The sequence below is a fragment of the Quercus lobata genome, chromosome 10, assembly GCF_001633185.2.
Source record: "Quercus lobata isolate SW786 chromosome 10, ValleyOak3.0 Primary Assembly, whole genome shotgun sequence".
Taxonomy (NCBI): domain Eukaryota; kingdom Viridiplantae; phylum Streptophyta; class Magnoliopsida; order Fagales; family Fagaceae; genus Quercus; species Quercus lobata.
The window spans coordinates 51,661,684-51,733,772 of NC_044913.1; the positions used below are offsets into that span (position 1 = coordinate 51,661,684).

Sequence of the window (72,089 nt, forward strand, 5' to 3'; positions counted from 1 at the left end):
TTTTCTCTATTCTTGTAAAAGAGAGAGTTCCATCGGCGTACTTGAAGTTTGGGTTTTGTGAGACTGCCCTTGTGATATTATGGTAAAACTCCAGGATGATTGATTCAATGAAGATAAATGCTCCTATAGCCAACGCAGAGGTAGTTAAGTTGGACAGAAGTACAAGATTGGTAACTTTGAGTTATGACAGAGAATGGGGAAAATTTTGTTGGTATAACAAGTTTTGGTGAACTTATATTTCATCTTTTTAATGAAAAATTTACTTTCTTATTGATCAATATATACGTATATTGATATGTAAGCAATGGAATTTAATTAATTAGAGAAAATATAAACTTTGAGTTCATGATGATGAACACAAAGGTACAAAACGAAATACAAAAATATCATATGACAGGTCGAAGAGAAGCTAGAAACTTAAGGATGGATGAACAATTAGATGAACCCCAACACCTATACCAATCAAAAAGAGTGTAATTCAGCAAATAAAAAAGTGTGTGTGTATATATATTAAGTTTGCTGATTCCTTTCATCCCAATACATGCCATCTTTTTTCAAGGGCACAGAGGCAGATTCTTTTAAAGCAGAATTTTGAACTAGTTAAACATTAAATAAATAAATAAAGTACTTTTATTATTAATAAGTTACACATTCACCTAGTGGGTCTTCACGACTTCTCCCTCCATCTTGCTATTACAAGGGGAGAAAGTGATATTTGAACTAGAGCTCATTGGCTTAAGTTAGAAAATGACTGATTTAAGCCACCCTCCAAGAAAAGATTAATGATTAATAATCTGAAAATTGTTTCCAAATGCCTGACAGAAAAGTTGTATTTGATGGTTTATATTCAACCAGATGCATGAGAAACCAAAAGATCCAATACAACTGTAAGAAAATCTCTATGCCATATAGTGAGATGGTTAGATACATTTGACAGCATTTAAAAATTCTGTATACAAACTTGTGCATACAATAAACCACAGTAAGAGAAAAAACAAAAAGAAATTAATCTCCAAAGCTCAAATTCAAACAGATCCTCGCCACTTCCTTCCAAAGTACCCCAATATTTACTGGTACTCTTATTAGCATGCTTTGCCAGTGCCCTAGCTCCATGAGTCAAGGTATAACCATCAACCACTAGCCAATGAGAAAATTTACAATCAAGCCATATATAATTTTCATAAACTAGTCTGTCAAGCCTCTCAGAATAAAGATGAGCAAGAAATACAACTACGAGGTTGCGAAAATATTAGTTTTCTCAACTATTTGACCAACAAAGCATGTGTATAGTTTTCACTAAGTTATAACTAAATCCATCCAGGGTAGTCTTTAAGGAATGATGTACAGGAGATGAATCTTACTTATTATGTACTTCTATTAAAGCTCCACGTTCCTACTGCTGTAATTGCTTACAAATTGTCAAATTGGCATAAGAATTTGTTCTTGAATCATTGGTAGTTTTATGTAATGTACATGAAGTATCAAAGGAGAAGATAGAATGCATCTGCAGTATAATTGTCTACAGATTCTGCAATTAGATAAGCTGTTTCGGATTGAGATCAGATGTAATACCCTAGGTATTGCATCTGATGCAATTGCTATGGATGTAAATTAAAAAAAGTAAAAAAGTTAAAAAAAAAATTTGTGAGAGGGAGGGGGGTGAATTGCATGGTGCAATTGCAACAAGCAATTGCACCGGATCTCAATCCAGCTGTTTCAAGTGCTGTTTCGTACTTTCAAGTGCTGTTAGATAATTGTACTTTCAGTATAATTGTACTTTCAAGTTCTGCAGTGTAATTGTACTTTCATCTGCAATTAGATAAGCTGTTTCAAGTGCTGCAATTGCCTAAGAAGCTCTCCCTTAGAAGCTATTAGGTTTCAGGAGTTAATTGCTGGTTACTGTACTTTCAAAAATCTTTCATAAAAATTCAATTTACATACACGATAAAAAGAAGAAAAGGTGGGGGGGGGGGGAGAGCGAGAGAGAAATTTCAGGGTCATGGGTCCCACCCATTCTTGTTTAAGAACTAAATCACCAATGCTTATAATTTTCAATTTAACCCATTTTGTTATGAATTTTCAAAATGAAACTTATTAAATGATTGGTCACAACTTAGGTGCCTGAGTGTGCGGTGCAGACAAGGCAGGGCTTCTTATTTTCCCTTACAGATAAGATTGATCCTCTTTTATAGCTTAACTGCATAGCTGCTGAAAGGTGGCTTCCTCATTAAAAAAAATAAAAAATAAAAATAAAATAAAAGAGCTTTTCTTCATTTGACTTGATGATTTAGATGTCAAAAATTTAAGCTAAGCAGTTCCAAAATGTATAACAGAGAAAGCGGTTCCTAACAAGGCATAAATTAAGTCTTCTGCTTGCAGTGCAAAAGACAGGCAATTAATTAAAAGTCACCATCTTACGTTGGGCTTACATAGAAGGGTAAATGATGATAGCAAAATTCATCTTGGTGGGGAAAGTGCATTTGGAATAGTCCCTGTGGTGTGTGTCAGACCAAGAAGGCCTTGAACACCCCCATAACTCAATACCTGGACAAACCATACAAGTCAGGTTCACATTAAATTGCAAACTTTAAGTGACATAAGGCATGCAGCAGTCATTCAGAAAACTAGTTCCTACATCAGGTCACTGGAGCACTAAGTGCAGATGCACTCAAGAAAAAGAGGCATAATATGCACATACAAACGTATGTATTTAACTGTGCACACAGGTGAACAGGTACTTGGGAGTAATAATCTTATTATTGATTACAAGAGGTGAATGGCATGCAAGAAGCAACCAAGAGTGCCGTATTAGAAACACTAGATCATGCATCCTTAGGACATATACATATAAAGAAGGAAATAAAAAAAAGGAAAAATCTAGTGAAACCATCTTAACCAAGAAAATGGTTGCCATATACATATCACTGAATTTAATACGCATAACATAATTGTCTTATTAGTGAAAATTTTATTCCATTAACAAAAAAGAAGCCAAATGATAGTAGGGTGACCCCAATGTTAGAAAAGTTGGGCAGCTTCTCTAGGGAAGATTTGATCTGCTGACATTCTCCAGAAGAGAGGTATTATTGTATTGGATTGGTGCTGTAAGTGTAGGAGGTGTCAAAAGTCTGTGGACCACCTTCTCCTTCATTGTCCAATAGTTTAAAAGCTATGGAAAATGGTGTTTTGTTTATTTGGGCTCCAATGGGTGACGTCAAAAAGGGTTATCGATTTTTTTGCAGCCTGACAGGGCTCTTTTGGAAGGCATAGAAATATTGCCTTTTGGAAGGCTGTGCCACATTTCATTGGGTGGAGCTTTTGGCAAGAATGGAATGCTAGAAGTTTTGAGGGTTGTGAATGGTCTATCCTTGATTTCTTCCTTCATACCTTGTTAGACTGAAGTGTTGCTTTTCATCCTTCTCCTTGTTTTATCTTTTAGATTTGGTTGAGCATTGTAATTTGAGAGCTGTTTGTAATTCTCCTTGAATACACCCGCGGTGTACTTAGTTTTGTTTTATTAATAAATTTTTTCATTACTCATCAAAAAAGAAATGTTAGAAAAGTTTTTATGACTAGAAGCCACCTGCATGGTCAAAAACCTTCACTGGGTTATTCAAAAAATCCAATTCATGGTCACATTTTATGTGAGAATTCATGGCAAGCAAAAAGATGTATATTACCATCTTAATTAAAGATTTCAACACAATTGCTGAAACTTGATTGCACTTATTTAAGAATTGTGTATTTGCAAGGGCATTACAGTTTGGAATCCTGTGGAATTGTAGGAGTGGTGGATTGGGAACAGAAACAATTGGAGAATTTGTTAAGTTGTTAAGTTGTTGATAGCACTCCAGGGAGATGATGGTGGGATGAAGTGTGTAAGAAGGAATGGTTTGTGATGGCTGCTATAACTCTTGGGTATTTCTGGAAAACAAGGAATGACTTGGTTTAGTAAGAAAGTTGCAGATCCTATAGACATTGTTAAATGAGAGATATCTAGGATTAACAGATGTAGTACGCAGGAGTCTTTAAGTAAAACTCTGAGTGGATTCCACCTCAGAAACACTGGCTGAAATTGAATGTTAATGCTGTGTTGGGATCTTGTAAAGCCTTTGCTGCAGCTTTGCTGAGGAATGAAGAGGGTAGTTTGCTGCAGCATGGTCCTTTAAAGTGAGCTAAGTTCAAAACGCTTTCTGAGGCATTGTCAATCAGGAATGCAATTCATATTAATAAAAGAACAGAAGCTGATAGAGTAATAATTGAAAGCGATGCCCAAGTGGTAGTGCAAGATACTAACAAGCAATCCTCAGCAGTAGCCTGTGAGATCAGTTTGGTAATTCAAGACATAAGGGGTTTGGTTTCAGCATTAGGGGGGGAGAATTGTACTGTTTGATTGGGTGGCAGGGGAATGTAATTCTATAGCTCATGGGTTCAGTTACTGGGCATTGGAAAATAACTTTCATGGGTTATACCCCGTTTTGTTTGCCTGGGATTTAGAAGTCTATTCTTTGTTGTTTCTGAATGACAATTACATTCTAGTGACAGTTCCAGTTTGTCCATTGGAATGGTTTATTTTGGTACCAGTACCATTTCAAGGTTACCACTAATTTTATAATAAATAGAGAGAAACATATATTTCTTACCAGAACAAGATATATATCTGGTTGGATTCTGGTTTGGTCATCAAGCCTGTTAGGACTTTTCCATGATTTTGTTTAGGACTTGATATGGTTCTATGTATTTAGTTGGGCTTCTTCATTTAATAGATTAAGGTTTAGGGTTACTTATTAAAAAAAAGCTTCAAGTTTAGAATTGGATGTTCCAAGATGAAGGTTACAAAATTCATGCTACATGCTTCCAAATAAAGCAGGACAATAGCAATATTTCAATAATTGGTTCTGATTACCATCAGATTCAAGTCATATGTTTACATTCCATGATCCATTTTAACTTATTCTTTACACAGACAACAAAAGAATTTTATAATTACAGAAATTACTAATTTTATCTGTGATTTCTCCACTGCAACACCATTAGCATGTAGCATGACATACGCTCTTCATGTCCTGAGAAAGTGTCTTGGTTCTAAAGAAACGATTATTAATGAAAAGTAAAAAGTTCAAGTCTTCATAAAATGCCATTCACCCTATATTAGAGATTAGATAACTTTTTATGAGAAACTTGTTTGCTTCTTTAGAAAAGGTGAGAATAGTTAGAGAAAATGTTGAAGTATTTCCACCTTGAAAAGTGGATACTTATATTGGGTCCTTCCAATAAAGAAATTAAGACATATTTTAGAACGGCAGAGTATATGTTTACCCTAAAAACTATGAGATTTACATTCTATCCTGTTATTCATTATATCCCTTATCTCTGGCTAACATATCCAATGCTCCAACAGCATGATGAAAGCTAAGTCACAATCAGATCTAAGAAATTAGGAGAAAGTTCACTGTTAAAAGATTTGAAGTCATTCTATTCATGCAATTGGATATGCAAATCATAACAGAGCAGCAACTAAGCACTTACAGAGATTAGGGTCGCCAGAGAAGTGTAAGGCTGAACATCCACTTTCGAAACATGGATTGCAAGAACGCCATTTGTCTTTTCTTTCTCTTCTGTGTAGAACTTCCTGTAGATTTGTACACCTGAAAAAGTGCATGCCTATTACTCATGGACTACTACAGGTACAAATCACTTTAAAGTCAGAAATCAAATTCATAAATAATTTTATTAGGTGAACCTCTTAATTGAGTACATCAAAGCAACCACAAAGCAGAAAAAATGCTTAACACAAAGCAGAAAACAAATAATTTTAAGTTTTTATGACATTACTATCTAAATCCCTAAAACCTAGTAGTCCTTTCACATGGTTAAAAAGATTTACTACACCCCTTCCCTTGGTATTATAACAGATTATTCCAGAGGTCAAGGAGAAGGAAAAGTCGAATGAATGCAGCCCCTATTTCTCATTTTCAGCTTTAAGAGCTTATTTTCTCATGAGTTGATTTATCACCATACAGGAAGTGAAACTCAATAAAAATAGCAGCTGTTACCTTCTTCAATGGTTTCAACTCCAGGAAGAACCTTTGCAAGACTCTCTGCCCCCAACATTTCAGAGAACGAAGCATACCGGTGGACATCCTGCAAATTTATGAAGTTACAAAGAGTAGAGCCAAGTGGAAATAAGGAAGTACAAATTGATTGAAAAAACAGGATTGACACCTGAACTTCAAGGACCACACGTTTGTTGAAAAGAATCAAAGTTCCTGAACCAATTCTGTGACCATAAAAGGTAAAAAGTAATGCAAATCAATCAACAAAGAAATAGTGAAGTAAAATTACCAAACATATAGAAAACCCAATAAAATAATAATCATTTAACTTTGGAAAAATTGCAGGAATGGAAGCACAAAATTGAAATAGAAAAGATTGTCAGAATCCTAGAAGAATTTAATATATTTATAATTCGAACTTTTTTTTTGGATCATCAAACTATATGATAAACCAGCTTATTTTCTTAAAATCACTTTTTGTCTCACCTTTAAGTAAATAAGCTGGCCAAACGCATACTTACATTAATGGGTATATTCTGGTTGTGTTTGGCATTGGCTTGAAAAGCTAATTTTTTTTTACTATTTAGCTTATTTTTGCTACTATCCATGGGTCCCATTGCACTTTTTAGTACTATTCATAGTCTTACTGTACTATTTCAGCTACTTTTTAACTTTATCTACAATACTTTCAGTAAAAAGTTTTCAGTTTCAGCTAATTAAGTTGTTCCCAAACAGACTCTGTCTACTTTTGGGGTGAGAAACTAGTTCAAGTAACCTTGTCCTATGCATGTATATGTTACATATTACATTTTAAGCAAATTTTGATCAAATCTGATTAAGTTGAAATGGAAACAGGATCCTCTCCATCTCAAATGAATCAATGTCATGGTTTAGATTTTAAATATTACAAATCTAAAGATGTCTCTAGTGCCATTTTGTATACCTTAAATAAAATATGAACAGTGAAATGGACTATCTCCATTCCACTCAAAATTGAGAGGAACCTTGTCCATTCAATTGATAGCGTTCTTAGGGAAAATTGTTAGGTTGAGGAGTATAGCATGGCTCCAATTATAAGTTTTCTGACATTCTAACCTTTTGATTAATTTAGAATCAGTGACAAAACCAACAAAACAAAAATTACACCTCCTACATACATAACATAGCATTTTGTTGCTAGCATCTGCTATCCATGCTAGGCACAAAAACCCATTCATACTTGTTTTCATTAAAAAGTATGAAAATAAGGAATTATATGTCAAAAAAAAAAAGAGAAAGTAAATAAAAAAATCATTTACCAACTGATTCCTACTGATTTATGCATAAAAATTGAATTTTTCATACCTATTGTAGTCACCAACGGCACACCTTCCTTCAATTGTTTTCTTGCCATCTATAGACAATGTCAAATTGCCAGAGAGGATTCACTTCAAACAGGATTGGCAATAGCAAATCAAGAGATTTAGAATAAAAAGTGATGAGATTCATAGTTTCCTCTTACTTTTTTATCGGTAAAAATAGATACACACGCATCTGGTAGGTCTTGAACCCACAGCCTAACCCTCCACCCTACTCTTACAAGAGAAGGAGGTACCTTTTGAGCTAGAGCTCAATGGCAATGATGAGATTCATAGTTATAACAAAGAATTACTTAAAATCTCTAGTTATGACAAAGAAATCTGATCCAGTTATGTTCAGACAATAAACATGGAGATTCATAGCAGAAACACATCGATACCTTTTAGCTGCGAAAAGAAAGGCTCCTGAACATGAAGTTCATGGACAACAGACTTCAAAATCTGATGAAAGAAAACATCTGTTAGATTCATATTACACAAGGACAATTTGGCATTGAATGACACCCTCAGTTAAAGCTTAAAACTCACATTCACAATTTCGGATCCCTTTTCCAAAACCAGCTTTTGCCATTCATTTTCTTCCTGCTTCAAGGAGCTTCCTTCTGGGATAAACTTCAAACTGCTCTGTGTCCTACAAAAGGTTTTAGAATTGATTGATTCTAATAAAGCTGCTGCTAGATGCTTGTATAAGGGATATGGAGGATCTCCTTCAACAGATTCTGCATAAGGAGCAGGAACCATGAAGAGTTAACATCCTCTTTGAATGTAATAAAGCCAACATCTAAAACTCCAGCGCAAATTGCACTCTTTCCCTTAATTATGGTGCAATTTGCAATATCCTCTAAACTTTAAAAGTCAGTGGAACTATGGTTCCACTATTTCTAAAAAAAATTATTAGTAATATAAATTTCATTGATATAAAAAACAGAGTCACCCAACTATATAGGAGTATACAACTGGGGACCATACAAATTAATCATGCAAAGTACATTAATCTATCAAATCAACAACAAACCATAAGGACTGACTGCAAAACTGACATCCAATCCAATGAATTTCTAAAGAAAAATGATTTTAGATAAGGCATAGTTTTCTCTGTCTTCAAAAACTCCAGTTGTTCCTCTCCCTCCACATCAAACAATTCGGGGCAGCCCACAAATGAACATTCCAATGACGCTGAAAACAACCAAGTCAACAAGCTAACAACTCAACAACAGTCTTTGGCATCACCCAACAAACTCCAAATAGACCCAACACCATAAACCACAATTCCAAAACAAACAGGGCAGTGAAGTAAAAGATGGTCTACTAATTCCCCATTGCATTTACATGTATAACACCAGTCCAAAAGTCACCTAGTCTTTCTCTGTAAATTGTCAATTGTCAAAATTTTCCCCAATGCTGCAGTCCAAACAAAAAAAAAAGAAACTCTAGAAGGAATCTCTGATTTCCATATACTTCCACAAACTCACCCCATAAGAACCAGACACTAAGTTAGAACACTAAGTTAAATTTTTTATTATTACATGTTTGGGTTTACAATTTTCCCAAATTTCTAATAAGCTAGAAAAAAAACCAATCAGGAACTAAGTACATTAAAGAAAGAAAAAAAAAATTGTCGAATTCATCAAATGTTACCGGTAGTGGTGGTGTTGGGATCGAGTTTGAGTAGGTCGGAGCAGAAGGAGTTGGAGAGTCCTAGATCGAATTCAAGGGTTCCGTTTATGTGAGACTCCAGAGTGTACTTCACCATTTCTTCCATACACTCCCTCAGGTTAACCGGAGACATTTCCGTGCGGAAAAATATCGGTTATTTCGGAGTAGGACGGTGAGGCCGAAATATTTTTGCCCATATCCGAGATTTTCCATCCATACTTCCCATAAAAAAACAACCGACCTTTCAATTTTTAATTTTTTTTTTTCATTGTCTGCTTGGGTACCGCAACTGCGGTAGCTCAGTTTTTTTTTCATGGTCTGTTTTGGCATTATTTTTATAGAAAATATAAAAATTTATTAAAATAATTATTTTTTTCTTTTCTCATAATTTTTTTTTAAAAAATAATTCCTAAACTAATATTTTTAGGATATCTGTTAACATTTTTTATTAAAAAAAATATAATTTTGAATAATTATAATATTAAATGTGTGGCAAAAAAATAATAGATAAAACTTTGTTATTTCATGAAGAAAAAAAAAAAAAAAATATATATATATATATATATATATAAAACTTAGATCATTTATTAAAAAAATGAAAACAATAAAAACTTTGTCTTTTTCCAAATGTCGTTTTGTCCTATCTAATCTTCACTAAAACGAGAAACTTATGTTGGGTCATTACCTAAGGCTCCTAAGTGGAAGGGAGGCCCCAAAATTTGAGTTTGAAATGGTAATGTATTTGATTGTATGGGTTTTCATATAATTTTTAAAAAATTTAGGGGTCAAAGTGTAATTTCGACAGTCTCAAGGGTCAAAGTGTAATTTTAGGGAAGATCTAGTGTCAAATGTGATTTTTGGAAAGTATTGTAGTTAAATTTGTAATTTTGGAGAAGTTTTGTGGTCAAAATATAATTTTGGAAAAGTTACAAGGTCAAAATATGGTTTTGACATTGTTTGTAGGGTTTGATTGTAATTTTTGAAATTTAGGTGGCTGGTGGGCCTTGTAAGTCGGGCTGGGTGCATATTAGGCTTAATTTTTAATGGGGTGGGTTTGGTTCCTTGTTAGGTTACAACCTGATGGGTTATGGCTTAGCTTTATTAAATGGAATTGAGCTTGGTGGGTTTGGTTCATTTTTCGGATTGGGCCTTTTGTCTACATGAATTGAGCTTAGTGAATTTGATGTATGATTGGGTCTATTTTCGTATTGGCTTAGTGTTTTAATAAATCATTTTATATAAATTTTTTTAAAATTTATATGGGTAACAATTGGTTTGGGATATGACATTATTACTCAAGTTGAGTTGCTTTGGGAACAAATAAAACATAATCCAAGAAAATGCAAAAGAAAATTTAATCATAGGCAATAAAGAATACAAAATAATTATTGTCTGTTTAAATTAGTGGAATTGAGAAGAAGATAAAAAAATTTCAATTCACTAAAGCAATAAGTTTATATTTTAAATTTATTAATCTTAAAAGTTTACATTTGCTCTCTTTTTGATGACATCATGACATAGAGTATAACTCCAACTAATTTGCCAAATATTATAACACTTAATAAGTATTACATTTCTTATAAAATATTTTAAAATGAACTTATACCATATCCGTATATCATGGGGACATCGGGTAATATTTATTAATAATGCATGCATTTTTTCATGATCAAAATCATATGAACAAAGCCACTCCTTATTTTCTTAACAAACAAGAGACTCGACGAAGAACATAGATGTCAATAGTATGAACCCGAAGGAAACAACAATAGATCCAATCCCTCCCAAATTTTCTGAAATTTGTGGCTTCTTATGGATTAGCAGGATAGAAATTATGCAACAAAGGTATCCCACTAAGTTAGTGACCAAAATAGCAACTAGGAAGATCCTATTCGGGGAATGTTGGCCACAGGAGCGAAAGCCAATGCTAGCAGCAGTTGATTGAACTGTGACCATGATGGACATCTTTGCTAGTTTGGATATGGTTGATCTCCAGTTCTTGTCTACATCTCCACCTCCATCTTCCATGTTACCTCAGCCTCCTCTTCCATCTCCCCCTCCCCCTCGCCCTTCACCTCCACTTCTGCCTCTACTGCCACCTCTATCTTCAGCTCGGTGTTCACCGTGGCCTTCACCACAGCCTCCACCTTCTCCTCCACTTTCACTTTCTCCATCACTTTTGTCTACTCTTAACCCTACACCTCCAAAATTGCCTTCAACAGTACTATTGTCAGGTACGTACAACAACTCTCTCACTAGGGATCTCTTTAGAACACAACAATATTTCATTTTCATTGAAGCTCACTCGAAATGAACTAATGAAGGACCATGGATCATGAGTTGATATGAGCTTCAACATGCTTACCAGTCTCCCTATGTACTCCAAGTCTCCAACAGAGCCCATGCATCACGTCCCTGTAATAGAATGTTATCCAAAACTTGTTATTTTCCTTGTATTAAATAATTTTATCACCAGGTTATTGGGTTGTCTGGCTCAAGTGTAAAAAATACATCAGATATAACTTGAATTCATCTCATATATAAGTTAAAACTTATGTACAATTATTTAGTCATTGTACTTTAAGTTTTCTAATTAAATTCAACCATTTGGTTGCATTAATATATATATATATATATATATATATATATATAATTTATTTTTAGAATCAACCTTAAAAGTTTTATTTAAAATGCACTAAATTGTCAATGTATATTATATTGTTGAATTAAAATATTCCTTAGAAAAATATCAAAATTTTGTTATATTGACCAATCTCGATACTAATTCATGAGGTCATTGGCAGATTAAGGCCTATGCCTAAGGCCCCAATTAATAAAAAGTTCTAACCCCTTTACAAAAGACCCCATCCCATGATAAAATTAAAAGACACAAAATTGTAAAATGGTGTCAAGGCTACCACAAATTTTATTACATAGAATTTACAAACTAATGTTTTGTCAATAAAGAAAAAAAAAATTGAAACATTCTTTTGTTGCGTATTTGAAACCTATCCTTTTGAAACCCATAAATTGCTTGGCAAAGAAAAATGTTTTAAGACTTTAATTTTTGGAAACCAACATTTTTCATGTTAGATTGATAACACTAACTACCTAATCTCTCACATGACGATGCACCAAACAATTTGTATTTTTTAACACAAAAATCAAAATTTATAACAGTGTCTCATATTACAATACGGAATTTTTTGTAAATGATACGATATGTATTGCGTATTGTGAGAAACTAATAACTATAGTTCCAAACACAATCTTTAATCGTGTCGAGTAATATTGCATGGGTTTATATGCACTCTCCAAAGAGGGGTTCTTCAATCATCCTGCACTCAATTACTACCCATATATATATATATATATATATAAAAGGTAATGTTAATTACACATGGGTGTGTGCGCAACATGTTAGTTGAAATTGTGGTTGCAAAATAAAATTTCACAATTTAACTATTTCAAATTATAACTGAAATTGAGTTTTTAAAACACGATCTTGCCTCTTGTGTGTACAGTTGTGTGCAATTCCATTTGTGCAACAACAATTTTCCATAAACAAAACATGTGAGTAGACTTTTTTCAATAAACATAAGACTTTTAAAAAAGAAAGAAAGAAAAGAAAAATAGATGGTACAAAGCTTGTAGACATTCATTTGCATATGTAATGGAAAAAGGGGAAACTACATTAAATCCATGGAGAGTGCATATATATAGATAGTGATTGAGTGCAGGGTGATTGAAGAACCCCTCCAAAAGTACTCTAGAAGTACCCTCAATGTGTCATATTTTAATTATACTGTACTCCAAAAGTAGCTTCGATGTGTTATATTCTCTCATCGTCTCTCTCTTTAAAAAACAAAATCTCTCATAAAAAGGTCTTTGTTGTACTCTTTGAGGACACCAATGCCACTCTCTCTATCTCTCTGCACACCCTCTCATTATTCATCTATATCTCTCTCTCTTGAAAAAGAAAGTATACCTTGTTTCGGGTGTATGCTTCCTCCCTTCACAGTTAGAAACATATATCCGAAACAAGGTGTATACTTTTGTAACAGTATAAATAGGGTAATATAAAATCTGTGTGTGTATTAATTATATGTGCAAAAAATAAGATGCAAATGAAAAAAAAAAAAAAGGGGGCGAGAGATGAGTTATATTCGCAAAGCAGTCATGAAGATGAAGAAGGAGCAAAGATGCCCCCCCGGCCATGCGTGCTTCACTTGACACTACAGAGTCCCCAGCCGATGTAGTGGTTGAAAGGGATTTAGTCCACGATGCTGTATACAATCTAGAGGACAACTGAACGGAAACCCTTCCCACAATAAGTGACAATATCAGCAGGCAGAATCTAATGGTAGAGAGAAACAGAAAATTGGTGATAAGAAGGAGGAGAAAATAAGGCTGAAAATTTGCCCTCAATTAAAAAGTGGAAGTTCTAAATGATAGAAAATAAGGCTGAAAATTACTAATATAAATATGTCTCTATAACATACAATACAATAAAGGAAAATTAGTATCGTTGCACACATATAAGCAGACATGTGTGCAATACAAGGAAGGAAAATTATTATTGCAGACGTGTAACACGTGTTACACACAACCCGTAAGCAAAGAGGTTGAAATTGTGTGTTCAAAACACAATATTATTGGCTGGGCAGAGTCTGTAACTATAATTGCTCAGCAAGAAAATGTAGGTTTTTCTTTTTTATGGAAAATTTGTCTCAAGCTCAACTATTAACGAACTCACTAACGTATGAACCATTTGACAGCTTGGTCTTATATAGTTAAATTGACTCATTAAGGTTGGCTTCTTCTCTGTTATTAGTGTATCACTTCACAAAACTTATCAAGAAAGTTTCCACATGGTATCTAAAACATCTCAACATCACACCGATGAAGGATGAACAAGGATGGGGCCAAGTTGGCTTGTCTTAAGAGTTAGACTTCAGGTTATTATTCTTGGTTTGAGAAAAATAAAACAAACCAATTTAGGTCGACACTTGAAGGAGGAGTGTTAGAATATTAATTAAATGATTAAATTCATTATTTCAAAATATAATTTTAAAATCTCACACATTGGGATCCACTTTTAAGGGTGAGTTTTAGTTCATGTAATTTTTATTCCATGTTTTGAGCTCCATTTATTAAAGATGAATTTAGGGTTACATGTGAAGGGAGGAAGATTGCTATAATATTGATTAAATTAAACATTTCAAAAAATTAAAAATCCCATATATTAGACCTCACCTATGGAAGAGTGAGAGAGTAGAGTACATTTTTTGTACTGGGGGAGATTAATTCATTTGGATGTACTTGCTTTTCTTATCTCTTCTACATTTGGTTTTTGTAACCGTTTATTTTTTATACACTTGATGCTTTATTGCTATATTTATGATATTGTGTAGTTTTTTTCCACATGTTTGTTCTTATTGATTATTATATTGTGCATGTGTTGATTCATTTGAGCAATGATATTATTACTTGTCAGTTTTCCAAAGATTCCTTAATGCGTCTTGTTTAATGTATTCCAACAAAGATAGGTTTCTAAGCCGTATCAAGAGACTCGAGCTCTATTGTTGCAAAGTTTTCCGGAGTTCAAGTTTTAGATTAGGCTAATTTTGATGTATTGCAAGTAGAATATATTATGGACATTCATGTACTATTGTGGTTTTGTCATGAATTGCCAAAGGGAGAGATTGTTAGGGTCAAATATTGTTGTGTTGGCAAATCCAAGTCATATATTTGAGTTATAGTTTTTAGTATCCAAAAATGTTGAAGACACAAGAAAACAACTCAAAAATCTGCTCAAAACAATGAAGATTAGAGGTCTCGACTCCTGCCGGATCTATCTTGAGATATGTGCACTATGGTTCCCAGAGGTATAAAAACAGAAGTTGCTGTGACATTGTGGTCCGAAATCAACACACAAATCCATACCATCTAGGCTATCTAGCTATTACAGTCTATGGATATAGTTTGCTAATTCCAACCATGTTCTTAAAGAATGTTGACATTGTGTAGGTTCTCACTCCTTTTTTTTACCAAGCTATTCATCTCGCGGTTGGTTTAAAGCGCTATTTGAAAAGAAAACTGCTAAACTAAAACTTTAGCATTATTTAAGCAGCATGTGTCACAATCTGGGAAAATGTGAATAGCATCTACGTTATAACCAAACACGTCTAGATCGATATAGTACACAATTGGTGTGAGACTTAACACATAATCAATCAGCATATACTATACAATCAAATTCATTACAATCCACACCATTTGAGGTATTACACCACACATTCGACTACTTCATATTATAGTTTCAATAATCATTAAACTGCAGCAGAATAAGTTGTTGAAATATTTTAGTGTTGGAACTAGTCTTCATTGTTGAAAACTCACTAAAAGTTTGATTGGAAAGGTAGTCCTTCACAAATGCAGGGATAGAGATGCACAATGTGTTTACTGTTTTGGTACTATTAAAATGCTGCATGCTGCAATTAGGAATTGAATCAAGTAAAATATATTGCTTGACATATTTCCTTACACTTCATTATGGGGTTGGTCCCCTGCTTTGGCCTTCTACTTTATCAAAAAAACAAAGAATTGTGTTCCAGTTTTCTGGTACAATAATTTTGTTGCACCCATCGCAATTTCTTCTTGATCTTTGCTTTCTTTATGTACATATATAATCTTGTATATGATAATCCTATCCTATTCTAGAGTTTTTGGAAGTCGCTTGCGCGTTTGTCTTCCAGTATTTTCCTTGAAACTAATTGCTAGTTCTAGACTACGCTAGAATTTGGGTTACAGTTAATTTCTTTAGCTGTTCCTGCATCCAGCATATTTGCTTTAGCTAAATTGGGTTTCACAGAACCATCTGAAAAATGATGATTCTTCTCATGATTAGCTTGTGCTATCCATATAAAAATTAAAAACACCATGATCATTGACAGAAAGACCATTGACACCCAAACCATTTGAACATCTCTCTTCAAAGGTTTGCAGTGGTTTAGCAGGATCTCAGAAAAGGCGTCCTTCACTGACTGACATTCTACCAGACTTTCCATACCTGGGTACGCATTTAGCAGATTTTGTACTGAACTTGAGTAAGACTCCACTGTCTTATAATCGGTATTGGATATAAATCCAAATTCACATGTCGCATTGTTGGCTTCAGAACAAGTAAGTAACTTCAATACCTTCAAAAACAAAATAGATAAAAATAATCAGAGATAATGGATTAGACAGATTTTGTCACTGATTTCAGTGATACTACAAGATCCCGGGATTCATAATGCAGATTATCGCTAAATAGTAGAGATAAATTGTCAATAAAGAAAGCACAAAGTTTTCTCAATTTCCACTGGCATACCTTTGGGATGTCACCTATTCGAATTGTGTCAGCTGGACAGTTGTCTGGCTGGTATTGGTACTTTGGTGGTGAAGAGAAAGGATTGCAGACATGAGCAAGATTTGGATAAGATGTTGCCTGTAGAACTGATATATTCAAGTTCACCTGGAGAGCAATTTACCAACAAAAGAAAATTATGAATTTTCAGTATTTTGTGTACATGATAAAGTTAATGAGGTTCAACTTGAAATTGGACTGGTAAATACGTAATATTTTGTTACATCAGTGTGCTTCCAATTTTGATTCTTTACTTATGGTTAGAGATCATTCATAAAAGGGCATATTTTGAAGAGGCTACAAAGTACAAAGTGGTTGAACCAATTAGAGCATTGGCCCCTTTCTTTCTTTTCCTTGACTTGATCCTTTATTTCTACTTTATGACTGTAAATAGTACATTTCTAAAAAGATACTATTTTAGGCTAATTCAACTCTTCCCTGATTTTGGCATTGTAATGATTTACACGCTATGTTAAACTAAATCATTTTAGGATTGTGCCTAGTATCTATTTTCTATATCAAATTATATTCCATTGGCTGGTATGTAATGTGTTTAGGAAATTTCATTGTAAGCAGCATATAGAAGGCAAGAAGGAATTATAGATAACCAATGCCACTTGAAGAAAATGACAAGAGCCTTGTGGCTAGGTGATATTGCACAGTCTCTTCATGGGAAGAACCTGGGTTCAAATGCTCTCATGTTGTGAGCAAAAAAAAGAACCAACTGACAAAGATGCAACTCATAGCTAATTAAATATGCAGGCAAGGTTAGTAAAGTAATTATATAATAAAACCCATAGTTTGAAACTGTATGGCAAATATTGATACAATTAAGACTTTTAAGATTTAATTTGACACCAAGATCAATTTTTTTGGCGCTTATTATGCAATTAATCATAGAAGAGGAGACATTTACTTAGCAACTTAAGACAATTTTCCATTAATTATGTGACCAAAGGAAACTAATAATTTTACCTCATTTACAAGGGTGTATATCCCTGCACTGACATCAAATAGGACTGATTTAGCTGAGAGCAATTCATCACAAGGAAGGATTGAGCTCAAGCTGTTGTTGTCGGGATTTTGTTGGAAGTTTTCAAGAGCTGTGCAAGTATCACCTGAGAACCTGAAATAGAATTGATTTTCTTTTCAATTATTATGTGCAAACTTCCTTTCCTATGTCAATTTCTTATTTTGGGAAATATTATAATATTTTGTAGAGATAGAAATATTATAATAATAGAGAACACATGAGAAATGGCAAAAAAAAAACTTACTTTTCCAAGAAGAAGTACATTCCAAAGAACAACCAGCATAGAACTGTAAGGAACCAGCATAGTATGATGAATCTGTAACAGAAGTTACATAATGAGTTTTAAAAAACTGTACAGTAGCAAATAAGCTAAAATCAAAAGCTGTTAGCAAACGGATACAAATGGGCTAAAATAACAGCTATGCTAGTGTGTCCATGTTAAAATGGTTCTATATACTCACAAGTGAAGGGCACGGCGAACCCTCAGAGTTCCAAAGACTGCAAACAAGAAGAATTTTGACTTCAGTGATTTTAGGTCATTGATGATGGACTGGAACTACTGAAAGTTTTATGTTGCTAAATTCAAGGCAAGTTCTAGGCAATAGATGTTTAGAATTTTCACTTTATTTAGTAGACAATTTTCTGCTCAAGTTAATTTGAGGTAGCTTACTTGGAGTTTTTGGATTCTTTTTTAACATTGAGCAGGTTTGAATTTAAGTCCCAAGCAAACCTTAGAACTTAATTAAAGTTGACCCTTTTAACTATTTAGCTCTATATTACTAATACTTGGAAACACACACACACACACACAGCCCCACACCTGATAAAGCTATGACCGCAACCAGGTTCAACGAAATAATGAATGTGGTTAGTATGTACCTGCAAGTATAAAAATGTCATTAGCATAAAAATTTCATTTTGATATCCAATGGAGAGAAAGAGAGAGTGAGAGAGAATTACACTATCCGTAGACCCTTGTCAATCAGACGCCTGTTCTTCTTAGCCTGTATTTGTATGTCTGCAGCTTCAACATCGAGTTTCTTGGATGTGGAGGTAAGGAAGCTAGAAGTTTCACTGTTTTCACTGGATGTTTCTAAGTTATTTGCAATGTTATTCATTGCCTCTGTTGTGTTGTGTATGGTTTCTGATGCCTCATTTGCGGTGTTAATGATAATGTTCACAACAGTTTTTGCTTGTGAGTGAAATTTTGCACTGCCCGCCAGAACTAACCCAGATGCAGCTCTGAAAATAATAGAAAGATATAACCACAGTTATACTTGTACCACGGCGGGATGTCTCTTATCACCTCGTTTCAATGTCTAATGTGTGGATGATTCACTTGACAACGCAAATTGTAAACTTGTTTTGCTGTCAATACATTTATTTGGTTTTGATCATCCATGAAATATGTTCATCAGATCATCTCCAACTAACTATGGCTCTCCTAACACCCTTACCAAGCACAAGTCCTTTTAACTTCATATCATGGAGATTGGAGACCAAATTTTGTAGTTAGTTTTGTTTAATTCAGTTAGAAATGCAAACAGTCTACATGTGACAATGAAGAATCTGAGAATGGAATTAAACATTTGTGTTTTACGATCAGGTTTTCTGAAATTTAGAAGATGGTAAGGTTTGAAACTTGAATTACACAAACTTGGAGATTAGTCAGGTGCTATAAGAGCCCTGGACACCCTTGTCAGCAAAAAAAAAAAAGTACCATAGATTTATGCAAATTTTGGTGTAGTGCTTTTAGCATTGTATTCTGTGTGGACTACAAAGTTGAATGACTTACATTGCCAGGATTGTCAAGGATATGACCACGAGAATATGCCAGAGGTAACACTGCCTATGACAAGGTGATCTTTTCCTCAGCTTTCCACTCTTTCTAGTTTTACTACAATATATATTTGCCAATAGAAAACCTCCATATACAAGTCCACACAAAAGCCACAACACCCCAATGCAATATCCATAACTTCCAGTAAATATAGTTGACTGCACAAAATAAACAGCAATTCTGAATACCAAGTTACATTAGAATTTAGGAGGAGGGGGAGAGAGAGAGAGAGAGAGAGAGAGAGATTTACACTCCAATAATGCTTGTTGGTAATGTTATATCCTCCTCTGTATTTCTTAAAATGGTCTAAAGGATCCACCCTCACAGTATCATCTGTCTGTCCAATGGGTTCTGAGACACCGTCTGTCTGAAGCAAATTTCTCCCTATGAAACCAGGTAAAAGGAACATTAGTTTTCTAGACAAAGAAAAATTAGTAGCTCAATTAAGTTAACTAGTATGGGCTCTGAATCCAGCTACCTAATTGACCTTGAAATGTTCTTCATATCATCATATGAATTTATGAGCCAACATTAAAATTTTTAACTTGCTTTCTACTTTTGCACTATGTATGCGTTTGGATACAGCTTATTTTGCTGAAAACTGAGAACTGAAAACAATAAAATAAAATAAAAAATTTACTGTTTATTACTGTTCAGCACTGTTCATTGGCCTAAAAATCACTGTTCATTGCCAATGAACAGTACATAACACGTTGGACTTAAAAAATAAAAGACCCAAAACGTCCAAAACGGGGACGCAGCCGCATTACCCAAACGGATCTTATATATGCAATTCTTATCCTTGTTGCTCCTAACATTCTAAAAATTAAAGACCTTTTATTTATACATATATATAAAGCAAGTCTTAACTATTAGGCATTGAATTAATAGGTGGATAGGAATGGCAATGGGTTAGGTTTATTTTCGACCCAACTCAACCCTAAATGTGAGGGTTTAAGATTATTTAGATGGATTTGGGCTTCAAATTTGTAAACATGCTAGAATTTGGAAAAGGTTTGGATTTTATAATTTAGGTACTAAACCCAACTCTGTATTTAAATTACTAAGATATTGCCATTAAAGTTTTCATAATAAAAGTAAGTGTGTCCTCCTTTATGCCTTAATATATTGTTTGACTTTTTTAATAACAAATATTGTTTGGTATAGTGTAATAGTATATGTTTTTGATGAAAAGTGTAATAGTATTTAATAGTGCCTAAATTTAGATGCATCGTTAATTTAACTTGGACCCAATTTAATAAATCTAGTCAAAATGCGGAAAGCTTTATAACTCAATAACATGGTCTATTTTTTTTATTAAGTTGAGTTTTAAAAAGTCCAGTGCTGACAACTTTTCCTATAACTTGTGGGGGAGAATAAAAATGATGTAAGTAATCTATGTAAAAGTGATTGTATACCACTTATAACCTGCATTTTTAATGAATTCTTAAAAAATTAATAAAAAATAATGTTATAAAAAATTTTATATTCCCAATGAAATTGGTACGGAGATTCATAGTTAAACAAATGGAACATTATGACAGATATAGTTTTGCAAATAAGATGGAATGGATTTTGGATGAAAATTCTAAGATTTAATTGGATGTGATATGTAAAATATTTAGAAGATTTGAGTTTGAAAAGAATTCTTTCGCCCCAAACAGAATGGGTTGCCATTCCCTAAATGTGGATGGGTTATGGGTCATACCTTTCACATGATTATTCTCCCGATGCCGTGGATAGGGAGTTATCCTTTTTCACCACAAAGGAAAAATAAAATAAAAAACACTTTTAGTCTTAGGCACCGAACATTTTTTTTTTATTTTTAATGAAAGAGTGCACTTACATTATTTAATGGGCTATAATCCATTGCAAATTTGCAATATAACACGTACTTAGCATCTTTTTTATTGTTTGAATTTTATATTCACGGCATCTAATTTATCATATTACAAGCACACGCAATATAATCATTTCTATTTAAAATCTATTTGGTAAAATGTTTTGGGAGATTAAATAAATGTTTTTAAAACTCAAAACTCTGTTTTGCAATCATAATTCCTCATAAATTTTTTACAAATACTCATTTTAAACTCAAAATATAGTTTTCTAACAGTTTATACAAACATACCCTTATTAACAATATTCTTTGTTATAATAATTTCCACATAATTTAATAATGTTTTCTAGCCAATAATTCTCTTATCATAGTTTGTAATAATAACTAAACTAAGAAAATTCAAATTAAATCTATAATTTGATTGATTATCTACAAAAGTTACTAAATTATTATGTAACAACAATTCTGGTACAACAGAGAATTTCTTTCTAAACAAAGCATAACCTTAAATTATTTCAAATAAAATTTTAAAATCATAAAAATATAAAACTCACCTGTTATGAATCCACTAGATAAGATTGTCTGTCCTGCAATTTCTGGGAAACTCAAGGCGAAAATTACCATCATGAAAATTAAGGAGAGGATGACTTTCATTCCATGTGTGGATCCCATAACTAACCTGTCAAATAAGTTTACAATAGTCAACAAATGCACCAAAGCTGACTCATTTTTTTTCCAACTAACCCGTTAATAACTAAACTGGTATGTGAACTAAAACTCATTGAACAAGCTCTTAATCAAACCTAAACATGAACCTAACCAGTTAGAGAGGGAGAGAGAATGATGCAGCTTTTCATTCTTAAGTTAGGGACAGTTCTGATGCTTATATAAGCAAACATAGTTGCAAACAAGGAAACTTTGACTACATACTACTCCAAAAAGTAGAATTTATGTTAAAACTAAACTGAGATAGATTAGTTTTTTTAATGGCACAGAACTATTCTAAAAGCAACCTCGTTTCTATAGAATGAGTTCTTTGCAAGTAAAGAACATCTTAAGCTAAGAGAATATATGAACATATGGATAAGAAACAGACTTATTTCTGAAGACTAATGTTTAAAGATAGACAAATGCTGGTTTTTCAAACATGAGCAAGAAAGAGTTCTTATACACAATGACGTATTTGGAGTATAGAAGAACCATACTATTCCATGAACTTACCTGAACTAATATAGATGAAAGGTTCTTCCACAAAGCTTCAATGGCGAGTTCTCTGCATTAACTTGGATAAAGGGTTCTCCCAAAGACTTCTCTCTGATGTCTGTAACTTGATCCTCTAAAAAGGCTTACATTCAAATGCAGTGAAAACCCATGTCAAAGCCTCTCAGATACATCCCAAAAGTCCCAACTTATAATATACTTTATCAAAACTTTAGCTGAGGCTTTTCTGTCAAGTGAACCATCCCATTTTCTGTTATAAGAGGAGCTTTATAAAGATATTCGTTGAGTGCAAATATTATATATCTAGAAGCCTAAGACTTCAACTTCTCTCTTTCTTCTGAGTTTTCAAAGCTTTTAAAGCAAAATTCAAGTCAAGCATCTCAACTGAAACACCTTCATCAGAACTCCACTATTCCTCTCATTATTCTTTTATTTTATTTCAAACACCAGAACCCATTTCAGACCTTCCACTTTGGTCTCTTCCATGCTTTAAGGACTAAACAAAACCGTGTCAAACACTCCCATTATAACATATAGAAATAGAGGAAAGGGAGGGAGATTTTTTTCAACCTACTCCACTTTCTCTAATATGCAACTACTCCAAAATTAAGGCTTTCTAAATATATATCAATGAATTCTAGTGGGGTGGTCTGAAATTTATCTGATTCCAACCAAACCTCTCTCTCTCTCTTTTTCAAAGTCAAAAACCTCCAATGTCTTTTAACGACAATTTGGTCATGGATGATGGATGCAGTCTCAGATTTCCCTCTCTCTTTTTTGGTTTTCTTAACTAGGTGTGACATCTTGTTTAGTAAGATTACAAAAGCAAAATTTCCCTTTACTTTTATTCAGCCAAAAAATAAATAAATAAATAAAGATTACAAAAGCAAAACCGAACAAAATCATCTTCCTCATTTGGAGGTTCTATCTTATAGTCCACCGAGCCACCACTTCAATATGTTACATGTGATTTAAAAAAAAAAAAAAGATTACAAATTGTTATTGGTAAAATATAAACTAAAGTACTCACATTGGGAAAACGATTTTTTTAAAAGCAAACTAGCTTCCCTTCACATTAGAAATAGATAAAGAGAAACAGGAAAAAATAAAATGACATAGACAGTTATTTTTTATTTTTTGCTATATTTGGTACCCAAAAAGCATATTCAAAGGATGGCAGTCAAGGAATTGGTAAGGTACTTTGTCTGGTAAGTTCGTAACTGTAGAGTTACATACTAAAGAGTTAATCCTCTTTCTTCTTACATAGTAATAATAATAATAATAATAAGCTTTATTTAATAAATTTATCTTGGAATCCCACTATAATTTCATGTGAAGATAGGGAACATTGTCTATGAAATGTTGAATAATTTTCCAGGACAAAAAAGGATAATGACATTGGCATTGGTGGTTGCACGCAAATTTTCTATCAAGAATTTTGGAGTTACAACTTGGGTAAGTTCGTGAAGAGACAAAATAAATAAATAAATAAATAATATGTATATCTATTATCTAGATTATGCCAATATGCCATCTACATAAAGGAACGAGTATCCAAAAGTTGAGAGAAAGTATATTTATTGGGAACTTTTATATCAATTTCACAAAATTAACGGAGATTATTATTGTCAAAAGTACAAAACTTTAATAAGTCAAACAATGCCATCTACGTATTTTAGAAGCTAACAGAATTTCTTGAAGAGACTTTTCTTTTTCTTTCGGCTTGAAGAAAGTAGCAAAAAGAGGCTTTTTTTATGGTGTATTTATACCATTTACACTTTTTTGCCGTATTTTGTGCATGTATAAAATGTTCTTAACTTTCAACTTTATGAGATTCAAAAGCATATAGCAATTTGGATTGTCTCTTTCCTAAGTTTGAAACAAAACAGTGGAGATTCTTTGGGCAATCATGTACATTAATGAATATGTAACAATCCAACCTTAGTTTCCACGAGAAATTATGAAGCTAATTTGGTATTTGTGCACATTTTTTTCCATTATTAATTGTCAAGTAGGTAGATGAACCCGAAAGCAAAATAAACCAATAAAAATGAACTTGGAGACCAACCTATGACACTCAAATTCTTAGGCTAATAAAGAGGGCCACTTAAACTTTTCGTATAAGATGGTCCCAAAACTCTATTTATGATAATGAGTAATGACACACATACTTTCTTGAAAGCAACTCAACTAATTCCGTGTGCAAGCATCTATCTTTAAAGTGATGCATGCATCGTCATTCTTTATCTTGCAATGTCCAATGTAATCTATGGTGCTTATTAAGTTTGTTAATTAATGGTAAAAAGCAGCCTACGGTTTGGTATTTGGTGCCGCCATTCACACACACTAGGAGCAAATGTTAGATAAAAGTAAATCAAGAATTAGGACAATTTATTGTTTTTATTTTTATTTTAGAATGAGGATAATTTATTGTTAATGGTGATAAATACCCATCTAGCATATTTTCTATCTTATTATGTGTCTGAAAACACAGAGTTTCATTTAAATTTTTATGGAGAAGTAAACTATATACTATCATATAGTTAAAAGCCTTTTATGTTATATATGTGGTCAAATAAGAGATCTAAGGTTTAATGGGTTTATACCAAAAAGGCAAAAACTAATTAGTGTCTTAATCTGATAATAAATCACATTCTTCATAGAGGGGAATTCATAAATTTGAAATATTATTGTATTTATTAAAAAATAAAAAATAAACTATATACTCTCTCCGTCTCACTTTGTTTGTCCACTATTCTATTTTGAGATGTCCTAAAATATTTTCTTGTTTCTAAAAATAAAAGTTATTAATTTACTAATGTTCTTATTATACCCCTACTTTATTTTTAAAACTATTTGAAAAGAAAACTAACAAATATTTAAAAAAATCAATCTAATTGGGACATCTTTTTAGTTATCTCATTAAGAATAATTCTTTAAAAAAAAATGATAAATTTATTTAAGAGTAGTTTTGTAAACTTATACATTTTTATAAAGCAGACAAGAAAATAAATGATGTTCCCTTAAAAAGTTTGACTTTTCAAACAGAACAAACAAATTGGGACAGAGAGAGTACTAAAGTCAAAAGCTAAAAAGGTTACTGTATCTAAGGCAAGACTTAGGTACAGTACTTAGATATTGTTCCTTGGGTTCTCTTCTTAAAATTTTGCTATGTTGATTTTTTCTCATGAGATGAAAGTATATTTTTTAATTAAATAGTCACATGAATGAATTTTAAAAGGGAAACCTAAAGAATAGTACCTGAGATACTATACCTAAGTTTTGTCATTGTACTTATATACTCAACATGCATAAAACATGTTTCTCAAAAAAATAAAAATAAAAACATGCATAAAATATGTTTTACTTTTGACACCAATCCTAAGTACATCATAATCACTTTCCTTTCTCCTCTCTCCTGTCTCCACATCTTCTTTTCCAAACATACCCTTTTATAATGTTGAAACTTGAAAAGCCTACTTCCATCCGTTCTTCCCTGATTACAACATGGGCAGCCTCATACATATGGTTATGAATAATGTACACATTGGATCTTTCTTTTTCAAATAGGAAACGTGTAATAAATTTTTAAAATTATTTTATGAAATATTAATAAAAATTTCACCTTTTCTACTTTATAAAATACACATGCTTCTAATGTGTTTACAAATTATCATCTCGTTCCTTCACTTCTAATTAAGAAAAAAAACACTCAAGCTAATGCAAGCTATTATTGTTGAATTAAGATGTACCATTTGAATTGCTAACAATTTTATAACTCAACTGATTAATATTTTTTGATTTTTCCAACAAAAACATATCTAGCATTTGAATCTCCCTTTTCCATTATAACTTTCAAATTATAAAAAATAAATAAGTTTGGTCTTTAACCAGTCCAAACCAAATTCAAAGAACCTCCAATTAATATAGATCTTTTTTCTTTGCCGACAAGGACCTGAAAATAGATTTGGTTGTGGAAATTTTTGTCAATACTCGGGTCCATAAAAATAAAAGGCGAATAATCTTTGTAATAAACACAAAACAAGAAGATTTTGCTATGCACATGACAACTTATTTGACAATATTGAGCTTCTTTAATCGCAAATTTATTCAACTCTTTCTTCTTTTTTTCCGTATAAGTTAATTCTATATATTCAAGTCAAACGGCTGCTTGGATTGACATCTGAGCAGTGTGGCAAGCTTATGCAATCATAGTTATTAAATATGACCAGACCGATAACCCAGTAAATCAGTGCTTAAGTTGGTTCAGTTGTTTAATTGGACCACCTATTCAATTGAACACGTAAAATCAAGTAAGGTCCAATGGTTTTTTTACAACTCGTGCAACACAAACGGGTTGTTGTGACTCATCCGGTTTTGTAATTTTGAAAGCAAATTACTTTTATGGGTTCATTGTAGTACCTTTGTTTTTTTGAGGCTAATGCTTGATTTTCAATAAGCATAGAGCTTCAAGTTTTAACTCAGATCGTAGTCCATGAGATTAAAGGAACTAGTGAGATATGCAATAAACATAAAATATGACTTTGAATTGTAAGATATGTTTTTATTCCTATAATTTTAAGAAATATAGTGCAATAAGTTTTTTTAACAAAGACTTTGCTACAATATGAAATCCTTTTTATATATTTTTTAGTGATGTTATATGTGAGATCTAGGAGGTGTTTGGTACATGTACTTAAAAATTGATAACATGTGTTTGAAAACATGTGTGGAAATACCTGTGGGTGAAAAAGTGTGTAGAAATACGTATAATGTTGTTTAAAAATTGAAAATATATGTTTAAGTGGATGTACTAAACACCCTCTTAGAGTTTGTATCATGTAAGAATTAATCATTATTATTAGGTAACTCATTTTTTTTAGACTTAATTTTAGTTAACAATTTAGACATGCTTATTTTTATCAATTTTTATATTAATTTTATGACTTTATAAATTTATTTTTATAATATTAGTGACAAAAAAATTATAATTTGAAACTTGTAAAGATAAGTAACTTGTCCTGGATGCAAAATTGATTTGGTTAGACGCTATTCTATTTCTTAAAGACAAAGTTTGAAAAAAAAAAAAAATCTCAAATATTTTTTTATTGAAAACGTATAAAGATAACAGTAGAGTAATTATTTGCACCAATTTTTTCCCCTGAAACAGTTTACATTTTAGAGAAAGAGAGAGAGTTGTTGCAAAAATAATGTGCCATGGGTTATCTTTTTAACATTTCATTTTTTTTTTTTCTTCTAGATCTGTAACATTTTTTTATTCATTTATTATGTCGTTTAATTAACTTCATCTTCTAGATGGCAAAGCTTGGAATAATAAAAAAAAACTCTTGTCACTGTTTTGTAATCGCCGCCGGCTGCTAAATCAAACTGCCAAAAATGAAATTGCCGTACACCGAAACAGGGAAGTTAGAACTTGACTTGACTGGTCACTGGCCCATTTGTGGAAAAACAAAATAGAAAAGAAAATTTTCAAAGGACACCCACATAAAAAAAATATAGAGTGAGAAAGTAAACAAATGAGTGGAAAACGTGCAATCATTATCGGACAATAACTAATGAGTGGACAATCATTTTCTTTTCTCAAAACAACTATATAATCCCAAACTTATGATTGCTGATTTAGATGATTTTTCTTTTTGCTAAATCTTATTATTTCATTTTCTGAAAGTTGATTAAAATATAATTATATTTCAAAAAGATTAGACTTTAAAATTTTGAACATAAGTAAACAAATTCAAGAACTGCTGAAAAACATTGGAAAACGTGCTCTATAACTATTTTTAGCTTTTTAATGGAAAAATAAGTCCAAAGCAAAACCATAAATAGTGAAAAATCGAAAGAAGGTTCTTGTAAAACAAAATCAGGTGGTTGCATACTCAGATTTTCCAAAGTATGAATCACCACCGTGTACCCTTGACATGATAGTCATTCTATAAGTACAAAGTTCTTGTGGGATGGAGGCAAAGGTATCTCTAGGAGAGAGTTTTACACACACATATATATACTTAGATTAGGTTAGAGCAAAATTTATATTTTGTTAAAAAAAAAAAAAAAAAGGGGTTAAGAATCACATGCCAGTAACCTCACTTAGTAATACTTCATGTGAAATTATTCAAGTGCTGAAAGTACTACATAAAATCACAGGTCAGTGAGTAGACTAACATGGTATCAGAACATAAAAAAGCACTATGAACATGAACAGAGTAACATTTAATCAAAATGAGTACTGATTTTTATGACAAAAAAGAACCCTTATTCCCTAATTTCTAATCAACATCTAAGTCACAATCTATGGCTAATTTTAGTACCAAACATGAACAGCTAACAAAGAAAAAAAGAAAGTGACTTCTGCACACTGAAACAATTGGGTCGGACAATTTTTTGGAATCAGGACCTGGTGGGTCAACTTGGCAGAGTTATTTTCTTCATTTCAAGGTCAGGGTTGCTTTGAGAAATCCCAGTTGAGCAGGACCAGTGTTGGACTGAGAAGCTGGATCATTCTTCAGGACGGATCCACGGCCTAGACAACGATAGAGGTCCATCATGATTGCATTGAGAGGTTTGGGGGTGGAAGGATCGAATTAGCTAGCTCTTCGTTCAACTTCACTGGAAGTGGTGGCATCTGCTTCATTACTTCTGGAGTGTCATTCAAGCTGAAGTAGACAAAGCATCATAAGAGAATTTACATGTGCATGAATAATTTGTGTCATTCTTATATTCAGTACTTTGAGGACCAAAACTCTCTCAACAGAAAATTCAAACAAACCAATCTCAGATTTTGTAGAAGAAAATTATTAACCACATTAACATTCTCTCCTCTAGGAAATGAGTCATAAATGGTAACGGCTAAAAGATTTAAATCCTACTAAACACATATGCATGCTTGGCAACCTATAGAGATCATAAATCTTGTCATTTTGATGAGTAGTCTGTAACCATAACAATATATTCAACCAACCTAGATGGATACACAAAAGAGCATTAGAAAGCATAAAAATTTGTTTGAGACGAAAAAAAAAAAAGGTATTGTTTCATTCAGGTTTTAAAGTAAGGCCCCTTTGGCAAGTAGCACCGCAGGCTCTCCACCAAAGGGATGGGATCAGGTCCGACCACTGGCTAAGAGAGAGAAGACAGCATTCTTATAGCTGAGAAGATCCTCGAGCCTGATGTTCTAGTCTTTAAACTAAAAAACATTCAGAATGCAAGTAAAAGTAGTATACAAAATCTTATAATGATGTCCAATCTTATACAAATGTCTGTATATATAATCAAGGTGATTTGGGCACGTGCAAATTAGAGAGGGCCAATAACATGAAAGTCCACTAAGACAAAGGCCCAAGATTAGTAGATTTATTGAAGCCAATGTATGCATATGAGCCAAATGCCCAAAACTAAATGTCCCCTGATATTAATAAAATTGCCACTGAAACAATGATGGTGGTCACGGTACACAGGATTAGCAATGAAGGCCAGTAGAATTAAATTTCTACTGATGGCCATAAAAACATGCACTGCAAAAACATTTAAGAAACATATATTTACATGTACATAATGAAAACTACATATATGCACATCCATCTCAATCCATGCAAGCAACAGTATAATAAAAAACTAAACAAACATCAATCAAATTCAACATACTCATTCATGATTTTGTGGATGTTATCACGAGTTTGACAGAGAAGATCACGAGTTTGACAGAGAAGATTGATGTTCTCCGGTATCTGAAATCAAAAAGAAAATATGCCCAATTTAGTTAGATAATCAGCAAGAGTGCACCATAATGGAAAAACGCACTCCTTTCAAAATGTTAAGTCATATCAGCTTGAATTGTACAATGTTGATTCAAGCATAGAAATTTAAAATATTCTTTAATAACATCACAGAAAAAAGTATGTCAAGATCCTCCAGAGAGGACTGCTAATTTTCATCATCAATGAATAATGATAAGTCTGGGTTTGTAGTTTTACTTTTGTCTATGATTTTCATACTAAAATAAAAGCTAATGTAAAATCAAAAAACATTTGGTGTAAGTTCTTCCTCACCTGTAAAGCTTGTAGGTTTGCAGAAATTTGATTTAAGGCCTGCGCGTTTTGCTCAAGAAGCTCTCCTGTAGGACCACCAATAGCTGCGAACAGCATAATCGAAATTTCAACATAATAGACAAGGGCATAGAATAAACAGTTTCCAAAAATGAGGATATACAAATTTAAACAATAAGGCTTTGTTCCTTGCAAACAAAACAAACTCTGCTTCCAAATATGCTTGACATGGAGGAGGCCATAAAAGTTAAAAAATGAAATTTTGTTTATTGCAAAGAAAACAGTCTCTGCTTCAAAACACATATTATAACCTATTATTTGTGGGACAGTTAACCCATTGAATATCAGGTGTGTCAAATACTCGAGAACTCAACACTTGAGACAATGTTTGACACTTTTTTTTTTACACTAATCAAAAGAGCTTTCATTAGGGGAAAAAATGGGTGCTCAATTCTAAGAGTATTAGCCGTAAGTGTCATATATATATATATATATATATATATTCTTCACTTTATATATTCACTACAATCCTAGTGAAAGCATAATCTTGGATCACTCAATTGACAACATGATACACTTTTCTCTCAATACTCCAATTTTGGCAACCCAATAATTTTCTTCATTTTCTTCACCTAACTCATCTTTTCTACCCAATGTAGAAATTAATATTACAAATACTAGACAAGAAAGTAATATTGTCACCCAAATTTTTTGTCCAAAGAAATTAAAATTAACCAAAAAAAATATACAACTAAAAAATTTCCAACAAGTGGGATTAGATGGAAAATTTCATTTGGGTGAACTCAACATTGGCTTTGCAAATCTTCAAATTGCCTTCTTATTTGTCATTTCATCAGGCACTCCTGTATATTTGCCAGGTAACAAGGCAGCATATTGCTGCCTTCTAATGGATTTTCTTATTTATCATAGAGTTATATATGAGCACTTAATCCAACGTGTTCGAAAATTATCAGCTTGATAAAGGTTCACTGCTTACACCAACTGAACAGCAATAATATTTATCAACTAAAAAGATTGGAATTTGCATTTATATTAAAACCACAGCTTCAAAACTACAAATCAGAAAACTAGTGCCATCAACAAAGGGAAAATCTTAAGTCCTTAATAAAGAAGGAAACCAATGTGATATCAATTCTTTTACATCAGCTCTTTGGTAGTAATTTTGCATAATCTAACAAAGGAAAAACAGTCATCCACCAACATAACTGAGAAGCATGATGCATGTATAGAAAAGCCTAGACATAATAGACCATTAGACCCCCAGTTTACTTAGAAACACATGCAAAAGACACGCATTGCAAGTTCAAATGACAACTGAGTGTAGGATACGACTGCCAGCAACTTAATAGCAACAGTAAAATGTATGATTCAAATATCTTCAGCCCACTTAATGATGAAACTGATAATGTTAACTTGAAGCTTGTGATTATTTTAAATTTGAGGTTAGATCAGACAAGATGATGACAGAATAGAGAAGCCTTCATTTATAATGATATAAAAGCAGGTGTAGACAAACTATGGAAATGAGTTTACATAGATGCAAGAAAAGCATCCATGAATAGTGCAAGCATGTGATGCTGTGAATTGGAACTACTGAGAACTACACAGAAATTGGGAAACAAACTATATAACCTGACCTTTGAATGAGATGCCATCATCATTATCCACTGGAATCATTGGTGGAGCATATGGTGGAACACTTGGCCGTGCTGCAAAGTGAGATGGTTTAGCTGAAGGATCATTGACTCTTTCCTGAGAAACAAATACAAAAATAATTTAGCAGAGCATCTGGTGACTGAAGAAACATGTACTATACAGATAAGAAGAACCAAAATATTGCAGCAAGATATACACATGTAGACATCCCTATCTTCACAAGATAATGGGAGAAGAAGAAAAAAAGATGCTGCAAATAAAACTGGTAATCCAAACACTCAACCCTCATTTCTTTCAGGTAATGAGAAAAGAATTACAATCCTTGGGCTAGTTGAAAAACGAAAAAGGAAAATAAAAAAACACACGTCACACAAACAATTTCCAATTCAAGACTATGTTCAAAAGAAATCATTAAAAGTCTTCCACTAAACAATCAAGAAACACGCAATACTAATTGCATAAATGTCACAAAAGATGAACTGCCATCTGATAATTCTTCAATATGCAGAAAGGCTTTTTCCAAAAAAGCAAAATTGGTACCAGAGCATTCATGGTATAATATTTCATTTACTCCAAGGATGCAAATTCCACTAACAATTAAGCATAATTTTACAGTTACTACTCTACACATGTAAAGCAATTCCAACACAATATTCAGAGATGTGGTGAAATTCATATTTAGTGTATTAAACATAATATTTGAGGTTCCATGTAGGCAAAATCAGCTGCAAGAGTCATACATAACATTAAATATCCAACGTGCTATGAAATGCTTGACACATTCTAGAACAATTGCCACATGTTCTCAAGCTTACAAAGTTAGGTTGTGGTTCCCCTTGAGAGAGAGAGATGGAAAAAAATTTAGTACTAAAAAATTCTCTAAGCATGATGCATAGATACATTGATTAAGCAAGTGAACTAATAAGAATAAATCAAACATACATTTGCACAACAGTCCACATGTACAAAAAAATTAAAATCTTCAACACTTACCAAAATATCGCATAATAGATAGCACAAAATCATCGTAATCATACCTTTTTATCTTTGTTTTTCCTTGTTAAATTATGGTCTTCCTTCCTTCTCTTGCTATTTTCCTTTTTCTAGAGAAAGGGAAAAAAAAAAAAAAAAAAGAGAGAGAGAGAGAGAGAGAGAACAAGTACAGAGGTAAATCAACTCATAAACTTGATACTCTGATGCTGAATGAGATGGCTCACATACAATGAGATATCATGTATGTACTCAATTGGAAGATGTTGAATGAACTAAAAGATATCTACTAACAAAAAATAGAAGATTCTTTGAACCTAGCACATTTCCTAGCGCAAGCTTCTTAAAGATTTAGGTCTATTCTCCCTCTCTCTATAAAAACAATTACAGAAGGGTGTCACCAACCCATTTCTAGTTGAGAATAATCCCGCATGGACAGATAAGCCATTACCTCAGCCCACTTGACTATTCTTGCATGTCATCAATTCGTTTTTTGACTAATGCATCTGCATTTTTCTTTTTTCAGAAATACTAATTTGATGCTTATTCAGAAAAGATGCAAGCAAGAAGAGTAATAGAGCTTACAGTCATCCATCTGCAACGCAAAGCCACATCTCGAACTGTCTTATTTTGCAGCAGCATAGCTATCTTTGCATACCGAATAATGTTTGATTCTGAGGGAAATCTGCAAGGTATGTACCAAGGCCATATTATTTGGATGAAAGAACCACGAAAGAACTATAATTAACATGGAAAATATATTAGAAACCAAAGATTTGGTGTCAAGAGCAACAACAACAACAAAAAGTTGAAATATTGCAACTTCAATCACATTATATGGGTTTAAACGTATAATATAAATTAGATTTTGAAATCCATAAACCCAAACTACAGACATAGTTAATAAAATTACAGAAAAGATAAATTTTCAAAACTCAAAATCCATCATATTTCTCAAAAACCAATTGTATTCAACATACAAAAACCTCAAATTAGCAACCAAAAAAAAAATCCAACTCTCCATTCACAACCCAAAATCCAATCAAAATTCTCAAAAACCCAATTGAACAACAACTACAAGAACCTCAAATAACCCAACAGAAGAATCCAACAAAAACTTCAATTACCACTCATAACCCAAAATCCATCCAAAATTCTTAAAACCCAATTCACCTATAATTACAAGAACACAAAATACCACTCACAACCCAAAATCCAAACATAATTCTCAAAACCCAATTGCACTAAACCTACAAGAGGGCCTCAAAAGAATCCGACAAAGAACACAAAAAATAAAAATAAAAATTACTAATCATAACCCAAAATCCAATCCTAATTCTCAAAACCCATTTCAGAACTCAATTTACCACTCACAACCCAAAATTTAATCCTTAATTCTCAAAATCCATTTCACCTAATAACTACAAGAACTCAAAAGACCACTCACAACCCAAAATCCAATCACACTTCTCAAAACCCAATTGCAATAAACCTACAACCCAACAAAGCAAACCAAAGAAGAAGAAAAAAAGTAGTCTTTACTCACTTAGCTAGCCCATCATCAAGAATGGCCTGCTCCTCTGAGGTCCAATCCAATGAAATACCCGGGTTGTGCTTCATAGCCGACGCTGAACTCTCCGGCGCCGCCGCCCCTGTAGAGTTCCCGTTGCTCTGGTTCCCTCCTCCTCCGGCTCCGGCAGCTGCTGCCACGTGTCCGTTGAACGAAGAAGACGACGCTTCTTGATGATTCCCAGTCGGGTTTGCCATCCAATTTCCCAATCAAAATTTTCCAAAAACAAAACCAACCCTCAAATTTTGCAATTACAAGCAAAACCCAATTCCCAGAAAGCTCAGAATTGACCGTTGGTTCCCGCCAATTGGACTCTCACAAATTGAAAAATCAAAGATTTGGGTCAGATATATATATTGACAGGGAGAGAGATAGAGAGAAAGAAACCTAAGAGATTATATAATTTATTTGAATATATATAAATATTTACACAGACATACACAGTTGAACGACTATGTATATATTATTCTTATGAGACTGAAGGGAGCTCTACTATGAGAAGCTGAAATTATTGAAAATTGTTGAGAGAGAGAGAGAGAGAGAGAGAGAGGAAAGGTCTGTACGGAAACCAGATAGATAAAGATAGAGAGAGAGAGAGAGAGAGAGGGTTTTGAGTGTCTTTTGGCGTTATGATGGTATAGTTGAGTTGTATTGGACTTCAATAATATTAAGATTCCTTTTCTTTCTTTCTTTTTTCTTCTTTCTTTTTTCTTTTTTTGGATTAAATTTCCTTTTTTATTTAATCTTCCTTTTAACTTTTTTGGGATTAATCTAAGTTTAATCATATCTTATTAATTTTTAATCCATGTTTTGTTTATTTATTTATTAAATCTGAATTTGATATTTGTAGATTCCATTTTCTAACGTGTCACTTTGTGAGATTGTGTGGGTGCGAGTGCGAGTGCGAGTGTGTGAGCAAATATTTTAGCAATATATTAGATCATAACAAAACTTTACCATGGCTACTACAAAAATTTTATTATATAAAAAAAATTGTTAAGAAACTTAAATTATATAAAATCTGATAAAAAATAAAAAATTCTTCTTAAAAAATAATTTAAAAAAAATGAGAATGTATGAATTTTTATAATTTTCTTCAACTAACAAAATAAAAAGGCAAAAAATGAACGAGAGATAAATTATGCTACATTCACAATATTTTCATAACAAATTTTATGTAACAAATTGTTATTAGAGGATAAAAAATTAATGTAAGTTGTGAGCTCAATTTAAAACCAATAATAATTTATCATCTAAGATTTTTTGTTATATTGTCATAAAAATATTATGAATGTATGCATTACTCTATTTTTGTTGAACTCAAATTATTGAGATTCTCAAGTTTGGGTAGTTAATAACTATTTGTACGGTTGACAAAAACAGATTAGTTTAAAAATAATTATTTATAAAATTTTTTTTTTTTTTGGGGGAAAATTATGGTAGTCCCATGTGTCTAAAAAGGTATTTTAGTGAACACTTTTGCTTACAAGTAGAGCCGCCACTAAAACTTTATTACCATTTTATAATATTGAGCTTACCACAATACGTAATTTAAATTTTTAATGAAACTTTAAATTTTATCAGAACTAGAAGCTCTTTAGCTAAATCCCTGAGTTTAAACATCTTTGTGTCTGGCTCACATGTAGGATGTAGCAACTTCCATATAACATGGTAGGAGACGTCATTCTCTCTTTCAACCGTTTTATTCACTAAAAAATAAAATAAACTATAAAAAGACTCACAATATTATAACTAAACCATCTATCACAACTTAATAAGTGGTCCAATACGAGTAGTAAACAACCATTTTCTCAAGAATCCACTATTTTTTCTGAGAAATGTCACATATTTTTACAATATTTTTACAACAAATTCTAGGTAATTAGTTATTATTGGTTTTAATTTAAACTTGCTATTAAAATTATTTTTTTACCCACTAGTAATAGCGAATAACAACTTATCACTTAAAATTTGTTGTGAAAGTGTTATAAAAATATTATGAATTTCTATGACCTCAAAAATTATTGCAAAAAGTGTAACACAAAAATGATATCTCTAGATTTTCGAAAAATAATAATATAGATATAAGTAACAATTAATGAAGATTGGAGTGTATTGGTACTTTTTTTTTTTTTTTTTTGAAAAGGGAGTGTATTGGTACGTAAATCCACATTAAAGTTGAGAAAAGTAGTATTTATGTAGGACACAATTCCCTTATTTACTCCTCTCTAGTTGTAGTATCCTTAAATGTCTCTCTTTTTTTCTCTCTGCCACTTCTTCACGAAACCGAATGAGGAAAATTCTGTACGGGGATGGAAGACTTGGCAGAGAACTATCAATAGGTAGCAAGATTATCCAATATTTTGTAGCTTGCAGCAACTTGATGAGATTGTGACAGAATATTTCAGCAAACTTCTAGAAATTTCAATTAATTTTTTAGATGAGAAACAATTAATGCATATTGTATTGGTATGTCTGTTTTTCCTAATTGTACTCCTCCCTTTTTGGTATCCTAGTTTACCTCTAAGTCTCTTTGATTAGTTTTTATTTATTTATTTATAGCAAAATTTCAATTTACACTCAATAACTTTGTTCAATTGTCATTTTAGTCCGTTAAGTTTAAAGTTTATTATTTTGGCCCAAAAATGTTGCTAGCCCACACATTTCAATTCTTCCATCCATTGTCGTTAGGCCTGCTCTATTAAAACCCTTTAAACGACATTGTATTGGTGACTTTGCAATTAAAAAAAATCATTTAAAGTACTGTCATACTAGTTTAACCAAACTATTTAAACTAATAATAAATAAAATAAACCAAAAGTACGGTGACATAGCACTAATTAAATTTTTGATGAGATTTATCATAAATGTGAGAAAATGGATCATCATGTTAATGTTAACTCTAGGGTCTAGGCTTTGAGAAATTCAATGTGATGTCGCATTCAGTAGAGTTCAAAGTAAATTTATCTTTATTTGTTGACAGATTATCTCAAGCATATCCATAATCCATTGCTATCGAACTTTTAAACTTCATACTTGCTTTATTCCATATTATTTACAAACGTCATTGTATTATTCTTTTTTTTTTTTTGATAGAAAGGAAGCTTTAATAAAAACTAAGCGGTAGAAACAAAACGTTCAAAATACACCCCAGTTACATCCAAACTAAGCAAAAACAACACCTCAGCTGGGGGTTCTAAAAAAATAACAAAATCTTGGGGCAACAATTCTCCCCTCCTAGCAAGAGTATCAGCATATTTGTTTGCTTCCTGGTAACAATGTTGAATTTGGACCATTGGGATCTCCTTCAGGCCATTCTTACAGTCACTTACCAAAGCCCCAATGCCACTTTTTTTTGGAGAGAATGCATCTGTTCCTAATAATAGCTCTTTATTATCAAACCAAGACACCAATCAATTTCTGATATAGGCAGGGATTGAACCCCAAATCTCTTATACAACCATCAAAAACTTTACAAGTTGAGCTAACTGAAACCCACAAGCCCAATGCCACTTGTATGGCGGCTAGTATTCTTTTTCAAGAATACTAGCCATACAAGTGGCATTGGGGTGTATTCAGCACCTCAGACCGATTAGCCTTTGCAACTCGGTTTATAAAATTGTTTCTAAGATTCTAGTGGAGAGGATCAAACCGTATCTTAATAAGCTTGTTTCCCCTATCCAAACGGCTTTTGTGCAGGGAAGGAAAGGAATAGATAACATTTTAGTCGCTCAAGAGTTATTCTATGCTTTGGATAATAAAAAAGGCAAGGAGGGGTATATGGCCATTAAAGTTGATTTGGAGAAAGCATATGATAGAATGGAGTGGTGTTTTATTCACAAAGCTCTACATGCTTTCCACTTTCCTCAAAATCTGATTAAGGTGATAATGAGTTGTGTCACTTCCACTAAGGTGTCTATTTTGTTTAATGGAGGAAAGTTGGAAGCCTTTAATCCTTCAAGAGGGTTTCGACAAGGAGATCCTTTATAGCCGTATCTCTTTATTTTGTGCATGGAGTACTTAGGCCATTTAATTGAGAAGAAATGTATGGAGGGAGTATGGAGGGAGTGTGGAAGCCTTTGAAAGCCTCGAGAGAAAATATTGGTATCTCCCACCTCTTTTTTGCGGATGATTTACTTCTATTCACTAAAGTAGATGAGGATGGTTGTGAAGCTATATCGGAAGTATTGGATAAATTTTGTGAGGAGTCGGGTCAAAAAGTTAGTATGGAGAAGCCAAGAATCTATTTTTCCCCTAATGTGCAAGCTGAAATTAAGAGCGGAGTCTGCTCATGGTTGGGTATTCAAGCCACGGTGAATATTGGGAATTATCTTGGATTCCCAATCAAACATAAAGGGGTTCCAAGAAATAGAATGAACTTTATAGTTGAGAGAGTTATGAGTAAGCTGGCTGGTTGGAAGACTAGATTCCTTTCTTTTGCAGGCAAATCGGTGTCAGTGAAATCAGCCATGTCTACTATTCCGAATTATGTTATGCAGGCCACTGCCCTTCCTGCTCACTTTTGTGACAAATTGGATAAAATTAATAGGGACTTCTTGTGGGGTTCAACGAGTGAAAAGAGGAGACTTCATTTGGTAGGGTGGAGTAAGATTATTAGGCCAAAGGAAGAGGGAGGACTTAGAATTCAAGCTGCGAAATTCAAGAACTTGGCTTTATTAGCAAAGCTAAATTGGAGGCTGAATTAGGAAAAAGAAAGTCTATGGGCGAAGGTTATTTTGAAGAAGTATTGTTCAACGGATAGAAGGAGAGCTAGAGATCCGGGGAAGTTGCCATGTTCTCCAAATTGGAGAGCAATTAAAGCTGGATTTCAGACCTTCGCGGAGGGTATTTGTTGGGGGGTGGGGAATGGAGAAAGAATTAAGATTTGGGAGGATAGTTGGATAAAGGGACGCTCATTGAGAGAACTGATAGAAGGGTCTTTGACTTCAAGGGAGATGGATATGAAGTTGTCTAAGCTTTTTCTAGATTCGGAGCGGGGTGGAAGTGGGATGCTATATCCTTTGAGTTGTCGGTTTTTATAAAAGAAAGGATTATAGCTATTCCAAGGCAACTGGTTGGAAGAGAAGAAGATGTGATTATGTGGAAGCATACTAAGGATGGAGAGTTTTCTACTAATTCTGTCTATGCTTGGCTGAATGGTTCTCAACAAGAGGAGACTAATTTCCAAGGGAATTGGATATGGAAGATAGATATGTTGCCAAGGATTATTAATTTTCTTTGGCTGTGTATGCATGAAAGTCTGCCTGTTAGATCGGTTTTGGCTATAAGGGGAATAACAAGCGAGAGTTGCTGCCCTTTATGTAAAAATTTTCCGGAAACAATTGGTCATTTATTGAAAGAGTGTGTGGTGGCAAAAAATTTCTGGTTTAAACTTAGAGTCCCCCATGATATGGTTAGTTCCTTTGCTGGTTTGGATTGGCTTGAATGGCTAAAAGTTAATTGCCAAAGTAAGATATTACATTACTCTTCTGTGCCGTGGTCTTATGTGTTTTCCTTTGCTGTTTGGAATTTGTGGAAACATAGAAATGGTGTGGTGTTCAATAATAGCATTGTCAATGGAAACTTACATAGTGTTAGTAAAAATCAAGCCTTGGAATATTACTACTGTGTGGGTAAGGCTAGGTGTCAGAAGAATATGGTGATTTGTAATGTCAGGTGGGAAAAACCTCCCTTAGGATGGTGTAAATTAAATACTGATGGGGCTGCCTTTGGGAATCCGGGAAGGGCAGGAAGAGGGGGAGTGATTAGAGATTGTGAGGGTAGATGGTTGAGAGGCTTTGCTCGGTCTATTGGCTTCACAACCAGCATTACAGCAGAATTTTGGGCTCTAAGGGATGGTTTATTGCTGGCTGTCCGGATGGGAGTGCAGAAGCTTGTGATTGAATTAGATGCCAAGGTGGTAGTTGAGCTGGTGCAGTCTTACTCTCCCTCTAATGCATTTTACTCTTCCTTGCTGGCTAACTGTAGGTCGCTTCTGGGCAAGTTTCAGCACTACAGGGTGCAACACGCATTCAGGGAAGCGAATAGAGTTGCGGATGCTATGGCTAAGCTAGGAGGAGTGATGCAAGATCCTTTTGTATTTTGGGATATTCCCCCATCTGATGTAATAGCAAATTTTGTGTATTTTGATACTAATGGGGAAAGTGTATGTAGGCTTGTTGCCTCTAACTTAGCCATTTTGGCTTAGTTGTTTAATAATAGTTCCTTTTAACCAAAAAAAAAAAAGTATTCAGCACCTCAGAATACACCCCAATGCCACTTGTATTATTCTTTCTTTAGATTTACTATATATACTTCTAGGTATTTTCAATAAAGACGTTCAAACTCAAATCTATCTATCTAACTATCAAAATAAAAATAAATTGAATAAAAGAAAAAGTACACATAGATTTACTTTGAGAGAAAGACTACAAAAATTTTATTTAAATTGAAAGAACTTATACATCGTGAGCCAGATTATGCTCAACCCAAGGAGGGTTCTCCTCCATACATATTAAAGTAGACGTAGATTCAAATTTTTCTCATTGTGCGCCTACCCTTTCTTCCTCATCTTCATGTCCTTTATGGTGCATAAATTACATAATAAATTATGTTAAATATATGGTTTGAGCATAAATTACAGAACACATTCACTCAATTACATTCTTGATTTTACTTTGATGATAAAAAAAACTATTATCAGAAGCGGACATCATAGGTTAAAATTCTCTTTAAAAAAAAAAAACTACATTCTTGATTTTAAGAAATACATGGATTTTTTTTTTAATTTTTAAATTTTATGGGAAATGATAGAGTTAAAATATTGTGCATATATTATAATTTATACATACAAAAGTCACTCAAATAACAATTTTTTTTCCTTTTCCTTTAGAATCTAGATCATGAATCCTCCCTCTCACTTTTTCCGTTCTGTCACCTCTTTTGCTGCCAATAGTGTTGCGCCAAAATATACTTTGTTGTGGTAAAGTAAGCTTGAGGTAGACCGCAAGATTCATCCATTTTTTATTAGCGGGGTTTCCACATCTTAGGGGGGCTTAGCCACCTTGGAACCATTTTTAAAGGAAAGTAAGGGAAAGTGGAAAATGATTTTTTTAATTTGGACCTCCTTTTATTCAAGATCAAGTTTGAGGGCATTAGTTTCTTCACATATTATAGGTACAAAACAAGAATTACTTAACAAAACTCGTACAAAGTGAATGTAAAGTGTCCACAAAGTGAGGAAGATCTAGATTAGTAGGGGATTTGGGTATAGCCTGAAATGATTCAACACCAAAATGGTACAAAGTGAATTTAAAAGTGTGCACAAAGTGCAATAGAAACACATCAAAAGTATGGATGTTTAAGGCACAATGTGGGTTCGTGGTGTGGGTCGGCTGGGTGGGTTCATGGTGGTAGGCTAGTGTGGGTCCGCTGGTAGGGTTTGTGGTAGCGGACCGGTGTTGGTCAGGTTTGTCTACATTTGTGTGGTTGGTGATTTGGATCGGTGGTTTTAGTGGTGGTGTGGGTTTGTGTGGTCCAGTTGTGTTGATTGTGTGGTTGCACTACAAGAAAAGAGGGCTATAGCTGTGTTTCTAAATCGTGGCTATAGACCCTAAAAACGCAGCTATAGGTTATAGCCGTGTTTCCTATAGCCGCATTTACAAACGCGGCTTGTACTGCGCGACAATAGCTCCTACAGGTCAATAGCCATGTTTTTTTAACCCCGACTATAGGCTAAGACCTATAGCTGCATTTTTAAGAAACGCAGCTATAGACCATGTTTGGGCTGCATTTTAAAAACACAGCTTTAGGTACAGTTTTGGATGCGCTTTAAAAACACAACTAAAGCCTCCTACAGCTACATTTTGAAACATAGCTATAAGTTTTTTATTAAAAAAAAAAAAAATCTGGGTTTTTTTTCCTCTAAAAAATTCAAAATTAAACACAAACCCAAAAAATTCAAAATCAAACACAAATCCAGAAAATTCAAAATCAAATACATCAACTCACAATACAAACACACCCAAAAAATTCAAAATCAAACACAAACCTAGAAAATTCAAAATCAAACACAACATACTCACAATACAAACACAACGTGCTCCAAAATATAAGAACACAAACCCATGAATCTCCTCTCATTCAACAAAACCAACCCAAATTTAACACTAAATCCATTCAAGGAACACAAAAGCACAAGGTAAAAAAAAAAAACAAACAAACAATTTTAAGAACACAAACCCATTTAAACATAAGCACAATATCAGTAACACAATAGCACAAATTCAAGCACAGATCCAAAAATTTCAAAATCAAAACTCAAATCCAAATCAAGACATAGACACAAATATTGCTAGAATATCCACTTCATTCAAAATTTTCAGCATTTCCTCCATTTTCTTACTAACTAAACATAAAATAACCAAAAAAAAAAAAAAAAAAAGATCTATAGACAAATCAGTGTGCTTGAGATGAAGAAAAAAAGAAAGAAAGAAAAAAGAAGAAGAAGAAGAAGAAGAAGCTGCAAAGAAACAAAGAAAAAAAAATAGTTGTGTTAGAGTGAAAAAAGAAAAAAAGAACTTGGCGTGACTTGTAAAAGAAATGAGCAAAAAAAGAAGAAAAAAAGAAGCAGTAGCTCCAAAGAAACAAAGAAAAAAAGAAAGAAAAGATGAACGTGGGGGAAGGTGGGAAAGTGGGAGTACGTGGGAAAAGAAAGAAAAAGTTTTTTTTTTTTTTTTTGGTGTTACGTATAGCCGGATTTTTAAAAAATGTGGCTATAGGTCATCCTTAAAAAAAAAAATTATTCGATTGGACCTATAGCTATGTTTTGCAAATGTGGCTATAGGCTTAACCTATAGCTACGTTTTTAAAACGCAGCTATAGGTTAGCTATTGACGTGTTTTTTCAAGGTAGCTATAGGTCATCCTTTAAAAGACATATATTTATTTGGCTAGACTTATAGCTGCATTTTTTGAACACTGCTATAGGCTAGCTATAGCCCTTTTTTTAAAAACGCGGCTTTAGGCCATCTTTTAAAAAAAAATTTATTCGGCTTGACCTATAGCTGCGTTTTTAAAACGCGGCTATAGATCATTCTTTAAAAAAAAAATTATTCAGCTGGACCTATAGCTGCGGTTTTTAAACGTAGCTATAGGCCCTAGAAAAAAAAAAATAAAATAAAAAAACGCAGCTAAAGGCACTTACAGACGTGACTATATGTTAGCTATAGTCACTTTTTTGTAAACGCGACTAAAAAAAACGTGGCTGTGGGTTGTGATTTGTGATTTGTGGGGGTGTTGGTGGTAGTGGTGGTGTGGATTGGTTTGTTGCTGGGTTTTGTGGGTTTTGGGTTGTTGGGTTTTGTGGCTTTTGTGGGTTGGTTTGTTGCAAGTGGTGGTAGTGTTGGTGGGTGCTCTGTTATTAGTGCTGTGTTGAATACTAAAATAAAGCCAAAAAAAATATTATTTTATTGTGTTTTTTATTTTTTTATATTACTTTATTGTATTAAAAGCTAAAATAAAACCACTGATGTTGGGAATTTTGTAAAGTGAGAAAGTAAAATAGATAAAATAACTTTTGATGGAGTTAAATAGCTAAAATTATGGCTCCACCAATGTGAATGCTCTTAGAAATGGGTTTAGGTTTGAATTGTGTGGGTAGACCAAATAAAATGGGTTTTGGGTTTCTGGGTGCTTATGTGTAATTTTTTTAATATAAGTTGTCACATTATTAAAAAATGTCACATTATTAGTCTGTTTGACTTCAAAAAATTACTTATATGCAAAAAATTACAATGTAAGCGGCTATTGGCATACCTTACAATAGGTTCTAGAGTTGGAGATGCACACCATGCAACTACTATGAGGGCTTCCAGTGTGGTTGGTGTGGAAGGAAATCTTGGTGGTGCTCTTGAAGTGAATATTGCACAACCACAAAGCAATCTTGCATCTTGTTCCAATGGCATGTCAGGTATTACTCCCAACATACCTTACACTCCAAACTTATCACATACTATATTTTCTGCCAAAATTATCAATAGAAATGTGTTTAGTAAATCAAATTGGGTCATAAATATAGGAGCTATAGATCATATGGTACATTTTGTTTCCTGTTTCACTTCCATTACTACCACTCTCAATACACATGTTAATCTTCCTAATGGTGAAGTTGCTCTTGTCACACACATAGGCACTATTAGGATTTCAGATAGCCTTTTACTCCATAATGTTCTATGTGTTCCTTCATTTACTTTCAATCTTGTTTCTGTTAGTCAATTGGCAAAATCCATCCTTTGTTGTCTCATATTCTTTGGAAATCTATGCTTTATCTAGGACCTTGTTCACTGGAGCACGATTGGTCTGGGTAAGGAGATCAATGGTCTTTACTTGCTGCAAAATGGAGAATCAACTTCAACCTCAAGTTGTTTGCCTGCTTCTGTTTTAGTTTCTGTTAATAAGACTCAGCCTTACATATGGCATACTAGGTTAGGGCATTTGTCTGATGCAAAATTAGCCTTGCTGAATAAGAATAATGTATCTTTTGTCAACTCTAATGAAAAATTTCATTGTGATATCTGTCCTCTTGCAAAACAGAAAAGTTTGTCTTTCAATCCAAGTTCACATATCTCTAGTGAATGTTTTGATTTAATTCATTGTGACTTATAGGGACCATTTTCTGTTTCCACCATTGATAGTTGCAAGCTTTTCTTAAATATTGTAGATGATTGTTCAAAGTGTACTTGGGTATATCTGTTGAAGCAAAAGTCCCAAACACAATTTTATTTAGAACAATTTTGTACAATTGTTGAAACTCAATTTGCAAGAAAAGTAAAATGCATTAGGACAGATAATGGTACTGAGTTTATAATGAAAGGTTTTTTTGAACAAAAGAATATCTTACATTAGTTAATTTGTGTTGAAACTCCACAACAGAATGCTATTGTGGAAAGAAAACATCAACATATCTTAAATGTTTCAAGGGCACTTAAATTTCAATCTAATTTATCCTTGCATCTCTAGGGTTATTGTGTCCTCACTGCTATTTACTTGATAAATAGAATCCCTAGTTCAATTTTGAATCATAAAACCCCTAATGAAGTTCTTTTTGGACATCTTCCCTCTTATTCTCACTTAAGGGTCTTTGGATGCCTTTGTTATGCCTCTACCCTTTCTCATAATAGAACTAAATTTGATCCAAGAGCAAAGAAATATGCCTTTCTTGGATATCCTTTTGGGCTTAAAGGGTTTAAAGTTCTTGATTTGTCAACTAATGTTGTCTTCAATTCTAGAGATGTTGTTTTCCATGAACATTCCTTTCCTTATGTTAAAGATGCATCTGCTTTTACTGGTCCTTTTAGTCCTGGTTCTAAGGTTGTTACTCATTCTCCTGTTAACAACATTACAGACTCATTTGTTACTCCTATCAGCATTCCAAAACCTCACACACATTCACATACTCCAATTTCATTTCCTACTAAATTATATTCTCATAATTTGAGTACTGACATATCTGATTTTGTGCCCCATGAGGTTGATACATCACCCTCTAATTCTCTTAATCCTTCTAGAACCACTTCACCTCCTTTACTTGTATCTAGTTTGCTTTGCCACTCACTAGGAAATCCACTAGGGTTCACAAAACACCTGCCTATCTAGAAGACTATGCTTGCAATTCAGCTGCATCCACTCCCACTCCAAGTTCACCATATGACTTGTCAGATTATTTGACATATTCTCATATGCAGCCTCCATATCAGTCTTATCTGATGATTGTTAGTGCTTGCCCTCAAGAACCAACTTCTTTCTCTCAAGCAGTCCAAAACCTTCTTTGGAGAGAGGCAATGGATAAAGAAATACAAGCTTTAGAAAAGACTGGTACTTGGGTTCTGACCTCTCTCCTTGATGGTAAAAGGCCCATTGGTTGTAAATGAGTGTACAAGGTGAAGTTGAATCCTGATGGCAGTGTTGAAAGGTATAATGCAAGGCTTGTGGCAAAGGGATACACTCAAAGGGAAGGACTTGATTTCCTAGAGACCTTCTCCCCTGTTGCCAAAATAGTTTCTATCTGAGTGTTGATTGCACTTGCATCTGCCAAAGGCTAGCCTCTCCACCAACTTGATATAAACAATGCTTTCCTTCATGGAGACCTTGATGAGGAGGTATACATGACCTTACCACTTGGTTTTCATAGTAAGGGGGAGTCTTCAGCTTCTACTTCTTCTAATCCTTTAGTTTGCAAGCTTGTTAAGTCACTCTATGGACTGAAGTAGGCCTCAAGGCAATGGAATGCCAAGTTATCTGCTGCCATTTTAGACCTTGGATTCACATAGTCACAAGCTGATCACTCCTTGTTTGTTCATTCAGATGGTGACTTGTTCACTGCATTGTTAGTGTATGTAGATGACATGGTCATTACAGGCAATAATCCAGGCTGTGTTGCTTCAGTAAAATCTGTCTTGGATCAGAAATTTGGTATTAAAGCTTGGCTTCCTTAAGTATTTTCTTGGCTTAGAAATTGCTAGAAGTGATAAGGGCATTAGCTTGAAGCAAAGGAAATATGCACTTGAGGTGCTCAAAGAGACAGGGATGATAGACTGCAAACCTGCCAAAACACATATGGAACAACAACTCAAATTGTCCAAGATTGATGGAGAATTGCTTAAGGATTCAAGCCAGTTTAGAAGGTTGATAGGGAAATTGATGTATCTTACTCTTAGTAAACCTGATATCACTTATTTTGTTCATAGACTTGGTCAATTTTTATCACAACCTAGAGTACCACATATGAGGGCAACTACTAAGATTTTACAATATATCAAAGGAACAACTGGACAAGAAGTGTTCTTCCCTGTGGATTCAGACTTGCAATGCAAAGCATATTGTGATGTGGATTGGGCAAGCTGACCTGATACAAGAAAATCCCTCACTGGTTATTGTGTTTTCTTAGGGAATGCCTTAATTTCTTGGAGATCAAAGAAACAGAATGTGGTGCCTAGGTCATCTGCAGAAGTTGAATACAGGTCCATGGCTTCAACAACATGTGAGGTAACTTGATTGTTGTACTTGCTAAAGGACCTTCATGTCTCACATGACAAACCGGTCCTCATGTACTGTGATAACCAAGCTGCTTTGGATATCTCTGCCAATCCAGTCTTTCATGAAAGATCCAAACATATTGAGGCAGATTGCCACATTGTGAGGAATAGGGTTTTAGATGGAACCATCATGACCTTTCATGTGTCTTCTAGGAATCAATTGGCAAATATCTTTACTAAAGCACTTGGATCCGATAGCTTCCTAAGGTTACTAAAGAGGATAGGAGTTATCAATATCTTTGCTCAAAGTATTCACTATCCTGAGTACTTGACACAACATCAAGAAGCAAGAGCTTTGCTCTTGAGGGGGAGTGTTGAAAGTAAGAAGAAATGTACTTGGGATCAAACTAAGCATGACAACAAAGTTGAAGGGATGAACACTGATCAAGCAGATCAAGCAGCTAAGACACAGGGTAACTGGGCTAGTGTAGCTAGACATGATTGAAGCAGTCCCTTACCATGAGTATTTCATCCATACCATTGAAGAAGCTATGCCACGTGGATAGAAAAAGCAATTACCAGTTTTTTATTATCAATGTACACGTGGACAAGTAGTTAGGATTGATTGATAACTGTTTTTCCTTTAATTCTGGAGTTAGTTACTTCCTTTCCTTACTTAGATTGTATATATAGTAATAGTTATGTATTATTAATTCATTCATTGTATTCCGATTTCTCAATTAATAAGATCAGAGGTTCTATTTAGAGAGAGGGTCCTAGAATTTTACAAGCTTTTTTCCCCCCTTAAAATCTAGACCATGAATTCTCCCTTTCACTTTTGCCTTTCTGTCATCTCTTTTGCTGCCAATAGTATTGCACCAACATCTACTTCGTAGTGGAGAAGTTAGGTTGACGTCGACCAAAAGAATCAAACACTTTCTATTAGCGAGGTTTCGACTTCTTAGAGGGCCTTAGACACCCTAGTACCACTTGTAAAGGTTGTAAGAGAAAGTGGAGAATGATATATTAATTTGGACCTTCTTTTCATTCAAGATCAAGTTTGAGGGAATTAATCTCTTTACATATTATATAGGTACAAAACAAATATTACTTAACAAAACTCGTACAAAGTTAATGCAAAGTGTCCACAAAGTGAGGAAGAGTAGTGGGGGATGAGATTTGGGTATAGCCTGAAATGATTCTGCACCAAAACGGTACTAGGTGAATTTAATAGTGTGCACAAAGTGCATTAGACCCGCATCGGAGCCGTCAATGTGGTATGGGTGTTTAAGTGTGTGTGTTTGAATTTGAGAATAAATTAACTAGTTAGAAATGGGTTTAGGTTTGAATTGTGTGGGTAAACCAAATAAAACGGGTTTGGGTTGCTGGGTGCTTATATGTAATTTTTTAAGGATAAAACTTAAGTACTGTACCTAAGTCTTGCCCATTTTTTAAATACAAGAAGTTGTCACATTGTCAAACAATGTCACATTATTACTCTGTTAGACATATATGCAAAGAAACTAACATAAGTAATCAAAGAGACTAATTACACTCATTTTAAAAACTATAAGGACTAATAATACTTCTAAAATTTCAGGGACCCAAAATGTGTAATAGATTATTATTATTATTATTATTTTTTGTTTACTGAGGAAAATTATCCATTTTATAGTTAGATTAAATATAACAAATTTGAAAATGTATTTAGTAGTATTTTTAAATAGTACGACAATCTGTATGTTGTTAGATCCAAAAATAAAAATAAAAAAAGCTCTTGATCATGAAATTTATGCTTACCCAAATATTTATATTTATATATATATATATATATATATATTTTGGGGGTGGAAGCTTGAATGCTCAAAATATGTGTGATTCTGTAAGAAGTGTCGCTTCCACACAAAAGAAATGAAATATAAAAATTGTCATAAGATTTTAAATGGCATCGTATAGGTAATTAATAAAAAAATTTATACTATTCTTAATGATTCGCTTTATATTTGTTATATGTGTTTTTTTTTTAAATTATTTTATTAGAATTTTTTCCCAAAAAAATTATTTTATAAGTGGCAAGTTTTATTCAGTAGAGTTTAAACTATAAAATGAAACATTAAGAGTGGGACAATAAATTTTCACTCATAACTGGCATTGAATGAATGAGTTCCAAAAAACCATACAATATTAATTATTACTTTGCATTAATTGGTCAGTTAGAAATTCACATAAAGTCACTAAAGCAAAAGTGCACTTTAATGAAAACTTAGACAGTTTCTTTCAATCTCATGCACAAATTATATATAAACCCAATAACCTAAATTATGGACTAACCCATCTCAAAAAACATTTTCTTCCACCAAGAAAGGAATCTTTATCGAGTGAATCACATCATGGCAAAACTTCTTTGCAAGCTCCCAGCCATTTTGGCATTGTTCTTTATATGTGCAGCAATGCTTTTTGTAACCTCAGAGGGTCGGAACCCAATTGCAGCACAAGATCAAGGAAAGCCAATATATTGGCATGGCCACCGATTTCCTCCACAGCCTTGGAAAGGATTTTATATACATTTAGGAAAATGCATAGATGTTTTAACTATCCAATGTGGGCACCAACTGTATGATTATATTTTTCACAATAGAGAGAGTTTGGACAACAATTGCTGTCTGAGACTCAAAAAAATGGGAGAATTGTGCAGTAAACAATTGTCATATACCATCTCTCACATTAAACATCTTGAACGATGGAAGGGAAATATTTACAAAAGAAGTGATGAAGCCTATTATAAATGTGCTAAAAAATATTCTTAAACTAATGTAACCTATGATTATATTTTTTAAGTTTTACATTAAAAAAAAATGCTATATGAACATATAATAAATTTAAACGAGTCTTTTTTATATTTTTAAAGTTTTTATATGTAATGATGGAATGACACTTGGCACAAAATTGGAGTACAATAAGTATGATTGAGTTTCAAAAAAGCATATCATATCAATTGCTTTGCATTTAAGTTGTCCAGTTAAAAGATCACATAAAGCCTAATAGATGACTCATAAATGCAATTTGATTTAAACATAAAGACAGTTTCTTTCTATCTATGCATAACCATCTCAAAAAAGCTTTTTCTTCCACCAAGAAAGGAAGCTTTGTCGAGTGATTAACATTATAGCAAATCTGCATTGCAAGCACAGCCATTTTGGCAATGCTCTTTCTCACATTCAACAGTTTGAATGATGGAGGGGAATTATTTGCACAAGAAGTGATGAAACCTGTTATAAGTATGTTAGCGAATTTTCTTAAACTCTAAACCAACCCCCCCCCCCCCCCAAAAAAAAAAAAAAAAAAAAAAACTCCACCAAAAATGATGTAACCTGTGACTATTCTTTTTTATAGTGGAATAAAATCTATATCTAATTGTTATAAGTAAAGTAATTTATTATATTATTTTTTCTATGTTCTCCAAATATCTTCGGTATTTAGATTTATTTTTATTGTTATTTATTATTTTGAATCATGGTGCTGCCCCGTCGGGCATATTTGTCCTTATAGAGTTGTTTCTCATAATAAAAGTGGTATTAGGTAGAATCACATGAAAAGTGATGTTACTTCAATCACAAGTCATGTTATCAATTTCTAGAAAAAAAATTCCTACCATTCACATAGTACCAATCACAAGTGGTATTAGGTAGAATTAAATGATGGATGCCAGAAAATTTATAAATTTTAAGCATAGTACCAACACCAAAAAGGTTGTACAAAATTCACAAATTTAAATTTTAATACATGTATAAATATATTATTTTTATATATAAGATAGAAATTCTACCTTAGTCTAATCTTAGTATATATATGCATGAAGTTCCCTCCTAGAAACTTAAACCGTGGTCTTTATTCCCCACACTTCATAAGCATTTATACTTTAATACATGTATAAATATAAAATTCGAAAAAGTAGTGTTTTCCTAGGATACGATTTTTTTTTTTTCCAATTGTACTTTTCCCTTTTTTAGTATCCTAGTTTGCATCTAAATCCCAGTTCAATGACTCCAATCTGTAAGTCTCTCTAATTAGTTTTTTTTTTGGCAAAATTTTCAAATTTACACTTGATAACTTTGTTCAATTGTCATTTTAGTCCATTATGTTTAAAATTTATCATTTTGGTCCAAAAACGTTGCTAACCCACTCACTTTAGTTCTTCCATCCTTTGTCGTTGGGCATAATCCGTTGAAACCCTTTATACAACATTGTATTGGTGATTTCTTTTTTCTTTTTTTTGAGAAACCCGTCAAGAAATTTTATTCAAACTTCAGCAAAACTGCTGTCAATCAATACAAGGGAGTTAACATCACTAGGTATGTTACCTGCTACAAGGTGAGCTAGACAAGGTGAGCCAGCCTGAATACAATTTAGGACAGTTGCCGAGTCTCCTTCGAAAATTACCTGCTACAAGTCTTTCTCCATCGCAAATTCAATTGCTCTCCTACAAGCCAGAGCTTCAACATCATCCACTGTTGTAGGGAGTGCAATCCTTTCCGACAGCGCACCTATAACTTTTCCTGCTAAATCCCTTATCACTACACTGATGCCAGCATGAGAAGTATCCATGAACAGAGCTCCATCAAAATTAACTTTGAGCAGAGGACTTGGTGATGTAATAATAAAAAAACTGAAAAATCTATATATCATTCAAGATCAAAACTCATGTGTCTTAATTCTAAGTAATTATTATATACTTTCAGAGTATGGTGACATGGTATTAATTAAATTTTTTGTGAGATTTATCATAAATGCGAAAGAATAGATTATCACATTAATGTATTTCCAAATCACTTAATAATTTTCCCTTAACTCTATGGCTCAGGCTTTGAGAAACTCAATGTAATGTAGCATTCAGTAGTGATGAATCTAAATTAAATTTATGTTCATTTGTTTACAAATTATCTCAAGCATATCCATAATCCATTGCCATCCACCTTTTAACTTTATACTTGCTTTATTCCATATTATTTACAAATCTGGTTGTATTACTCTTTCTTTATATTTTCAACTTATACCTTTTGGTGTTTCTAATAAACACGTTCAAACTCAAATCACCCTCCTCAACAATCAGATTATCAAAATAAAAATAAAATTAATAAAAGAAAAAATACACATAGATTTACTTTGAGGTAAAGACGACATAAATTTTATTAAAATTGTTAAAAGTTATACATAGTAAGCCAGAATATGCTCAGCACAAGGAGGGTTCTTCTCCTCCATCAATATTAAAAGTACACTTAGATTTAATTGTTCTCTTCAAATAAAACCTCTGTATACTGCATACCCTTCTTTCTCTTCGTGCGGCTACCTTTCTTCCTCATCTTCTTGTCTTTTATATATGGTGCACTTCCTATATATGGCCATATCATATATTATTAACTTATAATTTTTATATTAACAAGTTCATCAAGACAGTAAGTTCCAATTAGCTTAATTGATAAAGTTTTCTATTATCCGACATCATAGCCTATACGTTGAAATTATCTATAAAAAAAAAAAAAATGTGTTCATCAAGATACATCATCTATTGACATTACTAAGTCGTTTCTTGTAATATATTGATTCATAATGACACACCCGCTATTGACTTTGGTAAGCTAATAAAGATAAAACTTAAGCGTTTGGCTTGTGCTCTTGCAAAGATTCCACAGAGTATTGGACTCAACATGAATATTACATGCATTGGTAGTGCATATAATAAATTATATAAAATTGACTTATATAATTTTTCTTATGTACAAGAACGTAATGTATATAGTAAACTAGTCGTTAACTCATACGATGCACATGAAGAATACTTAAAGAGATCTAAAAAAAATAGTAGTAATATATTTTCAAAAGATTTTTTTTCCTTTTATCTCTCACTTAGTAATGGTCTTATCTTCAATTCTCAAAAAAAAAAAAAAAAGTAATGCGCTTATCAAATTTATAAAATGAAATATATACATGGTGTGATTGTCATATATTTCTTGATATAAAACAGAATATAATTGATATAAAATATAGTTGTTACCCCAATGTCACCAACCGCAACAATACATTGTTTTCCAATAGAAACAGGTAGTAGAAATAGAAATAGCTATCATTAGAAGCTTAGACAACACATTAACAACACAAACATATTTGTTTGCTGGGTATTTGAGGTTGAAAAATAGAATTAAGTAGGTTCTTTTCGGGTGTTTTATATTATATTGTTTTTGAAGAAAAGAATACTTAAAATTATAAAAGAAAGCAATTTAAGCAACTTATGCTTGACTCACACTACAGATATAACTATAGACTACATGTTACGGCAAGGACAGAGCATGTATAGTGTATACCACACACCAATACATGTTTTCTGTTTTAAAGATAACCATTTATAAGGCATCTACATGAATTTCTATGGTTCAAGCTAGGTTTTCAGACCCGGACCGTTTATTGAACCGTAAAAGGGAGAGATTCAAGGTTTTTGAGGTCGAACCGAGGTCGAATCGTGATGACGTCATAATTAATTTAATAATTAATTAAAGCCTAAATATAGATATTAAATTTATAAAACTAGCAAAATTGACAATATATCTATATATGTGAGGGAAATTTAATGATTTTCAAGCATATATTTAATAATTAAATAAGAAAGTTAATAAAATAAAATAATAACCATGAAAACATTAAAATTTATGATTAATTTTTGAAGTAAAGTTGAATATCTTTGAAGGATTTTAATTATAATTTTTTTTATTCCTTGTAAGAGATGGATAATTTAATTAAGTAGAATAAAATTGTGTTAAGTTGTTTTAAAAAAAAAAAAAAAATTGCTAAGGGGTTGGACCGCACGGTTCTCACCGGTTCGTGCGGTCCAACCCCGGTTTTAACGGTTCACAGAATTAACAAAAAATCGATTCTTTAGGCTTAAAAAACTGGTTTTTATCCCGGTTCTCGGTTTTCACGGTCCGACCTCCCGGTCCGGTCTGGTTCTGAAAACTATGGGTTCAAGTTGAAGACACCACAAAATGGATACGAAGGCCGGCCAAAAGGACAATGGTGAAGGTTGTTATAAGTTTAACTTAACAAATTTTAGCCCAGGCTTCAAATTAGACTCTCTTCTATCACATTGCAAGTATATTCTTTTCAATTTCATTCCCCCAAATATTTTTTTTTCCTTCTTCTGGTATCATTTTGTTAACTTTGAGATTTGTTTTGCTTATTTTTTTTTCTCTTCAAAAAGTCTAATTTTGGACAAATTATTAGGCCTACCAGGAGGACTATTGATGTGGTCTTTCCTAATCTTTCAACCAATAAAATGTTGTTATTTATGCAAATGTAACATTATTTGGTAATTTTTATTTTTTATTTCTTGTGCTGATTAGGAAGCTCACACATACATTTGCATAGATGATATCATCTCATTAGTCAAGGAAGACCACATCAGCAGTCCTCCCAGTATAAATAAAAATTTCACCTAGAATCGCATGGATTGGAGTGCATTTCGGTTTATACGAGTTTGTGGATTTTATTTATTTATTGATTTTTATGGGGTGATTTCAATGAATTTCATGTATGCGTGTATATATATATATATATTAAAAAATTCAACATGCCATCTGGAAGGAGAAATATTATCAATGGTAAACAAATGTCTTGAATATGTGCTTGATGAGTGGGTTAAACAGGTTTGGCTGTCGGGGACAAAAGGTGGTAAGAGGAAAAATTGGAAGGGGCGGTGGAGGCGGTTTAGGACAGAGGACATCATCTTCTTCTACAGTTGACTAGTCATCTGGCATAAACACTCCTCCTAAATATATATATATATATATATATATATAAGAGTGTGAGTGGAAGCACAGTAATATTGTAAATGGAAATAATGTAAAGAACTTGAAAATAAATAGCTTGAAAGTAAATAACTTGAATGTAAGAACAATAATAAGGCGGTAGAACCAGCCAAGCAGTATATATCAAAATAATTAAAAGTAAATAAGAACAATAGTTCAAAATAAATGAAAGCAATTTAGAACCATCCGGTATGGCGGTAATCCGTCCAAGGTGGTGGTAGCAACAAATAAAGTAATGAACATAGAAGTGAAAATACTTGTTATTGAAAGTAGAATAAACACTTACAGTAGTAGTAGTGAATACAAGATCTCAACAGTACAAGTTAATAGTTACAAAGCTTGAACTAGTCCTAGTTACAAGGTTTGTAGGATTACAAAGTTTGTGGTGAATATGGATGAATCAAGGTAGTAGTAGTAGAAGTAGGGTGAGTTCTCTCTCTAAGAAGGCTAGTTCTAAGGGAAGAGAATTCAGAAGTAAAACTTGACTTGAGAAAAGCCTTAAACATAAGGGACAACCCCCCTTAAATAGGCAAAATTCGGAGTGAACAGTGTCATGAACAGTAACGGATGAACAGTAACAGTGAATAGTGACAGATGAATAGTGACAGGTGAATAGTAATCTGTGAATAGTATTTTTTCCACTTTTTGAAATAAAACTTCTGAACTTTTGACAATTATTTGGTCCAACATGTTAGGAGAAGCATGGCAAAAGGCAAAAGGAGAAGCATGCTTGCCACCACCAAGTACGTTGATGCTCCATTCTTCTTCTAAAAAGACTTCAAAGGTGACATCTTGTGTAGGCAAAAAGAAAGCCTTTGTCAGAGCATTATTTCTTCACAACCATCATGGCCTGTGCTTTCCAAACTATTTTGAATATTGTAATAGATCTGGCCGTTGTGCAGGCTGGACAAATAGTGGCCGTTGTGCAGGCTAGACAAATAGGGGAATCAAAATCTTCCGCAAAATCCGGAGTATCATGAATTAGTTCCGGATTTTCCGCAACATATTTGTGAAGGACAATAAAATATTTTGGCTGTTGTGCAAGCCAGACAAATAAAGTAACGCCAGTCTTGAAATAGTAGTGACCTCATCAATCAGTAGAGGGAGCATCGGAGGGATAACCATCAAAAGGATCAAAAGGGCCTTGTGGAGAATCACATACATGCTCATGGTAAATAGCATACTTATTACAGAATCCACAATATAAAATTGGCTCAAACTTTGGAGTTTTTCCTGGGATAAGGAGACTGTTTAGATTAGGATGATCTTTTGTTTGTAGGTGAACAAAGGCATCAGCATAGGGTTTGGGGCCAAAAACAGCAATTCTACCTGTGCTTCCTATGAAATGATAATTTTTCCATAGATCATGAGCAACTTCGCGAATTTGATTATTAAAATAATTTCTCCACCATTTTGCAAGACCAAAAGGATCTTTAAAGGACAATTGGGAATTTCCCTTGAACCAAGGCCCTTGGTGAGTATAACCATTAATTAGAATGAGATGCTTTGAGGGGTTAACATTCATCCAGTTATTTTTCTCCCATTTTGGTAGAGTGCTCCAGCATCTAATAGTAACAAAAGGTCTAGTGGAAGAGTTTTCAAACCCTTTAATAGCATTCTGAATGATCTGTGGAAGTTGGCTGGCTTGTTTATGACTTGTCAGCTTTACAAATCTAACAAAGCCATATTCAAACATTTGGGAAAGCCAGCTAGAATTAGGATCATCATCATCACTATCATTTGAATCTTCATCAGTGAAATATGAACCATCATCAAAATTAATAAGGAGACCGGGAAATGGATGTTTCTTTTCATATACTCTGAGACTGCTCCCAAAGTGATCTTCCCATTCAAGCTGAATAAAGACATTATCACCTTCGTCTATTTCATTAGGGTCAGGAATAGTAGCAGTAACAAGTTTTTTGAAATACTTGGACCATAGGTCAAAAGACCGAGACATAGCCTTGCTTTCCAGAATACGAGATTGTAAATCTGAAGGCAAGTTGGCAACAGCACTTCTTAACATGGATTGGGTCTTAAGACTCAATCTAGCATAATCAGTGCCCATTATAGTCTTTTTATCCATCGAATGGATTTCCTCTTTGCCAAAGAGTTGACTAATGTAGGCTTTAAGACGGCTCACAAGAGCCTCATTTTTTGAAACAGGGTTATTTTCTGGAGCAAAGTCAATATTTGGAATAAGGTTACCATAATGGCCCATGTAAATCTCGTTTTGAGCAGTAAGGTTAACAAGGTGGATTTCAAGGGCTCTAAGGGTTTTGTGAAAAACATTACTGTGGTTTTTGGTAAAAGCAAACTGAAGGTTATCAAGAATGAATTTAATAGAATCTGGTAATTCTGAATAGGTTCCATTGTGGAATTGTAGATTTTTTGACAAAACTTCCTGTAAAGCAATTAATATATCACCATTAGAGTATGTCACCTCTGCTGGGACATCTCCTTGAAGGGATGTTGATCCGCTGGGTTTTACACCAGAAGATGCGCCTTCATGCATTTTAAAAGGTCGTCCCGCTGGGAACCCTTTGTTTTGGGAATAGTCCTGTGCAGGAGCTTTTCCCTTGTTTTTCCTTTCCATAATAATCCACTTACTAGTGGTATAAATATGAATATTATTATTGTTCCACTTATTAGTGGTATTTATCCACGCATCATTATCCGATTCCTGCAAAGAACCATTAATATTGTTAGGATAATGGATAGTTTTTAACATTTTGGTGTTATGAAAATGACCTTTAAAATCATCAGAATTCATTATTAGTTCTTGAACAAGTTCATTCATGGGAGAGTCTTTCTTATAAGACAGATTATCAATATCAATTTCAAACTTTGAAGCAAATTTGAATTTTACTTTCTGTCCAAATGGATCAGTAGTAATTCCATCATGTTCAACAAGAAAGGGATACAAAGCATTAATAAATGGCAGACCAAGAATCACTTTATCAGTCATATTTTTGACAAGAACAGAAGGAATCTTGAAACAAACATTATCATGGCACACTTGAGCATTATTCAATTCATAATTAATTTTCATTTGAGAACCATTAGCAGAAACCAATCTTTCAGTAGATTTTTCAAAGTATTTTGAGGGAATTAATCCTTCTTGGATACAGTTCATATCTGCACCAGAATCAATCATAGCAATAACAGTGAAATGATAATCAGGAGAAACATCAATTTTAACCTTTGTAAACCATTTTGGAGGAAATAATTTATTAACAAAAGCAAGTTAGGGATTAATGAAAGTATCAGGAGTACCTTTATCAGAAAGAAGAGTCTGTTGACTGGGCTCATTTCCATCACTGTGCTCATTTTGTTCGTTACTGGACTTATTAAGATCTTTATCAAGTTTTAGCATTGTCAATTCTTGTTTGAGATTATGGTTATCACTTTTCATGCTTTTAAATTCATGTCTTAATTCATTTATCTCTTGTTTAACAATATGAATTTCATTTTGGAGATCATTAACAGTTAGTTCTTTAGATTTCTTTTTATTAAATCTTTCCAAAGTTTCTTCAAAGCTTATAGTAGATTTTGGTTTTTTACCAGTTTCATCTCTTATCAAGTTTTTCTTAAACCTATCCAAATATTCTTTCTGGAGTTCAGGGTTTTGAATTTGGTTTATTAGTTGAATTATTAATTTTTCATCTTCTTCACTCTTGGTGAGAGCATTAATAACATTGCAACAAGAATCTCTACAACCAATTTTAATATTAGGAGAATCAGAAGAATCATCAGCAGATTGATAGCAAGAATCAGATGAAGAAGAGAAATCATCTTCCAAAGAATCAGACGAGTTGTTTGATTCAAGGATTCTGAATAATTCTTCTTGCGCATTATCATCAATGTTTAACATGTTGAACTTGTTTTTCAGTTTACCAGGTTTTTCTTTACAGTCTTTACTAAAGTGTCCAGGTTTACCACAGTTAAAACATTTACCTTTACTTGATCTCTGTTTAACATGTTTTTTAGAAACATTTTTCTTTTTAGCATAGAAATCATTGGGTTTAACAAAGTTATTTTTGTATTTTTTATAGCTTTTATCATGTTTTTTACTTTTTTGCTTAGAAGGAGCAATAGGAGGCAAACCATATTGTTCACAGAAATTTCCCATTTCATATTTAGCTTTTCTTTTATTCTTTAATTGGTGTTTTAACAATTTTTCATCATTGCACATATTAATACCAAGTTTTTTAATAGTACTGAAAATATCACCATAAGTTAAATTATCATAATCAATAGAATCATTTTTACCCATTAGTTCTTGTTTTACCTTATGAGCAAAGATAGGAGGCAGACCGTCAATAAACTTTTCTTTCCAATAAGGCTTATGGCAATCTTTCCGGAGCATCACCCTGGAAGTAAAAACATCTTGATACCATCTGTAATCAGACATAGTTGGACAACTCAGATTATTCAGATAATCAGAAACACGGGACGAAATATTGGATGGAGTACCAACAAAATGTTTGAGGATAGTATAGATCAAGGTATTGACACCATCAGGAATACCACGACCAATACTTTCATCAAAAATAGGCAAACCTTCCTCATTCTTTTTAACAGCATGTTTAATAGACTCTTTGGATTCTTCAGTGATGTACGAATCCCACCATCCACGAAGAGTACCAGAAAACCCAGTAAGAAGCAAGTTAACAATTTCAGGTTGATCAAGATCATGGTTGTTTTGATAAGCAATACCAACCATAGACATGTGACTCATTTTATTAATGATTTCCTGTTCAGACAAACCATCAATATTCCATTCATAGAGCTTATCAGCAGAGACAGAAAACTGTGTTTGAAAAGATCTCTCTTCAAACTGCATGTCAGGAGGAGTAGGTTTTGGATACCAATTTTTTGTAAAAGACATGGGTTTGGAGTTCCCAACAAATCTTTTAATTTCTGGGAAATCGTCATCAAAGATTCTTTTTGCAGGAACAGAAGAAACAGAAGAAACAGTATCAGAATCTGTATTTTCTTCAGAAACAATTTCTTTTTTGGAAATAGTTCGATTAATTGGAGTACTTGTAGAAGTACCAGTACCCTCAGTTTTAATCTTTAAATTAGAAAGCATTTTGTCAACAATTTCAAGAGTCTTGGACTGAGAAGTTTTAAACATAACTTTTTCTCTTTGACTGGGTAAATCAATCAAAGGTTTCTCAGTTTTAACAGGAACAGATTTTTGATTTTTCAACAAATTTTTCTTCAATACGGTCAAGCTGTTGACCAATAATATGCAAAGATTGATTAGTGAAATTGTTTTGTTCAATAAGGCTAACAATAGGAGTTTGATCGTCAGCAATTTTGAAAGGAGAGGCCTTCACTTCCTCTTTTGTCACTTCATCTTTTTTAGTAGTTATCAAAATTGAATCAAGAGGAGGATGACTAGACCTAACAATGGTTTTATCAATCTTAACAAAATTTGATTTCTTTATCACATATAAATGTTGTTTTGAAACCTCATTATTTGGAACATAATGGTTTTCAAGAAAATCAAAGAACAAAATATGTTTTTTCAATTGATTCATCATTTCCAACCATTTTCTTTTAACACGGTCTTTATCAGACTGAGCAAAATTATCTTGGAAATATTTTCTCTTGGTTTTGTTTGAAGCAAGCATAAACTCATTGTACAAAGAATCCCAATCAATTTCAAAATCATCATTTAAAACAGTCAAAACTCTTAATTGATTTTGGTAAACAGGAGGAGTTTCAATAGGAGAATCAAAATCAGATGGAGTAACAGAAACAGTATCTTCCTCATCTTCATTAGCAGGTTTACTAAATGGAGTGGAAGTTTCAGGTTTAGTTGAATAGTAAACAGAGCTAAATTGGGATTTATCACTTGAAATACCTTTTAGCTTTAAATCAGAGGATGTTTCCAAATTCTTTTTCAAAAATTCATTGATCTCGCGATCTCTTTTTGAAATACTTTCAGATTCAGCAAAGGAATGTCTTCCTTCGTTGATCCTCAAAGGTGGATTGTTTTGAAAACTTATTTTAACAGTACCATCAAGATATTGTTGAATATGGGTGAGATCAAGCTCATCAAAAATGGGTTTAGTAGGAGGGGTTTCTTGTTCTAACAACCAATCCTTAGGAAGTTTAACATCTTGCCATTGAATCATTTTTGGAACTTGGATTTTAGCATCAGGAGTTGAACATTGAATTAACATGGTTTTACCTGAAGGTTCTCTAGGCATTATAGCACAAGGATTCATTTGAGTACCCATTAATTTGTAATAAATGCGATAAATCAAAGCAAAAGGCTTACTACCCTCTTCCATGTGATAGCCAGATGAAGCAATATTCAAAGTCAAAGCTTTAACAATATTAGGATCATCCAAAGCAAGAGTAAGATCAGGATAACAGTTGAAATAAACAGGACCATCATACAAAGAAGCAGTGATCATACCAAGAATGCTATCTTTAAAAATCTTAAATCTAGCATCTCTTAAACACATGAGAACAGAAGCATTAATACCTTTTCGGGTAAGTGGTTTAATAGCAACTTGAACCATACCAATATGTAAATAATAGAATTTTTTAGCAGCAATGAAATCATTAATATTCTTTTTAGTGAATAAACAACATTTTTCATGAATTCTCGAAATAGAGAAAATTTGTTCAACAGTTCTAGCTTTATAAGCAGAATGAAAAGTACTTTCAACAAAACTAGTTTTATAAATAGTTTTAGTATCAACTTTAGGAATAGTCCATTTACGAAAATCAGGGATCAACTCATTATCATCAATAGTGTGATCTTCTTCATTTACAATATCAGGAGGACAACTAGTCCTGGAGCTGATAGAGGAGTTGGATCTCCACAACTTATCCATACTAACCTAGGTTTAACACTCAGTTATCATGTTTTTCTCACAACCGTTGCATTTCGTAACACATACCCTAACTAACCTCATACCTCTCATGCCCTACACGCCCTCTCTTGGCTCAAACGGGCCTTACAGCTAGGTCCTAGGAATTCACTTTACGACTAGGGTGGCGCCAACGACGGTAAGAAGGGAACACAACAACGGAATATCAAGCGTTCGGGTAGACACGGACAAGAGACAAAGAACACAACCACACTACCACCGGCCAGAAAAGAGTGGCTCTGATACCATAAAAGGGGAAGGGGACGCACTGTTGAAGAGTGTGAGTGGAAGCACAGTAATATTGTAAATGGAAATAATGTAAAGAACTTGAAAATAAATAGCTTGAAAGTAAATAACTTGAATGTAAGAACAATAATAAGGCGGTAGAACCAGCCAAGCAGTATATATCAAAATAATTAAAAGTAAATAAGAACAATAGTTCAAAATAAATGAAAGCAATTTAGAACCAAAAATGATTCAATGGCAAGATGTTAAACTTCCTAAGGATTGGTTGTTAGAACAAGAAACCCCTCCTACTAAACCCATTTTTGATGAGCTTGATCTCACCCATATTCAACAATATCTTGATGGTACTGTTAAAATAAGTTTTCAAAACAATCCACCTTTGAGGATCAACGAAGGAAGACATTCCTTTGCTGGATCTGAAAGTATTTCAAAAAGAGACCACGAGATCAATGAATTTTTGAAAAAGAATTTGGAAACATCCTCTGATTTAAAGCTAAAAGGTATTTCAAGTGATAAATCCCAATTTAGCTCTGTTTACTATTCAACTAAACCTGAAACTTCCACTCCATTTAGAAAAACTGCTAATGAAGATGAGGAAGATACTGTTTCTGTTACTCCATCTGATTTTGATTCTCCTATTGAAACTCCTCCTGTTTACCAAAATCAATTAAGAGTTTTGACTGTTTTAAATGATGATTTTGAAATTGATTGGGATTCTTTGTACAATGAGTTTATGCTTGCTTCAAACAAAACCAAGAGAAAATATTTCCAAGATAATTTTGCTCAGTCTGATAAAGACCGTGTTAAAAGAAAATGGTTGGAAATGATGAATCAATTGAAAAAACATATTTTGTTCTTTGATTTTCTTGAAAACCATTATGTTCCAAATAATGAGGTTTCAAAACAACATTTATATGTGATAAAGAAATCAAATTTTGTTAAGATTGATAAAACCATTGTTAGGTCTAGTCATCCTCCTCTTGATTCAATTTTGATAACTACTAAAAAAGATGAAGTGACAAAAGAGGAAGTGAAGGCCTCTCCTTTCAAAATTGTTGACGATCAAACTCCTATTGTTAGCCTTATTGAACAAAACAATTTCACTAACCAATCTTTGCATATTATTGGTCAACAGCTTGACCGAATTGAAGAAAAATTTGTTGAAAAATCAGTTCCTGTTAAAACTGAGAAACCTTTGATTGATTTACCCAGTCAAAGAGAAAAAGTTATGTTTAAAACTTCTCAGTCCAAGACTCTTGAAATTGTTGACAAAATGCTTTCTAATTTAAAGATTAAAACTGAGGGTACTGGTACTTCTACAAGTACTCCAATTAATCGAACTATTTCCAAAAAAGAAATTGCTTCTGAAGAGAATACAGATTCTGATACTGTTTCTTCTGTTTCTTCTGTTCCTGCAAAAAGAATCTTTGATGACGATTTCCCAGAAATTAAAAGATTTGTTGGGAACTCCAAACCCATGTCTTTTACAAAAAATTGGTATCCAAAACCTACTCCTCCTGACATGCAGTTTGAAGAGAGATCTTTTCAAACACAGTTTTCTGTCTCTGCTGATAAGCTCTATGAATGGAATATTGATGGTTTGTCTGAACAGGAAATCATTAATAAAATGAGTCACATGTCTATGGTTGGTATTGCTTATCAAAACAACCATAATCTTGATCAACCTGAAATTGTTAACTTGCTTCTTACTGGTTTTTCTGGTACTCTTCGTGGATGGTGGGATTCATACATCACTGAAGAATCCAAAGAGTCTATTAAACATGCTGTTAAAAAGAATGAGGAAGGTTTGCCTATTTTTGATGAAAGTATTGGTCGTGGTATTCCTGATGGTGTCAATACCTTGATCTATACCATTCTCAAACATTTTGTTGGTACTCCATCCAATATTTCATCCCGTGTTTCTGATTATCTGAATAATCTGAGTTGTCCAACTATGTCTGATTACAGATGGTATCAAGATGTTTTCACTTCCAGGGTGATGCTCCGGAAAGATTGCCATAAGCCTTATTGGAAAGAAAAGTTTATTGACGGTCTGCCTCCTATCTTTGCTCATAAGGTAAAACAAGAACTAATGGGTAAAAATGATTCTATTGATTATGATAATTTAACTTATGGTGATATTTTCAGTACTATTAAAAAACTTGGTATTAATATGTGCAATGATGAAAAACTGTTAAAACACCAATTAAAGAATAAAAGAAAAGCTAAATATGAAATGGGAAATTTCTGTGAACAATATGGTTTGCCTCCTATTGCTCCTTCTAAGCAAAAAAGTAAAAAACATGATAAAAGCTATAAAAAATACAAAAATAACTTTGTTAAGCCCAATGATTTCTATGCTAAAAAGAAAAATGTTTCTAAAAAACATGTTAAACAGAGATCAAGTAAAGGTAAATGTTTTAACTGTGGTAAACCTGGACACTTTAGTAAAGACTGTAAAGAAAAACCTGGTAAACTGAAAAACAAGTTCAACATGTTAAACATTGATGATAATGCGCAAGAAGAATTATTCAGAATCCTTGAATCAAACAACTCGTCTGATTCTTTGGAAGATGATTTCTCTTCTTCATCTGATTCTTGCTATCAATCTGCTGATGATTCTTCTGATTCTCCTAATATTAAAATTGGTTGTAGAGATTCTTGTTGCAATGTTATTAATGCTCTCACCAAGAGTGAAGAAGATGAAAAATTAATAATTCAACTAATAAACCAAATTCAAAACCCTGAACTCCAGAAAGAATATTTGGATAGGTTTAAGAAAAACTTGATAAGAGATGAAACTGGTAAAAAACCAAAATCTACTATAAGCTTTGAAGAAACTTTGGAAAGATTTAATAAAAAGAAATCTAAAGAACTAACTGTTAATGATCTCCAAAATGAAATTCATATTGTTAAACAAGAGATAAATGAATTAAGACATGAATTTAAAAGCATGAAAAGTGATAACCATAATCTCAAACAAGAATTGACAATGCTAAAACTTGATAAAGATCTTAATAAGTCCAGTAACGAACAAAATGAGCACAGTGATGGAAATGAGCCCAGTCAACAGACTCTTCTTTCTGATAAAGGTACTCCTGATACTTTCATTAATCCCCAACTTGCTTTTGTTAATAAATTATTTCCTCCAAAATGGTTTACAAAGGTTAAAATTGATGTTTCTCCTGATTATCATTTCACTGTTATTGCTATGATTGATTCTGGTGCAGATATGAACTGTATCCAAGAAGGATTAATTCCCTCAAAATACTTTGAAAAATGTACTGAAAGATTGGTTTCTGCTAATGGTTCTCAAATGAAAATTAATTATGAATTGAATAATGCTCAAGTGTGCCATGATAATGTTTGTTTCAAGATTCCTTCTGTTCTTGTCAAAAATATGACTGATAAAGTGATTCTTGGTCTGCCATTTATTAATGCTTTGTATCCCTTTCTTGTTGAACATGATGGAATTACTACTGATCCATTTGGACAAAAAGTAAAATTCAAATTTGCTTCAAAGTTTGAAATTGATATTGATAATCTGTCTTATAAGAAAGACTCTCCCATGAATGAACTTGTTCAAGAACTAATAATGAATTCTGATGATTTTAAAGGTCATTTTCATAACACCAAAATGTTAAAAACTATCCATTATCCTAACAATATTAATGGTTCTTTGCAGGAATCGGATAATGATGCGTGGATAAATACCACTAATAAGTGGAACAATAATAATATTCATATTTATACCACTAGTAAGTGGATTATTATGGAAAGGAAAAACAAGGGAAAAGCTCCTGCACAGGACTATTCCCAAAACAAAGGGTTCCCAGCGGGACGACCTTTTAAAATGCATGAAGGCGCATCTTCTGGTGTAAAACCCAGCGGATCAACATCCCTTCAAGGAGATGTCCCAGCAGAGGTGACATACTCTAATGGTGATATATTAATTGCTTTACAGGAAGTTTTGTCAAAAAATCTACAATTCCACAATGGAACCTATTCAGAATTATCAGATTCTATTAAATTCATTCTTGATAACCTTCAGTTTGCCTTTACCAAAAACCACAGTAATGTTTTTCACAAAACCCTTAGAGCCCTTGAAATCCACCTTGTTAACCTTACTGCTCAAAACGAGATTTACACGGGCCATTATGGTAACCTTATTCCAAATATTGACTTTGCTCCAGAAAATAACCCTGTTTCAAAAAATGAGGCTCTTGTGAGCCGTCTTAAAGCCTACATTAGTCAACTCTTTGGCAAAGAGGAAATCCATTCGATGGATAAAAAGACTATAATGGGCACTGATTATGCTAGGTTGAGTCTTAAGACCCAATCCATGTTAAGAAGTGCTGTTGCCAACTTGCCTTCAGATTTACAATCTCGTATTCTGGATAGCAAGGCTATGTCTCGGTCTTTTGACCTATGGTCCAAGTATTTCAGAAAACTTGTTACTGCTAATATTCCTGACCCTAATGAAATAGACGAAGGTGATAATGTCTTTATTCAGCTTGAATGGGAAGATCACTTTGGGAGCAGTCTCAGAGTATATGAAAAGAAACATCCATTTCCCGGTCTCCTTATTAATTTTGATGATGGTTCATATTTCACTGATGAAGATTCAAATGATAGTGATGATGATGATCCTAATTCTAGCTGGCTTTCCCAAATGTTTGAATATGGCTTTGTTAGGTTTGTAAAGCTGACAAGTCATAAACAAGGCAGCCAACTTCCACAGATCATTCAGAATGCTATTAAAGGGTTTGAAAACTCTTCCACTAGACCTTTTGTTACTATTAGATGCTGGAGCACTCTACCAAAATGGGAGAAAAATAACTGGATGAATGTTAACCCCTCAAAGCATCTCATTCTAATTAATGGGTATACTCACCAAGGGCCTTGGTTCAAGGGAAATTCCCAATTGTCCTTTAAAGATCCTTTTGGTCTTGCAAAATGGTGGAGAAATTATTTTAATAATCAAATTCGCGAAGTTGCTCATGATCTATGGAAAAATTATCATTTCATAGGAAGCACAGGTAGAATTGCTGTTTTTGGCCCCAAACCCTATGCTGATGCCTTTGTTCACCTACAAACAAAAGATCATCCTAATCTAAACAGTCTCCTTATCCCAGGAAAAACTCCAAAGTTTGAGCCAATTTTATATTGTGGATTCTGTAATAAGTATGCTATTTACCATGAGCATGTATGTGATTCTCCACAAGGTCCTTTTGATCCTTTTGATGGTTATCCCTCCGATGCTCCCTCTACTGATTGATGAGGTCACTACTATTTCAAGACTGGCGTTACTTCATTTGTCTGGCTTGCACAACAGCCAAAATATTTTATTGTCCTTCACAAATATGTTGCGGAAAATCCGGAACTAATTCATGATACTCCGGATTTTGCGGAAGATTTTGATCCCCCTATTTGTCTAGCCTGCACAACGGCCACTATTTGTCCAGCCTGCACAACGGCCAGATCTATTACAATATTCAAAATAGTTTGGAAAGCACAGGCCATGATGGTTGTGAAGAAATAATGCTCTGACAAAGGCTTCCTTTTTGCCTACACAAGATGTCACCTTTGAAGTCTTTTTAGAAAAGAATGGAGCATCTACGTACTTGGTGGTGGCATGCATGCTTCTCCTTTTGCCTTTTGCCATGCTTCTCCTGACATGTTGGACCAAATAATTGTCAAAAGTTCAGAAGTTTTATTTTAAAAAGTGGAAAAAACACTATTCACAAATTACTATTCACCTGTCACTATTCATCTGTCACTATTCACTGTTACTGTTCATCCGCTACTGTTCATGACACTGTTCACTCCGAATTTTGCCTATTTAAGGGGGGTTGTCCCTTATGTTTAAGGGTTTTTCAAGTCAAGTTTTACTTCTGAATTCTCTTCCCTTAGAACTAGCCTTCTTAGAGAGAGAACTCACCCTACTTCTACTACTACTACCTTGATTCATCCATATTCACCACAAACTTTGTAATCCTACAAACCTTGTAACTAGGACTAGTTCAAGTTTTGTAACTATTAACTTGTACTGTTGAGATCTTGTATTCACTACTACTACTGTAAGTGTTTATTCTACTTTCAATAACAAGTATTTTCAGTTCTATGTTCATTACTTTATTTGTTGCTACCACCACCTTGGACGGATTACCGCCATACCGGATGGTTCTAAATTGCTTTCATTTATTTTGAACTATTGTTCTTATTTACTTTTAATTATTTTGATATATACTGCTTGGCTGGTTCTACCGCCTTATTATTGTTCTTACATTCAAGTTATTTACTTTCAAGCTATTTATTTTCAAGTTCTTTACATTATTTCCATTTACAATCTTACTGTGCTTCCACTCACACTCTTCAACAGTGCGTCCCCTTCCCACTTTATGGTATATATATAACAACCCAAATATAAGGACCATAAATTCGTGTTTGAAACTGCTGACCTATGTTTTTGTTTATTCCAAACTGATTGATTCTTTAAAGAGAAAAAACAAAGGTGGCATTTTTGTATATATGCAGGCATGTAATGGTATTTACAAAGTATGTTCCTTTCTGGAATTTTCCTTCCCACGTGACTCTCCTCTACTTTTTAGTTTTTAATTTTGCTTTCCCACCTCTCAATGTCCCTTTCTGACTTTACCTGTAAGAACTTCATCAGCTTCTCCTCTGTTAATTTCACATTAATTTCGGGTTAGGAATACAGGCAGTAAAATTGGACACAACTTGCGAATCCAACACGACACATATTATACGAAATTAATAGGTTATAAGTTGAGGTTTAATAGATTTGTGTCTTATTCAGGTTGACATGACTGACCTGTTTAATAAACGAGTTGGGTTAGTATTCAACATATAGTTGTTGTGGTTTATTTTTTTGACATATTATGATTAATTATTTGTGATATTGGGATGTACTTTAGTTTTAAATTATTATTTCTGATGCAGTTACTCATTAATTCGGTATTTTATATTAAAAATATTTATTTTTTTTTTCATAATTTTTTTTTTCATTTTGATAAAATCTGATAAACAAGTCAACATGACTGACCCGTTTAATAAATGGGTCATGTTAGGGTTGAAAAATTTTGACCCGTTTAATAAACATGTCGGGTTAGTGTTGATCTATATAGTCGGATACTCATGAATTAACATGATGCGAACCTAATACTTGAACACGAATTGCCACCCATAGTTAGAAATAGTGTTTTTTATTTTTTATTTTTTTAATAATAATACTGACGTGTAAAAATATGGAAGCTTAAAAAAAAAGTCAAATATTGGTCAAAGGTTTCGTTTTTATAATATATATAGATTATATTAAATACATGCTTGAAGTTAAATTTACACTACACACACTCAACTTCATTCTTTTTTAAGAAATACATGGAGTTTTATTTTATTTTATAATTTTATGGGAAATGATAAAGTTAAAATTTTGTGCATGTATTATAATTTATACATGCAAAAGTCACTCAAATAGCATTTTTTTTTCTTTCCCATAGAATCTAGATCATGAATCCTCCCTCTCCCTTTTGCCTTTTTGCCACCTCTTTTGCTTCCAATAGTGTTGCACCAAAATATACTTTTTGTTGGAAAAGTAGGCTTGAGGTAGACCGCAAGATTCAACCATTTTTTATTAGCGGGGTTTCCACATCCTAGAGTACCTTAGACACCTTGGAACCATTAAAGGAATTAAAAATTTAAAGACTAATAATGCTGATCTGAAATTTCTGGGATTGAAAATGTTTAGTAGGTAAACATTTTTTTTACTAAGAAAAATTATCCATTTTATAGTTAGATTAAATATAAAAATTTTGAAAATGTATTTAGTAGTATTTGTTTAAAAATTAAATAGTACAAACATTCCGCACACTATTAATTTCAAAAAAAAAAAAAAATCATGTAATGAAGAAAATCTTGTTCCTCTAAAATGTACTTACCCAAATAAGGATTTTTTTTTTTTTTTTGGGGGGGGGGGGGGGGTGGTGGTGAGGAGGGGGGCCCTTAGTGGAAGGGGCTTAAGCTTGAATGTTCAAAATACCGTGTGATTCCTTTTTTATTTGATAAGAAGATCAAAATTTTATTAAGAAGAAGATAAAACCGTTATATCTTGCAATGAAAACTGAATGATATTACAATTTTTCTCTATTCAAGTTACATAAAAATCAACATGCTTGGCATACTGAGCCAAGATATGAGCCGGGCGATTACTTTGTCTTCTAATATGAGATACCGGAAACTGCCTAAAATCTCTGAGGTAATGCTGAATTCCTTCAAAGATATTAGCTATAACTACTGGAGGTTCACTTAGTCCAAGAAGCGCGTCGCAAACAATCTTTGAGTCACACTCAAACACTACTTCACAAACACCAACATCCCAGGCGAAAAGAACTCTCTCCTCCATTGCCATAGCCTCACTTTCCAAAGGACCTAACGGATAAGGTATTCGCTTACTCATTGCTGCTACTACCTAGCCTGTATTATCTCGGATAACCACGCCAACCCCAGCTGACTGAGCTACTGCAAAAGTGGCATCATCGCAATTCATTTTATACCTCAAAGGTGCTGGCGAGTTCCATCTTATTTCCACCACAACTGTAGCCCGAGATATCTGCAAGTTGGCCGTTGTGGAATTCATCCAACATGAATTTGGCCTTTTGCACTTGAGAAGCATCACTTCCTTACAAAAAATAAATAATGAAATATAAAATTTTTCATAAGATTTTAAATATATTTTGTATAGGTAATTAATAAAAATCTTCTATAATATTCTTGATATTCTATTTGATATTTGTCATATGTTCCTTTTTTTTTTTTTTTTTTTTATATAATTATTTTATAAAGAAAAAATAATGCGTGACAAGTTGTAATTAGTAAAGTTTAAACTATAGAATGAAACACTAAGAGTGGGAAAATAAATTCTTACCCATAATTAGCATAAAATGAAGGAGTTTCAAAAAACCATACTATATTAATTACTTTGCATTAATTGGTCCAGTTAGAAATTCACATAAAGTCACTAAAGCATAAGTGCATTTAATGAAAACTTAGACAGTTTCTTTCTATCTCATGCACAAATGAAATATATATATAAACCCAATACCCCACACTATGCATAACAATCTCAAAAACTTTTTCTTCTACCAAGAAAGGAAGCTTTGTCAATTGATTCACATCATGGCAAATTTGCATTGCAAGCTCCCAGCCATTTTGGCAATGTTCTTTATATTTGTGGCAATGCTCTTTGTAGCCTCAGAGGGTCGTAAACCAGTTGCAGCACAAGATCAAGGAAAGCCAATATATTGGCATGGCCACCAATTTCCCC

General features: G+C 33.2%; 3 protein-coding genes across 9 annotated transcripts; all 3 read right to left on the reverse strand.

Moving 5' to 3' along the window:
* Positions 1–816: 816 nt before the first annotated feature.
* On the reverse strand, positions 817–9,335 carry LOC115965763. Of its 4 annotated transcripts, none has more exons than XM_031085059.1 (9): positions 9,053–9,333; positions 7,943–8,133; positions 7,795–7,855; positions 7,401–7,449; positions 6,226–6,280; positions 6,057–6,144; positions 5,530–5,648; positions 2,430–2,544; positions 817–1,137 (listed from the first exon to the last, which is right to left on the reverse strand). In XM_031085059.1, exons 1-8 carry the CDS (start codon positions 9,201–9,203, stop codon positions 2,458–2,460), a joined length of 801 nt encoding a protein of 266 aa, XP_030940919.1. In that variant the 5' UTR covers positions 9,204–9,333; the 3' UTR covers positions 817–1,137; positions 2,430–2,457. The 4 variants fall into 4 exon arrangements, with proteins under 4 accessions (XP_030940919.1, XP_030940916.1, XP_030940920.1 ...); XM_031085056.1 differs by having other exon boundaries at positions 2,419–2,544; positions 9,053–9,332; XM_031085060.1 differs by lacking the exon at positions 2,430–2,544 and having other exon boundaries at positions 9,053–9,335.
* A 6,242-nt stretch (positions 9,336–15,577) lies between these two features.
* Positions 15,578–22,015, reverse strand: LOC115964927. The gene is made up of 11 exons (XM_031084154.1): positions 21,998–22,015; positions 21,749–21,873; positions 19,605–19,738; positions 19,310–19,512; positions 18,475–18,756; positions 18,335–18,393; positions 17,976–18,012; positions 17,759–17,830; positions 17,457–17,607; positions 16,446–16,589; positions 15,578–16,272 (listed from the first exon to the last, which is right to left on the reverse strand). The coding sequence occupies exons 1-11, from the start codon at positions 22,003–22,005 to the stop codon at positions 15,856–15,858; spliced, it is 1,632 nt and encodes a 543-aa protein (XP_030940014.1). The 5' UTR covers positions 22,006–22,015; the 3' UTR covers positions 15,578–15,855.
* Positions 22,016–28,602: 6,587 nt separating this feature from the next.
* LOC115963980 (histone H2A deubiquitinase MYSM1) lies at positions 28,603–35,317 on the reverse strand. 4 transcript variants are annotated; one of them, XM_031083255.1, is made up of 7 exons: positions 34,692–35,317; positions 33,731–33,830; positions 33,193–33,258; positions 32,137–32,251; positions 30,482–30,546; positions 30,078–30,160; positions 28,603–29,089 (listed from the first exon to the last, which is right to left on the reverse strand). In XM_031083255.1, the coding sequence occupies exons 1-7, from the start codon at positions 34,910–34,912 to the stop codon at positions 28,978–28,980; spliced, it is 762 nt and encodes a 253-aa protein (XP_030939115.1). In that variant the 5' UTR covers positions 34,913–35,317; the 3' UTR covers positions 28,603–28,977. The 4 variants fall into 4 exon arrangements, with proteins under 4 accessions (XP_030939115.1, XP_030939114.1, XP_030939117.1 ...); XM_031083254.1 differs by having other exon boundaries at positions 30,482–30,564; XM_031083257.1 differs by lacking the exon at positions 33,193–33,258.
* Between the last annotated feature and the right edge of the window lie 36,772 nt (positions 35,318–72,089).

Excerpts from the sequence above, each read along its gene's own strand:
- LOC115964927 (XM_031084154.1), bottom strand. Across the intron at positions 19,513-19,604 it reads CCAACAAGCATTATTGGAGT|TCAACTATATTTACTGGAAG; the intron begins GTAAATCTCTCT and ends TATTTTGTGCAG. Across the intron at positions 17,831-17,975 it reads GTTCGCCGTGCCCTTCACTT|ATTCATCATACTATGCTGGT; the intron begins GTGAGTATATAG and ends CTTCTGTTACAG.
- LOC115963980 (XM_031083254.1), bottom strand. The coding sequence starts at position 34,912 with ATGGCAAACCCGACTGGGAATCATCAAGAAGCGTCGTCTTCTTCGTTC. Across the intron at positions 33,831-34,691 it reads CTTGATGATGGGCTAGCTAA|ATTTCCCTCAGAATCAAACA; the intron begins GTGAGTAAAGAC and ends CATACCTTGCAG. Across the intron at positions 33,259-33,730 it reads TGCGTTGCAGATGGATGACT|AAAAAGGAAAATAGCAAGAG; the intron begins GTAAGCTCTATT and ends CCCTTTCTCTAG.
- LOC115965763 (XM_031085059.1), bottom strand. The coding sequence starts at position 9,203 with ATGTCTCCGGTTAACCTGAGGGAGTGTATGGAAGAAATGGTGAAGTAC. Across the intron at positions 8,134-9,052 it reads TCCCAACACCACCACTACCG|AATCTGTTGAAGGAGATCCT; the intron begins GTAACATTTGAT and ends CTCCTTATGCAG. Across the intron at positions 6,281-7,400 it reads GCCGTTGGTGACTACAATAG|AATTGGTTCAGGAACTTTGA; the intron begins GTATGAAAAATT and ends TTATGGTCACAG.